The sequence below is a fragment of the Emydura macquarii genome, unplaced genomic scaffold (assembly GCF_026122565.2).
Source record: "Emydura macquarii macquarii isolate MOO-44397 ecotype Brisbane River unplaced genomic scaffold, CSIRO-AGI_Emac_v2 contig_3044, whole genome shotgun sequence".
Classification (NCBI taxonomy): domain Eukaryota; kingdom Metazoa; phylum Chordata; order Testudines; family Chelidae; genus Emydura; species Emydura macquarii.
This window is the reverse complement of record NW_027133181.1, coordinates 5,911,807-5,983,895: the sequence shown is the minus strand read 5'-3', so window position 1 is coordinate 5,983,895 and position 72,089 is coordinate 5,911,807. Positions and strand designations below refer to the sequence as shown.

Sequence of the window (72,089 nt, the reverse complement as noted above, 5' to 3'; positions counted from 1 at the left end):
TAGACCAATTCCCACACACACATCCAAGTCTCTATCTCAAGTTAAGTGGTGCTTTAAACTCCAGTTGTCTGGCCAGTCCAGCGTGTGGATTGAAGCTTCAGTACTGCCGATGCTCAAGCTAGTAATGCAGTGGGGACTCCAGTTGCTCTGTGCTGCTAATCCAGTCTGTACAGCTTGAGTCTTTTTTGTAGTGTGACCACTCTCACCCCAGCTAGGTTAATTTGAAAGGTATTCACCTTATTGTAGATCACTCAAGCTAATGCTCCAGTGAAGACCAGCCCTAAGACTTATTAACCTTGCAATAAGATATTATCAGTATTTCAAACTAAAATGTTCATGGAAACATAGGCACTATATAACTCTTGGATTCTGGCCCTAAATACCTCCTAAACCTTGTTGCAACACAGTACCTGATATGTCCACCTCTCGCCCCCACCCCACTTGGGCATCAGTAAAACCACGACCTGACCTTATTAGGCCATTTCCTCGCTCCTCCAGAAACTGCCCAGGTGACCGAGAGCAGCTGTCTATGTGATCTGTAGCACAGCCACCCTAACGGTTGGCTCATCACCCAGCCAAAAGTTTGCCCTGGTTCAAATGTCCCCCCTCCAATCCGGAGTGACTACGGCTACCTGAAGCTCCAATCCGGAGTGACCACGGCTACCTGAAGCCATTAGTATAAAGCCGGGGCACGCCCCAGGCTCTGGTAGAGAGAACTCACCATCCGCCAGACTGATCACCTGGCCCGTCCCTGTCTCTCCTGCTCCGGACTCCGAGCGCGAACGTGTAAACCGGTTCTGTGTTGATGCTGTTTAGCTTCTGGGTGTCATGTTGCAAATCTCCTTTCTGCGACTGGTAAGATGCTAACCCTCTCTCTCCTTTAGTTTCCGTTTAAAACTTGCCGTGAAAGCAATTGCCCCCCCTTAGATGTTAACCCTTTCTCTCCTCTCTCTCCTTTAGTTTCCGTTTAAAACTTGCTCTAAAAGCAATAGTCTCCCCCCCCTCCCCTTCCTCTAACTGTATGAGCAAAAATTAATCTAGTTTTTATATTCCTGTTGTTTTAATAAAATCCTTAACTTTCCAATCGATTCATTATTGACTCTGGGGGATCATCATTTACCTGTTGGGACAAACCTAAAATACCAATGATAGTAAGGCAGTACAAGAGTTTTCCATTCTTTTCTTTTTTCTGTCAGTGTCCATTTAGGATGAAATTCACCCTGGTGCAGAGGGCTATCACAAAACGCTTATGTCCCATGAATTTCCCCTGTAGATGAGGGTAGCTCTGCAAACGCTTATACACATACTTACCTTTAAATATGTACACATATGCATTGAGATCACGAGTAAGCACATGCATAAGTGTTTTGCTTTTTCCCTCTGAGATTATTGTAATTATGTTAAAGGACTGATCAGTGACCATTTTGACATGTAAAAATGTAGGACCAAATGAATTCCTGGTGTAGGTCACTTGAATTCTGCCTAATAGTGAATTGTCAAGCAGATGTGTTTCTAGTGAAGTCCTATGATGATAAGTTCTTGCCTGATGCTATCTAAAACTTTTTTATCAGTGACCTGGAAGAAAACAAAAATCATTACTGATAACATTTGCAGAAAACCCAAAGATAGTCGGGGGTAAATTACAAAGAGAGCAGGTCACTGATACAGAGCTATCTGGATCACTTGGTGAACTGGGCTCAAGCAAACAATGTTTTAATATGACCAAATGTAAAGATATACATCTAGCAATGAAGAATTTAGGCCAAACTTACCGGATGGGGAAATCTATCCTGGGAAGCAGTGTCTCTACAAAACACTGATATCATGGAGGATAATCAGCCAAACATGAGCTCCTAGTGAGAAGCTGTGGCTAAAAGGGCTGGTGTGATCCTGGTGTGTCTAAACAGGGGAATCTTGAGTAGGGGCAGTGAGGGTTCAGTGCCTCTGTGTCTGGCACTGGTACAGCAAACTACTGGAATACTGTGTACAGTTCTGATGCTCACAGTCCAAGAAGTATGCTGATAAATTGAGAGAGGATTAAGAGATAAGCCATGAGAACGATTACAGGATTAGAAAATATTTCTTACAGTGATTGACTCAAGGGTCCAATTTATTTAGCTTAACAAAGGGAAGGCTAAGAGGTACTCAGTCTGTAAGTACCTACATGAAGAACTATATTTCATAATGGCTTTTCAGTGTGTAGTAGACAAAGGTACAATATGAACCAATGGTTGGAAGTTGAAGCTAAACCCATTCACAGTGGAAATAAGATTGAATTATTTTACCACGGAAGGTAATCAATTACCAAACACCATACCAAGGATTGTGGTGGATTCTTGGTCACTGGGAATTTTTTAAATCAAGAGTGAGTGTTTTTTCTAAAAGATATTTTCTAGTTCAAATGGAAATTAATTCTGGGAACTCCAATAGCCTGTGTTATGCAGGAGGTGAAACTAGATGATCACTGTGGTCCCATCTGGCCTTAGAATCTACAGAGTCAATGATGCAATAGTTATTGAAATTAGAATAAGGAATAGACTCCAAAGTGTATGTGTGTGTGTGGCAAGGGGGTGAGGGGAGCTAACAGCATAATATGATAGATGCATGCATCAGCAGGAGCAGACAATACTTAGGTACTTCTGCTGAATAATTATCTTACACAGGGTGCTGAGCTCATTACTTTACTATAATTTTTTTTTCCTGCAATAATGATCACTGGTTATAAACTGTGACACTGGCTGGATTAGGGGGACCATTTATGATACTATTTAATGTCATTATGTCAAAATTACAATAATTCATATGAGATAGACCATGTCAGGTACCGTTAGAAAGATTATAATTTGCTAAGTATGATGATATTGTTTATGTGTGTGTGTCATGTTTGCATTGGAAGTTATGGATATGTTTAATGTATCTGTATTTCAACTTGTGCTGTGTTTCTGGGCAACACCCCAGACACTATGGCAGCAGCAATAGCTTGATTAATGTCCCATTAAGGAAACTCACAGGTACAATGGGCCCAGGGGGAGAAGCCAGGGATATACCTGATGCGTCACCAGGACTTAGTTATGTGACCCTGGACTCCATCTTATTTCTGTAAATTTCCAAAAGCAGCATGGCAAAGGCCAAGGGAGATAAAAGGCAGCTGCACCAGCGCCACATCCATTTTGTCTTCAGTCACTCTTCAGCCTTCACCTACTTCTGGATCACCTCATCTTCAACTGAAGCTGTGAATCAAAGGACTGAGACCCATCCAGGTACACCAGAGGGACTATACAAACCAGAAAACTCCACAGTTCTACTGGAAACTTGATATAGATGGACTTACAAATCATTTGTATGTATATGATTGCTTTAATCATTTAACACTTCTCTTATAGTTTCTTTCTTTCCTTTTATAATAAACCTTTAGTTTTAGTTACTAAAGGATTGGCTGGCAGCATGGTATTTTGGATAAGATCCAAACTTATATTGATCTGGTACTGTGGCTAACCCTTTGGAGTCAGGAGAACCTTTTAGGTAAAGAGCATAGAGTTCTAAATAACTTATCTCTTTACTGGACCTAGTGGCTGATTGGGAGCCAGAGACTGAAATGCAGTAAAGGGGGCTGTGTATATTTTGTTTAAGCTTCTTGATAACCCATGTGGGAAATCCGAAGCACTGTTTGTGGCTGGTTGGCAAGTCTGACTTCAGTGTCACCAACTTGGTGACTTGGAGACTCTGCTTTCCTTTTGCAGCCTGCCCTGTAGATGGCTACCTTAGGCACAGACGGGTCACAAACTGAAAAAAACAAACAAACAAATAGCTCACTTTTAGTTCACGTTAAAATAAATGGATTATAACTTAAGCAACTTTCTAAAATTATGTATAGCTTGATTTCTTTTACTTTGGTGGCTGGCTGTGCTGAAGATGGGGAAATCGGCAACTTGAATCTTCAGGGAAATTGGTAAGTGGCATAAAGTTATTAATTGAAATAAAAAAGAATCTGGCTGAAAATGAGCATGAATATGGAGCAAAAAACAATGCTCATCACCATAGGCCAGAATCCATAGATTTTGGTCCTTCAGCTATTCATGATCCTTTGAGTGTGAACGAGGAGATGGGAAACAGCGATGATTATCCTTTTTTATTGTTGTTGTTTATACCAGAGATTAATAAAATATTTCACATGATGTATGTAGTTCTGCTGTGAGTCTGCATGTGAAATATAAATTATTAAAAGAGAAAGAAATAAAATTGTGCAAAACACTGCCTTTCTGAATACAGATTTTATAACCAGAAGATGAAGGCACTGCACACAGAAGAGAATTTTTATCTCCCACAAAATATCAATGCATACCTGGTATTTTGGAAACTATACTATACTAGATGTCATCTTATTATATAGCAGATACGGGCATTAGTTGGGAAAATCAAAATAGTAGTAAATCCTCCATATCTAGGATATCTGCTTTCCAAAGCTCATAGCTATTTAATTCAATGAGTACAAAGACAGAGGAGTAATTTTTTATTGACTAGGACACTAAGATATGCCCATGTACTAGTTCTCAGCTTGTGACACGGGGAAAGCATTTTTTTAAAATTTTTTTTGTCGACATGTATAATCATTAATAAGGAAAAACACTAAGTAATATACTGGATATCTGGTCAAAAACTTCTCATTCTAGTCTGTTTGCTTCTGTTTAGCTTCTTGCACCATACTCAGAAGCATAGTATCAGCCCTTTAAATCAGATCACTGCTAGCATTTCATGGAAGAATTAAAATTTTATTTGAAAATAAATTCTAAGTTTGAATCTGCCTCTCAGAAAATACTAAGAATGGTGTGGTTTAAGGCACTCATGTTCCAATGTGAGTGCAGTATAAAAACCTAAGCAGAAGAGAATTGTCTATAACTAGAGCTGAGCTGAGCTGCCCAGTTTGGTGGCTGACGTGAAGAAAAAATCCCCCCTCCTGAAAAGCAAAGTTAGTTTTGCATTACAACTGAAACCTTTTCAATGAAACAAAAAACCCAACATAACTTTGCTCAGTCAAACAAGATATTTCAAGTGTTTCAATCCACAACAAAATATCAATTCAAAATGACATTTTTGAAACAGTATTTCGTTTAAATATTTTTGGGTGAAACTATTGGCCAAACTTGACCCAAATTCACAAATAATTTTGACCCTAAAATTTTCCTGGCTCTTACTAGAAAAAATCATATCTGTTGTCCAGAATATATATATGAAGATCTTTTGAAAACAATAAGAAAGTATCTTACTGCAGTTTTCGGAAATGGATTAATATTAAAACTTGACTTGTAAATGGTTTCATTCATAAAATTTCTGAATTTGTGTACTGCTGTTCATGATGTCATTATCTGTTCAAAAGTATTCACAGAACCATGAACCATTTATAAAAATGTTCAAAATTCATACTAAAAATATATTTGTGCCTTATTCACTAATCATTGTTTGCATGCCCTGAGGCCTTTATGTACATACAGCAAGGTAGCAAAGCTATGAGATACACCCAACATTTGTTCTTCCTCCATAGCCCAACCAAGATGAGAAGAAACCTCTCTTTCTCTCATGCCCCTCCTCCCCAGGCAGACATGATCTCCATGTATGTTCAAGTCCTCACCTTCTCCCCTCCCCCCTCCACCACCTTAGAGCCCCAGTTTTCTATCCCCAGTTGGTCTGATCAAACATTCCCAGCACTTAGACAGAGGTCAGGAAATGCTCTAGCTCAAAGTTTCAGCTATTCAGTTGGGGAACAGAGACAATATTGTGCAACATAAATCAAATCAAAATAGTGAATTATGAAACTGAACAGGTCAAACAACCAACATACTTAAAGGTGCGTCATACTTTTTGAAATCACAGAGGATGAAAATGAGTATACTTCTTGGAAATGGTAACAGGATTCAAATGGTGCTAAGTTGCCAATTCTTTTTCATGGAATTGAAACCCTCCTGGACATGTCCCAACATATATATTGGTGAATAAACTTCATTTAAGTTAATATCTTGATGCAGAAATCCAGCTTAATTTTGTGTTGTGACAAGAATCATTTTTGGTCCATACAGTGCTCCATCTGATGTGGGGGGACCCATTAGACTCAACATCAACAGGCATGTATACTATGTAACACCGGCCAGATTCACTGTGGTGGTGTAAATAGGCACAACTATTTCAATGGAATTATGCCCACTTTCAAAAGCCCAGTATTTGGTGATGTGTTTTCACCTAAAAAAATATCTGAATAAAATGAACTCTTGATATTCTGGACCAATATAGATTTATCCGATTCTTCTTTTGTGTTTAAACTATTGAAAGTCTCATGAGCTTCAAAAACTACGTTGGTGCTTGAATCTAGCCATAAATACAAGTCAGTAACTTTCTTTTAAATCTTGGCTGCTATAACTTTCACATCTTGAAAACAATTACATCATAAAGGATATCATGACAAATGGACCTACTCTTTCAAGTAAGTTCACACAAAATCGCCTGTTTGACAATTAATGTAAAATATTCCCATCTAAAATTTTCTGCCACAGAAACTACCCTAGTGGCCCTATCACCAACTACAGGACATGTCCCAGCTGCAGCCATTTATTGGCTTAGTCAAGTGCTTTAGTAGTTTGTTCTAAATATGTCAACTTTGATTCTTCCCATGGCTCAATTGCTGTCAAATGCTGTTAAACGCAACTGGAGTCAGAACTGCACCTAGGTTTTCACTAAGCCAAAATCATAATTACTTCTGTAGATATGTTAGTATACTATGGTACCAAACAGTCACTTTGGTAGAGTGGATACCTTTTTCTATATGAAGAAAATCTGTACTGATACTTGATAACTGAGATCTAGAGAGAGTGCACAAGTATGATTGAAAGCTTTGAGAGCAACCTGTGACCTCAAAATGCCACTGTATTTATTTGCATGACTTACAAATAGGCCACAAGATAGAGCACATTTTGAGACTTGGATTGGGAGTATCCATATTGATTGCCTGCTACACTATCTGCAGTGTTTAGCTAAATATTATGTAGATTATGGGCTAGATTCACAAAAAAATTTAGGTTTAACAATGTGACACTGAGCACTGCCACCCTTAACTTTTAGGTGCCTAGAAAATCACTCAGATTTATCAAGCTTGAGTTCAGCATTTTTTGGCTACCTATACAACAAATGGAGTGGGGTAGGGTGCAGAGGAAAGAAGTGTCTCAGAATGGGATTAACAATAGCCAGCTGGCAGCTTCTTGCCTAAACTAGCCAAAGGGAGATGCCACACTGGGGGAGGGGTGTGCTATAAACCTGCCCATCTCTTAGAAATTGGAGCCTAAATCTGGACTACAGGGAAGCGCCACTCTGCTTGGGATTCTTAGCTGCAATCCCCATCTAGGAGTTAGGTGCCTATGCCACTTATTCAGTCAGAAGCATTAACTTTGTTATAGTTCATTAATGAAGAAAGCATTGTGCATAACTAATTGCTTTTATTAAGGCTAATAAATGTAACAGCAGGAGCAGTTGGGAAACCGAGGGAAGATTTTTAGTATGCTCTCTGGAACTAGAAGTCATTGAAAGGTAAAGGAATAAAGTTTGACACACTGAATAACTGCGAGTAACTTTTGTTATCACGGGGTGAAGACACTGTTCTGAATAACTGTGGGTCTAGTACTATACTGAAGTGACAATGTTTGACATGGCTGGGACACATCAAAGAGGAAGAAAGTACACTGACAAGAGAAGCACTGAAATGGAATCCTATAGGGAAAACAGTTTAGGAGGACTGCTGCCACTTGGAAAATTGTGTTAAACAAATCTCTGAGAAGCCAGTCACCCCTGGAAAGGAGCAGAGGCGTTGACAACTGATGACAAATTAAGAGATGTTGCTAACGCAGTTTTTGAAGGAAGTGAAAGAAAAGTGTTAGCTTTATGGAATAACACATTTTTTCATCATTTACCTTGTTATGAAATTAGCTTTGATGTAAAAGTTGAACACTTCTCTATCATTGTCTATAAGCATCACTCCCTTTGCTCTGGTCAGTCAAAGTTCATCGTAGTCATGACTGTCACAGGTGAAGTGCAGCTTCTTTCAGCATAGTTATTTCCCTTCAGTAAAAGAAATCCAAGGCTTCAACAGTGTGTAGGGGAGATGAAGGAAACACAACTTTATTGTAAAATACAGTACAGTGCCTGTGGCTTCTATTTTTACAATCATTTCCAACCATAATTGATAACTATTTCATTGCATCATTTCCCTAAACATTGCAGTCAAAAAAGGAAAATAAAATAAATTTTAAAACTGCTGTGAGTCCCCATTAATGAAGCAGGTAGATTTCCACACACACAAGTGTTAGCAGCAGATGGAAATTTCACAATACAGTAACAACAACACCATCAGTCTCAAACACCTAATTTTACTTAAATGTTTAAAGTTAACATCCCCAAAAGACTAGATTAATCACCACCTCAGCACATTTCCAAGGTGATGTTCACTGCAAATATAGGGCAACTTCTCTTTCCATTATTTCAGCTATAATGTTAACTTCAAATATGACTGGGATTGTTTAGTTAGTATTTAGAAAAAGTTAACCTAGTCTGGCTGCTCCAAACAGCTGTTGTAACACAGCTATCAAAAATATCCTTGTTTAGAACAGATCTAGGGATCCTCCAACACCAGATAGGAGATAAAGTATATCAGAAAGGTGAAGCTTTCTGTGTTCAAAATGGAACGCCTTCTGTAAGGCTACTGAGTTCACTACTATCTTATCAACACTAAAGGTAGTCACCTTTCTTCTTTCTTACAATGAAAGTACATGTGGCAAAATGGTCTCCAGTGGGGAAGAGAACAGGAATATTGTAAATAAGTCATGCAATAAGAAACAGATACCAAAATAAAAGCAAGTTACCTTTGCAACTAATATTTGCTGACCCAAGAATTGATTTTTTGAATGATTCTTCATTCAAAAAAATCAGCAAAATATTTTAAGAGGTTTGGAGCCATATTCATTTTTCAGTACAAAAGCAGAAGCTGTGCGTGTAGAGTTCATCTGTAAGACATCTGTACTGCTGCCACATTTGATGTGCCTCATGATATGTCAAGCCATATTTACAATAAAGCTATTAAAGACAAAATGAAAAAAGAGATATTACTTCTATTTTATTCCATCAGTTTCACATACTGAATCTAATATCACAAGTAGTAATATCAAAATACAAATCTTGGGAATGACTGACTCTGCTGCAAGAGATTGAATACCCTCAGCTCTCATTCATAGATTATAAACTCAGAAGGGACCATTGTGATCATCTAGTCTGACTTCCTGCATAACACACAACTTTCATGAATTAATTACTTTTGAACTAGAGCATATCATTTAGAAAAACATCCAATCTTGATTTAACAATTGCCAGTGGTGGATTGTTCCACTGGTTAATTAGCCTCATTGTTTAAAAACTTCCATCTCATTTCTAGTCTGAATTTGTCAACTACCAGCCTGTAGGAAGGCTCTGTGGCCTCCCCCGGAGTCTGGACCTGAGGAAGGACCACAGCGGCATGGCTGGACTGAAACAGACCCCATAGGCACGTCCGCCTAGCAACAGAAAGGCCGGGCGGTGATAGGGCCAACAGGCCAGTCTGCCCGGCAACCGAAAGGCCGGGCAGTAATAGGTCCGCCCGATCAGCCCAATCGTCCGCCGCGGGGCGGAGTCTCTCCCTGAAAGGGCAGTATAAAAGGCAGGCCCCAGGGCTCAGTAGGGAGGAGACTGCTGTTGGAGGCAGATGTGCTGCTCCGCTGGCTGAGGCCCGACCTGACCCGACCCGACAAACACTAGGGACGCTCGCCTCCCAGAGCAGAGACTCTGACCATTTCCCGATCCTGCCACAGGGCCTGGAGACTGGGAAGGGCCCTTGGGTAGCTGGACCAGGCCACAGTGACTGGACTGAGCTACCAGAACCCTGAGTCTGAGGCCGAGCCATCCCATGAGCCCTGTGACCTGGAGGAGCTGCCCCTTGCAGAGGAGCTCCCCGCCTTGCCACCTGTGGACAAGGAGGGACTGGCGGTCCTACCCCGGACCGAGTACCTCAGTGACCCCGAGGACCCTGACGAGACAGGTACCTGGGGATACGGGGAGGAAGTGGCCCAGGGACAGCCATAGCTGTGGCTGACACAGGGGCAAGACCCTGTCGGCGTGTTGCAGCGGAAGCCCCGCCGACTCAGTGGCAACGCCTTTGACACTGCTAGGGCCCTAGGCTGGGAAGCAGTGGAGACTGGTGGGCCTGCGTACCCCCTTCCCTAGCCACCCCAGGAGAGCCTACCCCTCCGTACCACTACAGATAGCGGAGGCACTGCTCGCCCGCCCTGCCTAAAGGCTGGGACTATTGACTGCTTGCTTGCCCACCCTGCCTAAGGCCGGGCTAAGACCCGCACAAGAGGGCTAACTGTTCCCCATTCAGGAAGGCGCTGTGGCCTCCCCTGGAGTCTGGACCCAAGGAAGGGCTGCAGCGACCTGGCTGGAGAGGACGGCCATATCACACAGCCATTGAATCTTGTTATATCTTTATCAGGTAGATTGAACAGCCCTCTTTTATTGAACTTCTGTTGTTCATATAGGTACTCACACACAAGTCACCCCTTAAATGCCTTAAACTTTCCTTTCTTAGACTGATGGAGCTCAATTTATTTAGTTCATCATTGTGAAGAATGTTTTCAAGCTGTTAATCATTCTCATGGCTCTTCTATGAACTCTTTTCAATTTATCAACATCTTTCTTGAATTGTGAACACACCATTTCACTAGTGGTCTCATCTGTGCCAAATACAGAAATAAAATAGTATCCTTACTACTATTTGAGATACCCCTATTTTAAACATCTAAGCTTTGCAATAGCTCTTTTGGCCATCATGCCATCATGGGAACTCATGTTCAGCTGATTATCCACCATGACCCAGAAACGTTTTACGGAGGCACTGCTTCATACATTAGAATCCCCCATTATGTAAATATGGCCTATACTCTTTGTTCCTAGAAGTATAACTTTACATTTTAGTCATATTAAAACTTTTTATTGCTCGCATCCACTTTACCAAGTGATCCAAATCGCTCTTCATCAATGATCTGTCCTCCTCATTATTTATGATTCCCCAGTCTTTGTGTCATCTGCAAACTTAATCAGTGATTTTGTTTTCTTTCAGGCCATTGATTAAAAACATTAAATAGCATAGGCCCACAGCCCCACTAGAAACACAACCACTCAATCATAATCGTACTCCATTTACAGTTGCAGTTTGAGAACAGTCAGTTAGCTTCCATTTAATCCATTTAATGTGCATAATTTTGCATCATTCTAGTTTTTAACAAAAATGTCATTTTGGTGCCAAGTCAACACCTTACAGAAATCTAAGTGCTCTACATCCATTAATATCATGATCAGCCAAACTTCTCATAAAGAAGTTATTCTGACAAAATCAGTTTTCTATAACTTCTGTTGATTGGCATTAATTATATTATCTTCTTTAATGATGTATTTATTAGTCTAGTCCTTTATTAGCCATTCCATTATTGTGCCTGGGATTGATTGTCAGGCTGACAGACCTGTAATTATCTGCGTCAATATAGTTACTCTTAATATATTGGGTCAACATTAGCTTTCTAGCAGTCCTCTGAAATTTCCCTAGTGTGCCAAAACTTATTGAAAATCACAATAATGGTCCACTGAGTTCCACTGCTAACTTGCATCTGAGGGTCTTAAAAGAGAGCTATCTGGACCTGGTGATTTAAAAATGTCTATGTTATCAGCTTCTGTTTAACATTCTCCTGAGTTACTGATGAAATGGAAAGTTACATTATCATTATATGAATACGTTATTTGACATTTTCTCAAAATACGGAAGAGAAATATCATTGAACACTTCTGCCTTTTCACCACTATTGACAGTTCCACTATTTCCATCTTACCTCATTGTTAAGAGTAATTTCATTACTAATTAGAGGTGGGAAAAATCTTTTGACAATTTTTGTGCAGCAAAAAAATGAAGATTTGTTGGCACCAAGGAGTTTTATATATTTATGTGTATTACACCAAATTGTACATTTTGGAAAAAACAAAATTAAATTGTTCACTTTGACACATTTGAAATGTTCAGAATTTTTGGTCGCCATTGCCTTTCTTTAGTAATTTCCTTTATTATACTTAAAAATATAAAGAAGTATTAAATTCTTGAAATTAAAATGAAGTGTTTAGTTTTGAGTCAAACTACTTTTCATATGAACCAATATATATATATATATTTTTACTTATCAATTCACTGAAAACTTTTTCAATCTAAGCTGAAACAGTTTTACAATTTTTCCTAAATCTTAATGAATTGAAGAGTTATTTGCCCAGCTGTATGCCTATTTATGCCACTTTACACTTTTTATGTATGCCACTTTAAAATCTCCTCCTCATTGTGTTTACCTTTACTAATCAGTTGTGTACTTTTCCTTTCATCAACTTTCTCCAATTCCTACCTAATTTATAACAATGGCTATGCATTTTTTTCATGTTAATTTTTAAATTTTTATAATTGCTTTCATTTCTGCTCTAAGCCAATGTGGTCTTCTTTCTCAACTGAATGATTGTGGCTTTTGGGGCATCTAATAAAATGTTCTTAAACCATCTCCAATTATCACTTATAAATATCTATTTAAATTCTTCCTCCCAGCTAATTTAGCTGATAATTGTCTTCCAGTTTTTGAAATTGGTCCTTTTTAAATGCACTGTGTATATAATAATTGTTGTGGATTTTATTCTGCACATAATAATTATAATCACATCTGAGCAAATAATGAATTTTTCATTTTAGGAAATGAACTGAAAAATCTGGGAAAAAAATCCAGTTTGAGTCAAAGCAAACATTTTTTTCCCATTTTTTTTCCTAATTAAATTGAAACACTTCAGTTTAGCCCGAGTTTCTTGTTTTGACTTAACTGGTTTGGAAGTATTTATGACCCTTTGTGTTTTTGTCGTGAATGTTTTTAAAAAAAAAAAAACAATTGGCCAAATTTGAAAACAAAGTATTGTTTTGAAACAAAGTCAAAATGAAATGTTTCAGAATTAAACTAACTTTTTGAAAGGTTTGTTTTTTTCCTGGATGCAACTATTCTTTGATTTCAATCTCAATTCAAATAATTTTGGAGCATCTTGGTAACATTTTTATTTATTGAAAAATCTTTGTTCTGCTCTAGCAGACAAGTCAAGATCCTTTCCACCTGCACAACCACTAATATTTAGTTCTGAGATCAATTCCTCATTCAGGGAAAGATTCAATATAAAATTTCACATGTTGGATGCAAATCTTCTTAAAATGAAGAAACCATTGTCTATAATATTAGAAATTCTGACGATGTTTTCATAGTCGCAGCATAAGACCTCCAGCATTTGTTTTGCAGATTGAAGTCCCCTGTGATAATGCAGCTTTTTTCCCTAGACATTATGGATAGGTGCTCAAGGATTCAGTTATCATTAAGTATCCTAATGTGATTTGATGGTCAGTAGCAGACACCAGTTCACCTTCCCTGCATCTTGAGCTTCATCTGTTAGGACATTGATCCATAAACATTCAAGATTATTTTCTTCCAACTTGTCAGTGACTCAGAAACAGATAATGCCATTTTTGACATTGTGGCATCCTTCTTCCTCTCTTGCCCAATGGGTCTGTTCTAAATAGGTTATGGTAATTGATCTTAACATTCCAATCATGAGAAACTTCCTAGCTGGTGTCAGTAATACCAACTAGGTCAAATTTATGATCAGTTCTATATGATCTTTGTTACCCAGATTCCTACTTCCGGTATAGAGAGAGTTAAAGAAATTATCTCCACATCCCTTGGTGCCTTGAATATTTTTGCTCTTAACATCTTGATTTTTTTTGCTAAATGAGTGTTTGTTGTATACTCCTCTCTCTCTTTCCTTTAGTTGTTAATTGATAGTAATCAACCAACCACCCATCCCTGGCCAGATCCAAAGTTCATTAAAGATCTTGGAAAGACTCCTATTGGCTTTATTGGACTTTGAATTAGACCACCAGTCAGGAAACAGACACACATTAGGATGTAGGTGTTCAACAATTGAAACTAACAAATAATACAAATACTTGGAACCAATGGGAATGGAGAGTGCTCAGTGTTCCAGGATATGGGCTTGTGAAAAAAGAATAAAGTAATAATTATTGATAGATAACATTGTCTTTAAATATGACTAGAACTGGTCATTAATTCATAGTAAATGCCTGACCAAATCTATTATTGTCGACCATTAAATCATTGAATATATATATATAATTACACATCACAATAATTACATTTTCATGTGTTGGTTGTATGTATATAACTTGTCTTTCCCCCTAGCAATTATAATGAAATGTACAGGTTTTTTATGCTCTTCAAATCAAGCAGTGTCTTTGCATGACATCTCTAGTCACTTGGCCAGTGATAAAACAAAACAACTGAAAACAGTAGGATGTCTTTATAAATTTTCCTTTTCCTTTGGCACTAATAATGTTCTCCCATTTCTTTCACTCACATGAACCTTATTACATAACTGACCTTCCCAAATTGTCTTGTCAACTAGATTGTCCACACATTACTTCTCAATATTAGCTAGTTGTTTAACAGCAGGAATAATTAGGTCGTTAATACATAATATCATATATTGAGAATAAAGATGTCAGGAACAAAACAAAGATTTTTATTACACTAAATTTGCTATTAAATAATACCTCTAGTACATCTTAAAATAACTATTATGAGTCAACATCCTTTTTTCACATTTTATCATGTGTTGATGGGATGTAAAGCTGTGGCTTGTTATCAATTCCCTTGATCACTTGCTTGTTTTTAGTTAAGTTGTGCACAGCACTGCATTCAGCTTAGAGATCCAGTTTCCTAAAGGACCAAAAACAATCTATCAATTTGTCAATCAAAGTTCAGAATCACATCACAAAGTAATGTCCTTGATCATGTGCTCTTATTCTGTTAAATTGTGCTACAAAGTAATTACACGTACATTTGTACTTTTCTTAAAGCTGCATTTTGATGTGGTCCCCCACTGAATTATCTTGGTAAATAATAAAGTCACATTATCAGGCCATAATGAACCATTAATATGACTCAGTTCAGAAATAGCTCTTCCTAATGCTAATGCATCTTGATAGTAGATGCTTCTTTGGTGCTTAATTGAAAATATGTAAAAAGCCACCCACAGGTCTTAGCAATATTACAAAAAAGGTACTGTAAACTATTTCCAAATCTGGAAAGAGTACACACAAATAACAGATATACATTACAGTTTGTGTAAACATATTTAAGACAGAAAACAAAGTGTTGTTATTTTGTTTATAAAGAACACGGCTGAAAAAGAAACAGAGGTATCACTCCTTGTATTAACGTGTAAAATTCTTATATTACCACAAAGCATTTTCCTGAATAAATTTTGAATTTTACATGTTAATACAAGCAGTGATACCTCTGTTTCTTTTTCAGCTGTGTTCTTTATAAACAAACAGCTAAATCTCATACAAAAGAAACTTTAAGAACTTTACAGCATTACAGGAAATGCAGCCACTTGAATAATAAGCGAAGTATGGAAATTCAGCTCCATGGCAATTGTTATGGGACCTCCCATTCTCTTTCAAGCAGCTTAGATATTTATAGTATAGCCAGAATATACAATACTCTCCGGTAATCGGTATCCTTCATCTGTATACCATAGCTTTAAGAAAGTGAAATGTTTATTATTTAAAAAGAAAATCACTAATTCCACTTCAGCCTCAGATAAGTAGCCCACACTATAGAATCAAAGAGAAAATAGTCATATGCTATTTCAGTGTTTGGGTTTATAGACATCATTATTGCATAGTACCAGAAGGATGCTGCTCAGGGAAGGGCAGTTTGAAATGTTCTTATATTCACATTCAAGGTCTGCTAATAGGGATTAGTGACAGACTTATTCATAGAATTTTAAATATTTACAGTGCCATCTATTTGTACAGTCTCACTTAAAAAGGTTAAACACTCAGTTAAATACCCATGGATACTCTTAGTGGTTCATTACAAGATTATTTTAAACAATTTGCAAATAAGTGGAAAGAATAATCAATGTCACTAAACCTGAGTACACAAAACAGTATCTCACAGTAGCGGTGTTAGCTAGAAGCATTTATAATTAGAAACAGTTCTGTCTGGCTGCAAATCATTGGTTGATTTCATATTAACTAGTAATGGGAGACTCTCAACAGGTTTGGTATGGCAGTTCCTGGTTGGTTCAGATGGTCATCCAATTGCTTAAAGGTGGATTTTTGTTGGTGGTGGTGATGGTTTGTTTATTTCAGAAAGGAAAAAACACCCCCAAAAGCAAATGCTTATGTGTGGTCCCAAATGTTGAATAGTCTGGTGTGCTGAGGAAAGTGCTGACACAAAGAGCTCATTTTTATTCCCATTTTTAATCCCTGACTGGCTTTAATATGTTAATTACATTTATATAGCACACTACAATAACTATTTAGCTAGGCCTCACTTTGCATGCCAAACATTTGCTGAGGTTTTCGGGGTTAGCCTCTCGAGGAGAATTTAATTTGTCTGTTTGTTGAAATTATTCTCACTGAGCCTCATCCATGTTATCCATTTTGCTTTCTTAAATGTACAAGTTCATGCTATAAAGAATATGGGAAAAATGATAAACATCTGGGAGATGAGAAAGAAAAAAGTCCTGCATTTCTTTTATATAGGCAAAAGTTTTTACCAATCATGGCATGCATTTCACTTTCTCCCCTTCACACACTGAGATATCAGGCTGACAATGACACACTTAGAAATGTAGAAATGACAAGAGTTACTTCCACTCTTGTGCTTTTGTTAGTCTATGCCAAAGGCACTGTGTGTTAGTAATTGGAACTTAATTCAGCAAGAGCCACTGGCTATTTTGCTGGGAGAAAGTGGCTGAAATTATTTTTTAAATATTAAGGTCTGTATCTGGGTTTCCTTCCTACCCCACTTCCCCCGTCTCCACCTGTGGGCACACATGCTTTCATGATAGGCAGTGGAATCACTGACACCTCCTAAAAGTGAAGGTAACCTTTGTGAGGCTTCCATGCAGAGTAGTAAAGGGAAGGGACTGAAGGGAATGACTATTGGGTCTATGGTCAAAATTGAGGTGGGGGCAGATGCCTTCATTCATATTTTGATGCCTGAAGATGGATTTAATCATCTTTTTATCTTGAAAAAGAATCCCGATTAGTCTCTGCTAGTGGTCCTGGGAGTACAACAGCCCAAAAGGGGACAGGATGAGTCAAAGAATGGTGGTTAACTATCCATTGAGGGTAAAGAGCACAGCAACATCCCCTAGAGTACTTCATAGAGCTTCAGAAGTACTGAAATCTAGGGAATCCCCAACAGAGCTTCTCTTTGCTCCACACACTCTTAAAATAGAATAATTTACAAGTATACCACTTGGCCACTTACTTGTATGGCACCTAACTATAATAGTTTTCTATTGTTGGTGTCCTTTATAAAATGCTATTAAGGCTTCTTAAGATTAGCTGCCTTTGCCATAACACTTGTGCCAACATATTGTAGTGAACGTGTTACTTTTCTCTCCTATCACAACTGCAGCACAGCAATGCTTTTACACAGACTTAATAAAAACTCAAAACTAAAACACAGCTAAAACTTAATTGTGACTTACTAAGGTGATATGTATTGAAAACTGTGCTTAAACCTACTATTTTATACTCACCAAAGCAAGGAGTTTGTAATAGCATGATCTGGCAATAACTAACCCCTGAACTACATCATCAGTCTCAAATTATACAGCTTATCCAAGATCTCTCTCTCTCTTTGTCTTTCTCTTTTAAATAATTGATTACAACACTCACCTCATGTTCCTAACATACTGGGACCAAAATTTCAAAATACAACTGCCTAATTTACTCTTGCCCAAATGCTCACATAACAATTGCATATGCAATACGTGTATCAAATGTACACTTAGGCAACTAATTACTTGTTTTGTTGTTTACATTGTGTTTTCATAGAGCCATAGAATCATAGAACTAGAGGGTTAGAAGGAACCACAACAGTCATCTAATCTTGCCAAGATGCAGGATTTTGTGTTTTTTAACTTTTTTGCTGGAAAAATTAGGCAGTTGAAAATTTGTCCGTAGAGGAAAAAGGCTTCCTACCACAACAAAGAGCACAGGAGATTATTTCTCCAAGAGATGAACTTCCATACAAATAAATTACTTTCAGCGAAAGGATAGCACCAAGGTGCCAGGGTCAATAATCTCACAGGGGAAGTTTGTCTTGCTTGAAATACATTGTTCTCATTCTGGGTTTCTGTCTCTCACACTGTCTCTTTAATTTATTCCACAAAGAACCGAAGCTGGTTTTCTCTGAGGGATAATAACAGTGAGAATAGACTAGCTTATTTCACTCTGAAAATCAACTTTAAATATAGATGTCACATTGTATTCTCTCTTGTGACTGCATAGATATGATAGGGGGGAAAATCAACATCTTAAGTAATGGACCTTTCACCACCCTCCATGGGAGAGTATTCCACAATCAAACATCACAGATATTGGAAGAATTATCCTAATAGGAAAATGTCGCCTGACTATCTTATTATTTGTTCTTATATTGTCTTGAGCCACACTAAACTACTTTATAATACATTAGTTCTTTTCCATTCCCCTAAAAACATTTAATCAGGCTGAATTCCACTATTCTTTCCTACCTTCATGGGCTCTCACCTTTGATTCTGATCAAGCATCCATTGAAGTCAATGGGAGCTGAATCAGTCCTTATATCCCTTTCCATAGTGTGTAACACTCAACTACAAAAGTTATTCACTTTGCTCACTGCTGTGACCATATTCAGTCCTTATTCTAGCCCTCTTACTGACTCCCACATTAAACTGAACTTCTCATTCTCATTTTCAAGGACCCTCACAGCTTAGAGCCCTCTTCTTTTTTTCCCCTTGTCTTCATTCCCTCCCTCACCCCACCAACCATTTAATTCAATCCAGGCTATTCATCTGACCAACCCCCTTGTGTTCTTGTCCCATACCCTCCTCTGTAGGTTTTTTCATGCTATTCCTTATGCCTAGAACTCTTTTCCTGACCCCACCCACCATCTTATTATTTATATTTCCCCCTAAATCTCACTTCTTCAAGGATATTACAAGTCATAATTATCTTTAAATAAAAAACAACCCCACACCCAAAATCCTTATTTAACTTTCAAAACACTTGATTCACTCATCTATTTGACTGCAGGATTTTACTATTGAAATTCTTTCCTCCTCCACTCACCAAACTCCTGCCTATATGCATAATCTCTCCTCTGTGCCTGTGTTTTAAACTTAGGGCTAAAACCTCATCTGAACTATGTACATGAGTAAAGTGAGCAGCAGTTAGTTGTTAAATTGTAAGCTCTTCTAAAATTTTTTTGGGGAAAAAAGTCATATGGTCAGTCACCATATATTTTCCAAGTGAACTATTATGTTTTCCTTTTACTGCATTTAACTGTTAATATGCTACATATCAGTGATAATGAAAAGGAGGGGAAATAAGTTAGCATTCTGCTGATCGAGACCCTAACCTTTTGTTTTATGAATCATACTTAGAGGGAATAAGACAGGGCAGTACTGAAATGATGCTCTAAAAATGTTTCTTGAATGGGTCACAGAAACCAGATGGAAAAGTTCTACTCACTTTGACAGATGATCCAAACAGATTAGTCTTGTTGTTAAATGTACTGTAAAATTCCAAAGAAGACTTTAAAAAAAAAAAACATTGAAAGGATGGACATATGCATTCCTCTAATAGACCATGCAGTCAAAATATACATTATATCACTCAGGGTAGTTTTGTTTTGTTTTCAAGAAATGTATAGAATTTACAAGCTCATATGCCTGGCACAAGTTTACAGTGAATTTATTCTGAATATTTTAGTAAACACTTGAATTAAAATATCTTCTATGCCACAGAAAGAATTCACTGAGCTGACTAATTAGTTTTGCATATAAAATGAATTCAAACAAGAATAATTTCTTGGGAACCACAGGGCGCAAATAGAGCATCTGCAGTTAAATTTAGGATGCCTGTCTCTGTAGTTAGGTAAATGAAGAAACTCACGTCTATGCTGACAACTCCTTACAATTTCAGAAGGTTGTTGGGTTTTTTTGGGTAGGTTTTTTTTGTCCTTCTGATTCCCAGGAATGTTCCTATGTTCTCTTTTACCTCTTGCTAACCAGGTTTTGTATCATGGTCAATATGTATCAAAGATGCTCCTTCATCAGCCAGTGTATTTCCCCTAAGGAACTGAATTCACTGCTTCCATAGCATTCCCAACCCTTGTCACCCCAAGGAATAAGACATTGAAACCAGATCACCTGCATATCCAAACACATTTTTTAAACAATAATGAAGCATGAATGTTCATAGCAAGAGGTGTAAACAAATTCTTTTGATCTCTCTTTAACCAGCATTTTGAATCATGTTCAAACCTGTATGATGCTGAAACCCGACATACTTCCATATTTTAAAAAATAAAATAAAAAGTTGAGAATGGCTGGGATAGATCCTCAGCGGATGCAATCAGTTTTATAGACCTCAGCTGAGCTACAATGATTTATACTAGCTGAGGATCTGGACCCCTGAATGTCCACAGTGAACAATCAAAGAGTTATTTAACTCAGTTGTTGGACTAGTGGAATAATTAGAATACTTTCAGTGCTCAATGAGTATTTAGCTCACTGTGTGGTATTTGTGATCTGTTGTTAGCATAGTGGGTTCTTATCATAGATGATATAGAAATTATTCTAGAAATACTGGGTCAGTGTCTGCCAGCCAGTTTTCTTAAAGGCTCTATAGCTGAATTTCCCTCTCTGCACGTTTGCTACTGTATTGTAGTTTTTTTTACTTTGTTTTTAAATAGGGAAGGAGGATCCTAATTCATATGAGATGCATTTCTGAAAGAAGAAGAGATGGCAGTCTTATTTCCTACTAAACTGATGGTGAAATAAAACAACAAATCATATCACTTCTGGGATACAAAAATATCAAGAGCGTCATTGTGCTTTGAAACTTTTAAAAGTGCTTTTTACCAATAATCTTACTGATGTAATTACAAAAGCAGAAGATGCATCAGAAAAAAACACATTCATAAAGCTCAAAAAGTATGGAAGAAAGACCAAGAAAATGGGCTGGCTTTGCAGACAAAAGGTCTTTGACGCTATAATCCAGCATTCTGCTGACATGCTACAGTGTGCACCCTGTATGTATATATAAATAAAAGTGACATTTAAAACAGAATAGTGAGGGGAAGAGAATGATCTGTATTTATATTACCAAGGCATTGTTTACATTGACAACCACGTCAACTTACGTCAACCACATGAAGCATGCGTCTCCACTGGCATGTCAGTCCCGCCGACCTAAATCGTGGTAAAATTCGACTTAATAAAACCACCTCCGCAAGTGGCATAGAGCTAAAGTTGAATTCTGTGGGTCGAATAAGCATCAATGTAGGCAGAGAGCAATGTAAATCAACGTCATTGGCATCCGGGAGGTATCCCATAATGCTCTGTGACCATCTGCACACTCACAGTCTGCTGCACTGTGGCCACGTAAACAGGAAATATCTCCTCACTGAAAGCCCCAGGAAATTTTGAATTCCCATTTTCTGTTTTGTCAGCGTGGAGAGAGCTTGCCAGCACAGCTGATCATAGTGACTGCATACGCCAAATGCGCTCCATCCTGGAGTTGACCTGAGGTCTTGAATCTCATTAGTCAGTGTTGCAAAGAGTCTGTTCTGGCTCAGCTCCAAGCAAGTGAAAGAAATTTGGATATCTACAAGAAGATATCTCGTGGCATGTTGGAGAAGGGGCATAACAGAGACTAGCAGCAGTGCCTCATTAAGATCAGAGAGCTGAGGCAGGCTTATCAGAAAACTAGGGAAGCTAACAGCCATTCTGGCTCCCCATCCAAAACATGCCACTTTTATGAGGAGCAGCATGCGATTCTTGGCGGAGACCCATCACTATGCCACCACGCGGCATTGATACTTTGGAGGAATCTGAGGCCAGGGTGAATGAGGATGAGGAGAAGGATGAGGAGAACAGGGGGCAGGCGAGTGGGTATCCCTTCTCCCTGAAAACCAGGAGCTGTTTGCAACACAGGAGCAACCTACCCAGATGCAGGAAACCGTGACTGACGGGGATGCTGGGGAAGGCACATTTGGTGAGTATATATTGCAAATTGCATGTCTTTGGTTATATCCCCTGTCCAGGATCTTGTACCAGGAAAATGTGGTGTATGTGGCGGTGGAGCTGTGCTTCCTCGTACTTGGTGTGCTTAAACATTGGAAAAAGATTATTTATGTGCACAAACATGCTCCAAGAATCCTCCATGCATATTTCCAGGAAGCTTTCTGCAATCATTTGCAGAAGGTTTCTTGGGAGGGCAGCCTTATTTCTTCCACTGCGATAGGACACTTTCCCCAGCCACTCTGTTATTAACTGTGCAGGCATCATCATGGAACACAGCATAGCAGCATAAGGGCCAGGCCTGTAGCTAGAGGCTTGCAGCAAATCCTCCCTTTCCTCCTGTATGACCCTCAGCAGGCTGATATCACTCATGGTTACCTAGGGAAGATGGCACACATTTACAATACACAACCATGAAAGTTTTTTTAAAGTGTGTGTTATTGCACAGCCGGGATGGTTTCTTGGTTCAGCACACCACAAGTCCCTAAGCAGGATGTTGTTGCTATGGGCCTTGGGCATCCACAAACTGGTTCTCATTTTTTTCCTCCAGAGATGGTTAACCCATACCCACCCCTTATCCTTTCTACCACCGGTTAAAAGCCTGATCATCTGGGAGCCCAACATCCATGTTGCTCTAGTGAGCATGAATTTATGCAGGATGGGCCCCAGGATCTACCTAACATAGATGCACTCGCCTAACATAGATGCACTCGCAATAGTCGGACAATGGTATGCGGTTGTAGCCTTCCCTTGGGAATGTTCAGGGGACTTATTTTTACATTGTAACATTGCTTTTCATCCATGGGATAAGTTAACAATGGGTACCTTGTGGTTTTCTTCCCTCACAGTAGACAATGTGGCCTTCAACACACCACCGTCTCATACTACTGCAGAGCACCTGTCGCAGATAAGAAGGTAGAAAAAAGACCCCGGGAGGACATGTTTAATGAGCTAATGAATGCCTCCACGGCTGCTGACACAGAGCTAAGAGCATGGAGGATTTCATTATCTGACAAACTGAACATGGACAACAGGAAGGCAGCACGGGAGTATGAGCGTTCAACACTAGAAGAGATGCTGCGTATAATGTGTGATCAGTCAGCATGTTGAGGCATCTGGTTGAGCTTCAGGAAGCTCAGCGGCGAGACAGACGCCTTCTGCAGCCCCTGTAAAACTCTGAGCTAACTCAGTCTTTCCTAATCCCCACCCCAAAGAGACCTAGGAGGAGGTTGAGCAGAGTTCAGTATGTGCTGCACTTCTCACTGGTTGAGGCGAGCAGAAAGAGGTGATGGGCCCTGTAAGGAGAGGGGATGTGTGATTCTTAGTTGTTTGCACAGCCAAAATGGGCTCTGTATCCCTGGCCCCACACAATGCATGTGGAACATTCCAGTTTCTTCCATTTTCCCGCTCTGTGAAGGATCATCAATAAAAGAAAGTACTGCTTTACAATTCAGTAGTCTTTATTTATTGATAAAAAAGGAATAAAAGGAGGGGGAAATGGGAGGGAAGGTTCAGAGGGGGAAGTTTGGGGGGAAAACATACTGCTTCACAATTCATTACTGTTTATATATTGATAAGAAGGGAATAAAGGGAGGGGGAGGAGGGGAACTCAAATGGTGGCTGAGGGAGAAGGGGGGAATGCAAAGTGAAACCACATCACAGATAAGCAACTCACATTACTGTTGTGTCTCATTGCAAAAGCGGTTTTTCAATGCTGCCCTGAGGCACAGTGCTCCATGACTGGTTCTCAGCATTGCAGTGGTATCTGGCTGCTCAAAATTTGCAGTCAGCCTATCTGCCTCCACAACTGAACACAATGGTAATGTCTCCCCCTTTGTCTCACAGACATTATGGAGCACACAGCAGGCAGAGATAACTATAGAGATGTTTTTTTTCACTGAGGTCTAACCTAGTGATCAGACTTCGCCAGCACACCTTTAAATATCGAAATGCACATTCCACCACCATTCTGCACTTGCTGAGCTTGTTATTGAAACAGTCCTTCTTGCTGTTCAGGTGCCTGATGTAAGGCTTCATTAGCCAGGGAAGCAAGGGGTAGGCAGGGTCCCCCAGGATCACTATGGGCATTTCAACATCACCAATAGTTATTTTTTGGTGAGGGAAGAAAGTGCTTGCCTGCACCTTTTTGAACAGACCTCCGTTCCTAATGATGTGTCTGTCATGCACCTTTCCAGACCACCTCACGTTGATGTCGTTGAAGTGTCCCCTGTGATCCACAAGGGCCTCTAGCACCATTGAGAAGTATCCCTTTCGATTTATGTACTCTGTGGCAAGGTGGTCTGGAGCTAAGATAGGGATGTGCGTGCCATCTATCGCCCCCCCCCCCAGTTTGGGAACCCCATTGCGGAAAATCCTTCTTCTCTGTCCTCCACATTTCCCAAAGTCACTACCCTTCTTAGCAGAAGTCTATTAATGGCCCGGCACACTTGAATGACAGCTGCTCCCATGGTGGATCTGCCTACTCTGAGTTGATTCCCAGCCGACCGGTAGCAGTCTGGCATTGCTAGCTTCCACAACGTGGCCACTCTCTTCTGCACTGTCAAAGCAGGTCTCAAGCAAGTATTCATACGTTTCAAGGCTGTAGAGAGAGATCTCTGCAAAGTTCATAGAGTAGCCTTTCACATTCAAAAGTTCTTCAGCCACTGCTCATCATCCTGCACCTTCATAACGATGTGATCCCACCAGTCACTGCTTGTTTCTCTGGACCAGAAGCGGTGCTCCACCGACTGCAGATGGTGTGTGAAAGCCTGTAGCAAATGGGAATTGCTTCGTTCTATGTCTTGTATCAAAGTGCCTCTATAATATCACAATTTTCAGCCATGAGACTCCTGTCTTGCCCCTGAAAATACTGCAGAATAAGTCGTGAAGTGTTTGTGATGCTCACAATAATAGTGCAGAGCTGAGCAGGCTCCATTCCTCTCAGGCAATGGCATGCATGCAGCAGAGAGTGAAGGGTTTGCAAAAATGGTACAAAAAGGTGATTGTTTGTTTGGACTGGGACAAGAGGGGGGCAGTTGATGATGAAGATGGGAAGATGACAACCGTCCCAAAAACCTCTGCGGCTAGTTGCACTGTGGGATAGCTACCTACGGTGCACTGCTTTGATTGTCGACCCAAGCACAGCTAGTGGGGATGCAATCCTCTGATGCAATGAGCATGGTGTGATCACAGTGCGTGAAAGTTGATTTAAAATAAATCGACTTCACTCCACAGTGTAGACATACCCTAACTAAAAGATGCATTTATGTCTTTTTTAACCATTCTGATTATTTTCATTATTTTTAATCTATCAGATAGCAAGCCTGATTCTTCATTGTGTTTTATCCTGTATAGCACGGGTTCTCAAATTGGTGGTCGGGACCCCTCAAGGGGTCACACAGTTCTTATGATGGTGGTCGCGAGGTGTCAGTCTCCACGGATGCCAGGGCTACAGCTTTAAGCCCTGTGCATGGCTGACAGCCAGTGGACTTCAGAGCTGGGTGGCCAGAGAACAGTGGTTGCTGGCCAGGTGCTCTAAAGGCAATGCCACCCGCAGCAGCAGTGCAGAAGTAAGGGTGGCATGACATGAGGGAGGGTGGCACGGCATGGGGAGTCATCACTTTTTTGGAGGGAGTCATCACAGTCTGAAATATTTTCAAAGGGGGCCCCAGCAAAAAAAAGTTTGAGAAACCCTGCTGTATAGTCATCTATAACTGCAAAGTGGCGTCAAATGCTTCCATTTATAGTGTTAACACTTGGCACTCACTCTGAATAGGTATAAATCACTATGCAATGTGCAAGACAATGGAGAATCAGGTTTATCATCATATTTACAAGTCATATAACAAAAAAGTAGAATTTTTACCTATTCATGCTTTGTCTGAGCCCATGCTTTTGTCTGTATTCAAAGAACCACATTTGTACTGTAGAGATCTGGTGTCCTTATAATCTATATTTGTGCTGATACAATACATGATTCTAGCTAACTATAGTTCACACTGTTCCAGAGGTGTTGGAATAATTTTTATAGTGCGGGTGATGAAAAGAGAAACCATGTATTTGGTTTTTATTACTACTTCAAGCCAGTGGGTGCTGCCGCAACCCTAGTTACAGCGCCCCTGCACTGTTCTGTATCTCCAAATTCATTCAAATTTCTATATGTCAATGACACGTCTGCTGGAGGGAAGGTTAAATGCAGATTTATACATGTTTCAGCATGGAGAATGGCACTGTAAGACACTGCAAGAGTAGGTGAGCAGTTTGGGTTGAATGAGAAGCTTCATAAGAGTTATATAAGCCTGGATCCACAAAAAGATTTCAGCTTCGTGACACAGAGCACCTGGTTTAAGGATTGTGCTGAGGTTTAGGGAGGAAAGAGGCCTAAAGCATTAGTGCACATGCCTACAGACAGAAACTTAGGTACTCAGGGAAGTTTTACAGAGAAAACTTAAGTGTTGCATGAGTTTAGAAACCTACAGGTTGGAGGCAACTGGGGTGGGGTGGGGAGAACTGTGGATCATAGTAGTTCCTAAATCTGGGATTTATGCAGCTAAATCCCTGTGTGGATCTGGGCAATACCACCTTCACTTTAAATTCATACATGCACCATATATCAATGTAGTTTCATGCACTGATCAAAGACAGTTTATATTCCTAATGTCACTTCTTTAGTGTTTTAAAAAAACCTGTACTCTTCATTAAATGTTCTGGAAAAACATAATGTTTTCCGTGTTGTTTCTTGAATGCACTTTAAATAGAAGTCTTTAGGACAATTTGAATTCTGCAGGTTACTGCTTTTAAACCTGTTATAGTAAGGCACATCTGCTCTGCAGTCTACCACAACAGATTAAGTGATATGACATTTTTATAGGGATGTAGAACAGAAGTAGCTTGCAAACATTTTTCCTTTCTGAAGGAGCACTTTGTATCACTTTCTATAAAAAAAGGTCTATGGTATGTACGTAACCGAGCAGATGGACTAAAAAGGTCATGTGCTATGTTGCAGGAAGGCTATAATGGATTCTGAAGAAACTACTTACATGGTAATACCATCTGTTACATCTCCTTTTATTTTCTTTAAATAAATAAATTTTAAAAATAACAAGATTACCATCACTATACTCCAACTGCTCCTTTCTTTACCTAAAGTGTTTATACCCAATGCTCTCATGCTATGATGTTATCATTTGCTTATTAGTGTAGTCTCAGCAGTTGTTTTTTAGTTAGATGTCCTTCAGCATAGCAGCCATGAATTATAGGTCAAAAGTGTTATTGTCCAGTTGGTAACTCTGCACTTCAGCAAGTATGAGAAGCATACCAAGTTTTCAAAGTCTAAACAATAATTCTTAACATCACTAGCATGTTCATTGCATATGTTCCAGTGCTGGAACTTGATAATTCATACCTGCTTATAACACACGTATTTTTATTCTTTGGGAATTCTTGCCTCTCTCCCATACGAGACTACTGATTTTTGTGTGGTATGCCATGATGGCTACACTTTTTAACTAGTGATCATCTATGACAGTGGGCATCTGACATACAGGGGGGAGTAAAAAGGAAACACACGTGATTGCTACATACCAATTTAATGGATGGGAAATTTGATTGGATCTGCAGGATACCAGACAGCTTTAGGTTAAAGAGAGAGTGTAGACAGGGATCGGCCCCTCATCCCCAAAGGCCCCACTATCATTGGCTAGCCAGAAAAATGCAGACCAATTGGCTCTTGCTTCCCAGAATCACTTATTTAAACCCTGGACTAGGGTTTCTTGGGTATCTTGACCCATTTTTTCAGTAAGTGCTTGTGATTCCTACTATATTCTTTGACGTATGAGGGGCTTTTGACATATGACGTATGAGAGCTAACAATAACGTGGGCTCGCTCATATGGCAACACTTTGTCAACACTGTCTACTTGCTGGATGAGAAAAGGTTTTGTGGTGTAAATGTGGTAAGAGTTAAAGTTTCTTATTAGGTGTTGAAAGAGAGAATTGTGTTGGTTTTGCTTTTCAGTTAGTGTGACATATCAGACTAACTGTAACTGAACAAGCTTAGGTTGTACATGGTTTGAAGGTGCAGCACACTACTTAGTGCAATGTTGGGGAGTGCTGACGCCCAACATATGGATATTTCCTGTTCTCCAGCAAGATTAATCCATCACCTTCAGCTATGTTTAGAAAATGTTTAGGGTTTGCTTTAAAGCAAACAGTATCAGCAAAGGTGAGATGGCGCCTCTTCCCCACATGACACACATCAGTGAGATGTGAGTATTGGAGATTAACTGGAATCATTTATATTGCAGCGTTACTGAGAATAGACAACTTTTCCTCTCTTCAGTTTTTTTAAACAAGTAAATTAATGTAAATGTTATATATAATATCATTGCATTAATGTTTATTAAAACCGCTAAAGTTGAAAAATTAAAAAAGTCAGAGTTCTAACAATAATGTGCTCTTGAATTAATTGTGTATATATATATATATATATATAGTATCTTCTATATCTGTAGTTCAGGTTATAATGTGTACCAGTATACATAGTAATGCTGTTTATGTTATAAAATATTTAATATATCAAAGCATAGAGGATGTGTATTCGGACTGAGTTAAGACTGTTAATCTTCATGTTTCTTTTTACTTTTGGTGATTTTTGACTGCAGTCCTAATATTACATTGATAAGTTTATTTTTTGCATTTAATGAGAATATGCAGATGTGAAAGGTGGGTGTATATAATACTAACAGTGAGTAATCAAATAACTTAATTGGGGCTAATTAATTGTTGTAGTAAGCCCATAGACTGCAATAGTTATACCAAAGATATATTTTCCCTCTGGTGACTTATCAGCGTAATACACTAGGCAACATCTGATATGGCTATAAGAACTTAATGCCCAAGTAAGTGCTCAATAACATTTTAGAGGTGTGAATCATGATATAATTCCCATATATGTCAGCCAATTATCACTGCAAGACTCTAAAATATTTATTAAAGAATTAATCACTTCCAATCTTGATTAATTAAATTCCTATTCTTCTGATCTGTCCTAATCTTTCTTCTCTGACTTTTTATTGGTCCATAATACTTTAACCAGACACTTAACAAAGTTGAACTATCTCATGTCCACCCTCTTAAACGACACTTTTTCTGACATATTTAAATATTCCCTAATTCCATACACTTTTCTCAAGTCTCCAATCTTGGCTTCCTTTCTCTTGTGGGAGTTCTTCTATTGGAGTTACTTCACCTCTTTGGAATTATCTCCCTTTGTCACTTCTCTATAAATCTTGCCTTAAAAACCTCCTTTACAATAATATTGTAACTTTCCTTTTTGTGTGTATAAGTATCGGCTAATGCATTGGGTTCAAAAGGAACCGGAAACTGATGAAAGAATGAAATACAAAGAATCTTCATTACGCTATTATCCACAGGTCATGCTCTGCAGCAGTTATAATATCTTTGAGAAAAAGAGAAAACAATGCAAACCTATGTCTTTGAGATTTACCTACAGGTAATTCTGATGTTAAAAGACTGATTGTATTCACAGCCATTAAAGACCTAATACTTTATGATTCACTTTTCTAATTCTTAAATAGATATTAATTTTCTATAGCTATAGCAGTATTTGCCTAGTTTACTTACTTGATTAGACATAAGAGGCCAAATCCATCCCTTGTGTAGCTTCATTGACTTCTATGAGCTTACACTAGGGAAGAATTACATTCATTAAAGTTACATGATTACTTAGCATTGGATACTATGGAGGATATATGAAATTCTATGTCAACAGCTTTGCCAGATCAGTTTGGTCCATTGCTAAATAAGGAATAAAAAAGTGAATTTTGCAAATCACATACTTCTTTTATGGTTACTTTTCCTGATAGAAACTAATACCTTACACTCAAAATTCACATCCTAATAAAAACGTTCTCTGTCTAAGGTTATGAACTCTAGGAAACAGCCATTCCCAGTCAAACAGATTTCCTGGGGGAGCCAATGAGAAGTAGAATGAGAAGAGAGGGGGTGATGAATTGTTTTAGCAGCAGTAATGTTGGGAGCTCTTGTAGTGTTTGGATAGAGCTTTCAGGATGCTATAATTCTTAGGTTATCCCCATTTGTTTCTGCTATGACATCAACTGTAATTTAGGTCCATGTTTTTTTCCGATGAACACTTTGTTTTGCTTGTTGTACCAAACAAGAAAAATACTTTAGTACTAAACACACATACAAGTAAAGAGGAAAGGATAGATAAAAATATATAAAGATAAAAAAATAAAGTTTCCATTTTAATAAACATCCTTACTCTCTATAGTTTTTAAAGTATTTTAAGGGGAAAACTCTTGCTTGAAAGTCTGTTGGGCCTGGATCCCCAGGGCACTTCAGTATTATGACACTGAGCATCATGGCACCTAACTTTTATATGCCTAGAAAATCACTGGAACAACACTGGGATCCACAAAGACAGAGTTAGAAACCTACTAAGGGAGATGTCAATGAGATTCACAACCAACTGAAGTTAATGGAAAGACCCCATTAACTCCAATGACCTTTGGATCAGTCCCCTTAAGGTATCAGATATCCTTGTTGGGTGGGGAGAATAGAATCAGTTTTAGCTAAAGGCCTGCCCTGTTACTTCTTAAGAAAAATAACAACAAAAAACAAATGTACAAACAAACAGGAAAGAGAAAGGACAGCAAAAGGTCAAGTCAGTAGGGCCTCGTGAAATGCACCCTCAGGTATTTAAGAATAAACTGAACTAATCTCAGAACCGTTAGTGATTATCTTTGAGAATTCATGGAGGAAGAGTTAGGTCCCAAGGGTTGCAGAAGGGCAAACATAGTATCTGTTTTCAAAAATGAAAAAAAAAAAAAAAAAAGGACTCAGGGAATTATTGACCAGTCACTGTAACTTCCATACCTGGAAAGATACTGCAACAAATTATTGAGCAATCAATCCGTAAGCACCTAGAGGATAATAGGGTGATAATTGATAGCCAATATGGATTTGTCAAGAACAAATCATGCCAACTATCTAGCTTTTTGACTGGATTACTGGCCTAGTGGATAGGGGGAAGCTGAGGATGTGATATATTTTAATTTTTAGTAAGGCTTTTGACAGTCTCACATGACATTCTCAAAAGCAAACTAGGAAAATGTGGTCTAGTTGAAATTACCTAAAGTTGGTTTGCACTGGTTTGAAAGACTGTACTCAGAGTATTTGTCAATGGTTTGCTATAATTGAAATAATATATCTATCATGGTTTTCCAGTGGTCTGTCCTGCATCCAGTACTTTTTAATATTTGCATTAGTGATTTGGATAATGGAGTGGAGAGTATGCCTATAAAATCTGTGGAAGACACCAAACTGGGAGAGGTTGCTAGTGCTTTTAAGGACAGGATTAGAATTCCAAAGGACCCTGATAAACTGGAGAATTATTCAGAATTCAACAAGACAAAATTCAATAAAGACAAGTGCAAAGTACTTCACTCAGGAAGGATAAAATAGCTAGGTGATGGTACTGCTGAAAAGGAACTGGGGGCTATGGTGGATTATTGACTCGTATTCAACCTGTGATGCAGTTGTGAAAAAGGCTAATATAATTCTGGGGTGTATTAACAGGAGTGTCATATGTAAGACACAGTGGGCGTAACTGTCCTGCTCTACTCAAAAATAGTGAGGCTTCAGTTGGAGTATTCAATTCTGGGAGCCACATCTTAAGAAACAAATGGATGAATTGAAGACAGTCCAGAGGAAAGCAACAAAAAATGATAAAAAGTTTAGAAAACCTGACTGTAACAAGGCACTGTGGCTTTCCTCGGAGCCTGGGCCCGAGGAAGGGTCGCAACGCCCCTAATGGACAGAACCAGGCCCTGCAGGTGAAGCCACCCGGAAACAGAGGGGCAGAGCCAGGGCTGGGGAGGGAAGTATAAAAAGCCGGCCCAGCAGCTCAGTGAGGAAGAAGCTGCTGTCAGAGGCAGATGTGTCTTCCGAGAGGCTCTGGTCTAGGACTGACCCAGGCCCTGTGGCTGTACGGAGCAACTGCCCCACCAACCAGAGCCTCCAAAGCCTGCCCTGACTGCCGGGTCCAAGTGACTGGAGAGGGTCGCTGAGCTCGAGGGACTGGAGAGGGCTGCCAAACCCTAGTGACTGGGTAGGGCCACCAGACCCTAGTAGCTCAGAGCAGCTACTCAAACCCACTGGGTGGGAGAAACCCCCTGAGGCCAGCCCTGACCTGGAGGAGCTTCCTGACGTGCGGTACCTACAGGAGCTGATTGAACCTTGTGTACCGGAGGAACTTCTGGGACCCTGGGACCTGGAAGGAGACACTTGGATGCAGGTACCCGGGGATTGGGTGGGAGGAAGTAGCCCAGGGACAGCCGACTAGAGAGGGGCTGAGTGGGGCTGAATAAGTCAGTGGATACCCGCTGACACAGTGGCAAACCACTTTGCCACTGATAGGGCCCTGCAAATAGGGATGCAGTGGAGTTGGGTGGGCCTGTGTCCCCTTCCCCCTTTCCCTAACTACCCCCAGGAGTGCTTGGCTTTCTCTGAGAACCACCAGAGGTTCCCAAGCTTTACCAGCCCCGCCTACCTGTAAGGCCAGGGGCGTTACACTATTTTGCCTGCCCCACCCACTTGAGGGCCAGGGGCAATTGACTACTTCACTAGCCCTGCCCGGCTTGAAGGCTGGGGGCAACAGACTGCGTATCAGACCCACCTGGGTTGGGGTCTGTAAACTGGGCACCTTGCCTGCCCACTTTAGGGTCGAGTGCAACAGACTGCTTTCTAGCTCTGCCCTGTTTGAGGACCGGGGACTATAGTCTGTGTATGCTTGCCAGCCCTGCTTGAAAGCCGGAGGCTAAAGATTACTTTGCCTGCCCCACTCTGCCTGAGGGCTGGGAGCGATAGACTACTTGCCCACCCTGCCTGTTGGAAGGTTGAGGGCGTTAGCGCTGTACGAGCCCTGCATGAGGGCCGGGGGCTACAGACTGCAAGAAAAGCCCGCCACGCTTGGGATCAGGGCTAAAAGACTCATATGCCAAGAGCTTTTTTCCCTTAGACAAAGGCACTGTGGCCTTCCTCGGAGCCTGGGCCCAAGGAAGGGTCGTGACACCCCCAGCTGGACTGTGCCACCAGCCTACACTGACCTATGAGGAAAGATTTTTAAAAAAACTGGGCATGTTTAGTCTTGAGAAAAGAAGACTGAGGAAGGACCTGTTAAGTGTTCAAATATGTTAAGGGATTTTATAAAGAGGACTGTGCTCAATTGTTCTCTTTGTCTAGAGGTAGGTAGGACAAGAAGTAATGGGTTTAATCTGCAGCAAGGGAGAATAAGGTTAGATGTTAGGAAAATCTTTCTAACTATAAGGATAGTTGAGCACTGGAATAGTCTTCCAAGGGAGGCTGTGGAATAACCATTATTGGAGGTTTTTAAGAATAAGTGAGCCAAACACATGTCAGGGATGGTCAAGGTATCCTTGGCCCTGCCTCAGTGGCCTTGGCCCTGCCTTAGCTGGACTAGGTGACCTCTCAAGTTCTTTTCCAGCCCTACATTGCTATGACTTTGTGATAAGGAAATGCAGCTTCTGTCTGATGCTTTTACTGGAATGCCACGGACACAACAAGTAGCACATGACCCAAATCTCTTGACAGAAGTTAACTTACATCTCTCTACTCCCAGGCCTGTGCCTTAATCACAACATATACAATTATTTTATTTTTTTCTGGCCAGGTTTCTTTTGGGACTATATGGCTCCATCATATTCTATTCTGTTTCAGTGTTCTATATCCATGTGAAATCCACTTTTGTGAGCAGTATCATGCACAGCCACTGGGTTACTGCAAAGAAAGATGGCTGATTATGTGTTTCTGGTAGAGAGGATGAAAATTTTGTAAATGACTTCTGCTTAAAAATATCTTTTTTTAAAGAAATTGGACAATCAATAATTTTTTGGCCAAAATGGTTCACGTTTTTTAAATTTTTTTTTACCAGCTCTAGCTTCTCATTAAATGGTTTGATCAATGAGGGCTTAGATAACACTTGTTTGTATACAGTCTTGATAAACTGGCTATATGTATAATTTGTTTTCCCCCCAGCTGCCTGATAGTGCAATTTTAGTGACATCCTATTAACGTTCTAATTATGTGAGTAAGACCTCAGATAAACATCACTTACACACCCGCTTAATAATTATTTGACCATGTTTTGCATGTTTGATGAGATACAAAGAAAAGCTCAGCTAATGATACTATTGTTGCCAAGACCAATTATCCCTCCACCGAACCCAAACTCCAGTGCTCTCTAGTTTTGTATACAAGAGATTGCCATATGTATATGAAATTCATGGTATATCATTTAATTGCCATAAAAGTGTTATGCAGAAAGCACTGATGTAGTAATAGCAGGTAGGGTTTTAATATAGTCAACTGAATAAACATAGAGTATTTATTAAAGTTGCAGGAAATAGTATCCAGGCTTCTGGGAATAATTAATTTATATAAAATTGTTGAGATTTAAAAGTGTAAATTATATTTGCTGATTTGAATTATGTTCCTAATTGTCCAGTCCTTGCTTCTTCTACTTTACAATCAGTGCTTTTTTATGGTTATGATTAAAAGTTTTTCCCCCTCCTTCTTTTCTTTTCCTTATTCACTCACATGATATAATGTTGAGCTTGATGTAAAAAAATGGTCAAACAGGACAGTTATATAGTCCAGAAATTCAGAACTTATGAACTGCTCAAATTAGGGACCCCTTCTAAATGCCTGGATAGGTTCCCCACCAATACACTTACCAGCTTCTGTTTCAGTTGTTGAAACTAGATGCAACATATATTTCACTTGGTACTGATGACCGTTGACTAAAAATGCCTCCGTACTTGGAGTCTGTGTTCATCAATGAGGCAAAATGTGGATGATCAAATCAGATTCAGCACAACTGGGTCTCTAGTGTGTTTGAGTTATATTTTGGGGAAATAGTATTTGATGGAGAATGATGGGCCATACCAACACTTTACTGAAATTCCTGAAATAAAAATTCTCACTTCCCTTTACTCTCCAGTCCAGAATGATTCAATCCAGAGGAATGTACTCTCTTTTTAACCACTTATTAGGCATAACTAAATGACATCATTCAAACAACTTACTTCCATATGGTTAATACTTTCACCTTTATGCTGGTGGTTCTTTCTCCAACCTTCTTCTCCTTGGTATCAGGGCAGCATTCAGAAGTGTGGACTACTCCCCCCTCACTCTATAACTATGTTGCATCTGTTTTTTTTTTCCTGCTATGTTTCCACTGCTGCCTATCTGCCTACTTTTTTCTCTCTCTCAAGAACTGACACCTCCTCTGTACCAAGACCCTCTCCTCTATAGAGTCTCACATTGTTCAGATCTCAGTCCTCTGCCCTTTTCTATCTTCCCTTTTCATTCATCTAGTCTATATCTTTAAGTTTAGCTATAGTAGGCGGAATGAAAATCTTGACATTCTCTTGTCACTGTGATTAAATTCCTTATGCTATTGTCTCAGCAATACCTGCATAGTACTGATGATGTGGCTTCACAAGTGTGCCCTCTTCTCATGAGACTTCTTTCCACACACATGCCTTATATGATGGGAATAACATCAGCACATGCACTTGGTATGTCAGTGCATCCCTTGCTGTTTCCATCAGGGGATGAGTTCTTCCCTATCTAACTTACAGGTAGTCTGTCAGAGACAAGTCCTAAAATGCCACGTGGCCAAAGTAAATACATGTGGCAAAAGACTACCCAAACAATTGGGCAGCAACAATGCTAAGACTGACTCACCCAATTACATGGCGCAATGCTACTCCATCTCTGACCATTGATAGGATAGGTTAAGAAGGGGAAATAGCCTGCACATGCTTACATGTTCATGCACTTAGATGCATGTTTGTTTTTTAGGAACTTGGTCAGGGCCTAGTCCTCTCTTTTCCAACTGACAGCATAGGGGAGAAGGAGCTAGAGAGTGGGATATGCAGAGAACAAGGGTTAGGAATTTTCTCCATTCCAAATCAGGATCATAACTACTACATGCCAAGAATCTGGATGGGTACTTTTGTTTCTTTTTATCTCTCAAAAAGGTCAGTATGATGTATTCATATGTGGCCTCCTGGAATATGTACAAAGGAAAGCTAACTTTCCTACTGATTAGCCTGCCAGTTGCTAGTGTAAAGCTATTTCCAGACAATCAAATTTCTGAATCTGAACCCTCTTGTTTTTAGCTTTCAATATTTTTAACCCTCCCTATAGCACTTAACTTATAGTAAGCACATTTACAAACTCAGTATTCTTTGCCCCAAGTACCTGCAATAACTATAATAACTAGCGCTCTATATTTGGAATAGAAAAATATTGCAGTACTGGAATCAGTGTTAACCAGCTTATACTGTTTATAATGGTGCCTATTGCATGGCAGAAAAACAGATAAGCTCTTTGATTCTAATTCTTTCTTTCTTTCTTGTTTCTCTTTTGTTTCTGTTCCCCCTGGGTCATGATTCAAGGAGTAGCTATTTAATAAAAGGAACTGTTTCATTCAGTTCCGCCCCCCCCCTAAACATTACAGTGATAACTTTATTTTAATAAGAGAAACTACTTTTCCCTGAGTTTTCCTTCAGTTTGAGCCCTGCATTAGGAACATATAAAAAAACCCCTACCACCTGCATATGCTAAAAAAGGAATGTTAAATAGATTTAGAGCAATTGTATCCCCTCTTTAAGAACATCTTTAGAAACACCAAATAAATGGTGAACAATTGTTTTATGAATCCATCCTTTAATGTTTGAATAATTGTCTTTCTTAGCATTTGAAATTTGCTTGTAAATTATTTAATGTATTATCTAGCTTTAAAAAAAAAAAAAAAAAAAAAAAAAAGAAAGCCTAAACTTTTAAGTCTGAAATCACAATCAGTTCTGCATTGTTTAAAAATGCGGAGCTAATGGTTTCCTATAGAGGAAACACCTGTTACTAGTAAAGAATTAAAGCAGTGTTCCAGATCCCACAAAAGTGAATAAAGAGCTCACGGCACTGCTTAGACAAAAAATCTTCAACAAAATTCAACAAAGATTATCAATCACACCAGAAAGCCTTGATGAAATGTTTTCATTACTGGTGAATAACAAAAGGTATCTTTCTGGAAAAAAAAATCCTTGGGGATATTTCAACAGATTAATTATACAAATAGATTACCTCTTTAGTAACAAAGTGGTAGCAAACAACATTGAAAAATACAAACTTTTATGTGTCTTTCAAACTTCAGTATGTAGGGATTTTGAAGATAGTCCTTTGCATTTAAATTTCAAAGCTAAATCTTTTATTTAGAAAATTGAATGCTTTGGAGAAGTATGGGAATTAGAGAAAAACGTGATTGTCTTATTCATGTAGAGTCTTATTCTGTTGTTCCTACTCAGACTGAGTAGTACCTTACTATGCAGATCATACCATAGATTTAAATGGGATGACTTGCATAGTAAAACATTCCTCAACATCAACAAGAGTGGCAGGCTGGCCAATCATTAGCACTACCAAAGTCAATTCAACTACACAAGTACATTCACTAACTATTGTATAGGATGATCCCCTTTAAAACAAACATAAGGGATTTTAAAATTTGCAAGAGAATACAGTGAAACCAACTAGGGGCCAACAAAAATCTTTGCTTAACAGAGCTTTCCTAATAAAGATGGAGAAGAATTGTATTCATGGATTTTTGTTCCCCATAGATTTTAAGGCCAGTAGGGACCTCCTGCATAACATAGCCCATAGACTATCACCAAGTGATTTCTGTATCAAGTCCATAACTTCTAGCTGATCTACAACATATCATTTAGAAAGACTTTTAATCTTGATTTAAGGGCATCAAGTGCTATAGAATTCACCAATTTTCTAGGTAAATTGTTCCAATGGCTAATTACCCTCCTGTTGAAAACATATATCTTATTTCTGCCTGAATTAAATGACTAAATTGCCCCCTATTATCAAAAACCTTCTTCCCGTGTAAGTACTGATAAACTGTGATCCAATCAGCCTTCACTTTCTCTTGAATAAACTACATAGAGAAAATGTCTTTAGTCTCACTGGAAATCAGATTTTCCAGACCTCAAATCATTCTTGTAACTCTGAACCCCTTTTTTGACTCATGGACATCAGAACTGGACATTGCATTCCAGTAATTCCATGTATATCCGTAATACCACCTTCTTACTCCAACCCAGTATTCCCCAGTTTATACATCCAAGGGTCATGTTGGCTCTTAGAGACATATTTAGTGAGTTTAGGGACACTTTAATTGTGCAGAGGTGAACTTGTAAGACAGAAGAATGCCTTATATGGCTGGCCTTCAAAATAATGTATTAAATGTACTTACTAACAGGTAGAGAAGGAAATGCGTAATACAGTAAAAACAATTTGAATTTCTTCTAAAAACGGCAGACTTGATGTTGTTCAAGTACCTTAACTGTGCATTTCTTAATATGTTTGGATTTCTTTTAAGTGCAGCTTAAACTCTGAATTTACTGGATTTGTAATGCTTTGTTGGGATAACTACACTTATCATGTATTTTTTTTAACCATTAGGTTACTGATACATACACTCAACTTTAACTCCATCTTAACATAGATTTTTGTTTGCTCTCATTTCTCCTATTATCTTAACAAGTCTATGCTTCTTTGTATTAATGGGACTTCATCTCACTTTGATAAACCCATGCTGGAAGCTCTGGACCTGTGAAAGTGGATTACTACAGCCCTAGAGTAGTAAATATGTAGCATCAACATAGGAAGAAGAGCAAGGCAAGAAGTAGACAGTACTGTTATCTGTTGTGGCATTGCTGGTCATTTAAACATGTTCTTCTAGTCCTCTAATAGCTCTGAAATTTCTCAGTTCAAAACTGTGTGTGTATTTCTCGGTTTTCACTCTTTTATTCTGTGCTTGACAGTCTTGAAGCCTATATGTTTCACCTGTATTCAGTGTTCTGAGGTTTCTGGCTGCATATATTAATAACATGCCTGCTGTACTTGTTCCATGGATACTGACTCAATAATGAAATCAATAGACCCAACTCTGAATGGTAACACATTGCTGTGAGGTGTAAACTGAGGCATAGTGAATTGAAGTTTAATATTTGGTAAATCCATTCTCTATCATGCCTAAGGTCATCAAATGCATTTCCATTTTTATAGCATCTTAATTAATCAATTCAAATGCATTCTGCATAACCTAATGTGTAAAATTAGTTTGTGTGCTTACAAATTTCACTGGGGAGTTATATCTTTACCCCTATTGCACTAGCTATTTCATATACTTTTCTACTGCATTTCCTGCTTTTTGTAGCACTAAAACCAGAATTTTAAAGTTGTTTTCTTGTGGTTTCCAGCCTCATTTTGTAATCTCAGGCGGTTCAAATAATTCTAATAAAGTTTGAATAAGCACCTGAACCTCTAGGTGCTTTATCTAAATAAAACCTCTTTTTTCTGTGAGGATCATTTGTTACTAATGCAAACCATAAAGTGTTTCTTAAGCGGCAGTCAAAAAAAAGCTAACAATGTTAGGAACCATTAGGATAGAATATGAAGAAAATATCATCATGCCTCCATATAAATCCATGGTACGCCCATATCCTGAATATTGCATGCAGATCTGGTTGTCCCAGCTCCAAAAATATATACTGGAAATGGAAAAGGTACAGAGAAGGGCAAAAAAACAACAAAAAATATTTATGAGGGAAACAGCTTCCATATGAGGAGAAAGTAAAAAACCTTTCAGCTTGGAAAAGAAAGATTAAGGGGGAATATGATAGAGTTCTATAAAATTTTGACTGGTGTTTAAAAAGTGAATAACTAAATGTGATCTACCCCTGCACATAACAGAAGAACTAGGAGTCACCCAATGAAATTAATAGGGAGCAGGTTTAAAACGAACAAAAAGAAGTACTTCTTCACACAATGCACAGTCAACCTGTGCAATTCATTGCCAGAGGATGTTGTGAAGTTCCTAAGTATAACAGGGTTCAAGAAAAAGCTAGATAAGTTCATGGAGGGCAGGTCCATCAATGGCTATAAGCCATGATAGTCAGGGATACAACCTCATGTTCTGGGTGTCCCTAGCTTCTCACGGCCAGAAGCTGGGAGTGGACAACAGGAGATGGATCGCTAAATGATTGCCTGTTCTGTTCATTCCCTCTGAAGCACCTGGCATTGGCCACTGTTGAAAGACAGGATACTGGACTAGATTCACCATTGGTGTGACCCAGTATGACCATTCTTGTGTTTTTATTTTCTTAAGATTTTCTTAAGACCCAAAGATCAGAGCAGCACTGCTCTCTATTCCCCTCCATCTACTTCCCTCGTTTCCCTCCTCTCCATCAGTGCAATACCAGGTCTCTGAATAGAAAAAAAGAGGACCTTGCTAGAGCCAACCACCACCCTCCCCAAGGTGAGGAGGTGGGAAAGGGGATAACAGAGCAGGGAAGAACAGCAGCAGGTATAGCGGAGGTGAATTGGGGGGGCAGCAGGCTGATGAGATGCTGAGGAAGGCATGCAGCGGAACTGTGCAGAGAGTTAATGCAGACCTGGAGACTGAGATAGATGTAAGGGCTGGGAAGCACAAAATTGGTTTACTGGGAGCAGGGCATGCAGAGTTGATGTTGTGTATGGAGGGGCATAATTGATGTGGGGCTGGAGGGTGCACAGATTTAACTAGCATTTTGGGGAAGAAATTGGAAGCCTTTGGTATCACCAGTGAAAGCTTCATATGAATATAACTTTATGAATATTAAAGATACTTTTTTTGTCACAAGACGTGGGCAGATATGATTTTTGAGAAACAAAATGAGCTAGGATCGATGTGTGTGACAAAGAGTTAGCTCAAGCAGTGGAAGGAATTGAAAAATCAAGATAGATCAAATAAAACATGCGTTAACCTTTTTAAAATCTCATGATGCTCGGGTGAATCTCATGGTTTGGGGAATCTGACTTGTTGGGTTTTTTTGTTTTTTTTTAAACTTTTGAGGAATGGCAATATAGAGCAATGGAGAGAATCTTTTTTTCCCTGAAAATGTCAGTGTAACTATGCAGGATAATTTCAAAAGCACCAGAGGGATTTAGGAACAAAAGTCCCATTATCTGAGACTAATAGCAAACCCTCATTCTGCAAAAACGTATGCATGTACTTAAAATTAAGCATATGAATAGTGTCAATTAAGTTAAATGTAAGCATTTTTGCATTTAATCTTTCACAGGATTGGAGCCTGAATTTTGCAACAGACTATAAGGACAGTGTTGCGGAAAATTTTGGAAAAGCTATTAGTCAGGAGGAGAATGGGGGTGGGATATAACTTCAAATGTTTAAGCACCTGTTAAGATTTATGAACTAGGTGAGATTAAACATGTATAAATTTAAGTATGTGCATAAGCATTTGCAGGATCAGGGCCTATATTATGAATTGTGATGATTTTAAATTGCAGCTTTTGCTAAACAGGATTAAGGACTAGATTTCTAAAGTTTAGGTGCCTAACTTCCATTGAAATCAACAGGAGCAAGGTATCTAAATTCCTGTGAAATATAGCCTTATCCAATTAAATTATTTGAATATTGATTGCTTTTGATCTACAGTGTGACAAAATAGATAAACCTTACAACATGCCAGGAAAATGAATAGAAATGTACTACTTCAGAGGAGGGCTAGAGGGTGGGGGCTACTCCAGAGCTGAGGACCTTTCACAAAAAATGGAGAATGCTTTGTCAGCAGCTTCTTGTCTGATAAAACAAGGGAGTTCTAATTCTAATACTTCAGCTAATTGCATCTCTGTCCCAATCACAGCGGGGAGAGATGTGGTCTCTCAAATACACTGGTCCTAGGTCTTTCTGGGTTTTATAAGCTAACCTCTTCTCAGAGAATGCTGCAATCAGAGAATGTGCTCTTGGCGAAATCTATGCACTCTTACATAATGCTGTACAGAAGCTTATGAAGATAAATGGACAACTCCATAGACTGAACTGGATATTTTTAGCAACAACATGTGGTAAGTGCTGCATATACACCACATTCTGCACATTAGTGGAGACAAACAGGTACATTTTTGTAATCTTCTACTGATCTTAAAACATTTGGTAAGTTACCCAAACATCAGATTCAGCCAAGTCCCAAAGCTGCAGCAGAATATTGCTTTGTTGGAGATGTAGCAATGACCCTTTCAAAATCTATCACAGTACACCTATGAGCAGAGCATATATCTTTTGCTTTATGATATCAAAAGCCCTATGTTTCTCCATCTGCACTGACACTGGGTCTTCCACAATTCTCAATAACATAAAGGAAGACAACCAAAAGGGATTAAGTCCATATTCCACAAGAAAAACCTATTCTGAAAAACATTGTAAACTTCAAGCTTTATATAACATACTGTGCATAATATTAAAAACTGAGGGCTAAAATAAGCATAGATCAATAGATAGGCACCTACTGAATCTGTAGGAGTAGTACAAATAATGCATAATCGTAATAAGTAATAGTAAAAGTAAAAGTGAAAACATAGGTGGCTAAATCACTACTGGGAAATATCTTTTTTACGTGTTACTGAATTATCACAGATGCTTCCAGCATCATAATTTATCATATGAGTAGTTTTGTAGGTGCTCCTCGCATAATTTAAGCTTTAAAATCATACTGATTAAAATAATTTTGAGAACTGTTTAGAAAGGGTCAGAACTAATGAGGAATTGGACTTGATTTCAAGGAAATAAAGAATAAAATCTTTTACAGTCAATGGGATCAAATTCTACACTCTTCTTAAGCAGAACTCTTTCCTCCCAAGAGCAAAGAACATAATAAATTAAGCAATATATAATAACATAGCTGTTATATTCAGATCCATATTTACTGTCTTTTGTGGAAATTTAGTAGTGCAAACAACTTTTCTTTGAAAATATTGTATACATTCAGATTACATCACTGTATATAAAATTACAAAAAATTTAACAGTCTGAAATTGAACAAGGTGATAAACTGTCACAGTCTTCTTTTCCCAAAAGAATACCACATATAGTCTATGAGGTCTTCTGTCTATGTAGTTCATTTTCCAAATCTTTCTGCTCAAATATTACTATATGTCAGCCTATGTTAGAATCATAGTTCTGTAACTCATGTTTCAGACCCTTCTTAACTGTGAGAATAATATCCGGCCAATAGTTAAATTAATATTCTCAACTACTGTGGTTTGGGCCAAAAATGTATAACAAGAAAACAAAACACCAGCAGCTGTGGGGTGGAGACAGTCCGTAGTCAAACATATGCTTAAGTGATTTCCAGAATCAGGACCTTATTTACTTCAATCTTTGTGGAACATTTCATTATCATCAGTATGAATTCCAGTATGGATCCAGGATTGTATATGTTCCTGATTCTCTAGTCACAGGCTTCAGATTACACACAAAATAGAACTCAAAATGAGTGTAAAAACCTTGACTTTAGTTATTATAAGTAACATGGTGAAATAATCTTTAAACAATATTTTTAAATAAAATTAACAGTCTTTTATTGTAAATCAGATATTTGTTCTCAGAAACTAAGTTCAGAGCTCTTTTAGGGCACTTATCCTAATTAGGTGTCTAGACACCTCTTTCTTGTTTAAATACACTTTCCAGTTCAGAAGGGGAGAAATATGTTGGATCATTATCCCCTTGATAAATGAACTCAAAGCAGCTGTTTTCCAGAAGGAAGCACATGGTGCACATGTGTATTATACTGCACTCTGCCTTCTGCTCCCTAACTCCTTCCATTTTCTGATTTTTGTTTCCAAGGAAAATCTCCAACACATTAATTATTGCAAAAACACCCTTTGTTTACCTGTTCTTCCCTGCACTCATTTAAAAAAAAAAACTTATATTTTGATTCTATGCAAATAGTAACAAACAATCAACCTCAACTCATATCTAACAGCAAAGATAGAAATAGGTGACATGTGGAGAAGTCCTGGTCATATCTGTCTAGTCATTTATACTGCACTTATCTCTGGAGTGTCTGAGTGCACTGATTTACATCGACTTCCATTAATAGAAATGGTAGCTTTTCTCATGACCTACTGCTTATACTTTTTAAAATAATAAATCCTTCAGTATTCAAAAAAGGTAGGCTTCCTAGAGTTAACTCCTGCCTCTCTTCCACCACTGCTGTAATGAAAAGGGGAGAGGCTGTAAAGAGTCAGTTTAGAAAAATTAAAACTGGTGATTAAAAATAGATGAAACAGCAGAGAGGGCTCTCCCTGCACCAGCCATGGATGCTGCTTATTCAAGCCTGGAAGAGGAGTGGGAACTCCTCCCTTGCTCGGCTCTGTTCTGTGTTTGTGTTGAGTACTGTTCCATGGTGTCTCCACAGCAGCATGGAGGTAAAGGCTGTATGTGAGGTGGCAGGTGAGCAACTGAGTTACCAAAAACCTATGTAAATAAGCTATAGAGTAGACCAGGGCTCCTAGTACCACCTTGGCTTCAGGCTGTAAGACAAGATTTTGTCTGCCTCAACTCCAGGGTGGATATTCCCTGGAAAAAACTTTTTACTTAGCCATTAGAGCATTTGGTCTTTCAGGCATTCTGAGGCAGAGCCTTGGGTGAGATGGATGGGAAGAGGCCTAGTGGAGTGGAACAGAGCTAGGCCAGATCTTCTCTTAGTCTCAGATCTCTGTGGCACCTTATGCCTGTGACATAAGTTTAGGCTACTCCTGTGCAGATCTAACTTGCTACAGGACCATGTTGCTATGAATCAGGCTATCTTTGCTCCGACCACTCTAAGTCCATAGTTTTCTTTCCCCCCAAAATCAGTTTAATGTCATTAAACATACTTAGTGAATATTCTTTACAAACAAAAATAAATAAAGATGTTTCTCTTTCCTCGTTTTAAAGAGAGCAGATCCTAGTTATATCGTGATAACTGGCATGCAGTGGGAATTTCTCCTTTTCTTTATCCAAAATAACCCACCAAATTTAATGTATTAATCTTGTGTTCAGCAGTAACCAATCTGTTGATTTATAGTATCAAGGCAGACAATTGGCCTGCCTTTTTTTTTTTTTGCTATGTTAGACAGCCTGGAATACCATCTGCTACTGGGATTCTTATCCTTTAAACTAGATGAGTAATTCAAGTATACAATACAGTTTTGTACTTCTGTCTTTTTACACTGAACAGCTGTTGGGTTAAAAAAAAAAAAGATATACTCCAACAATGTTGTTTTAAGTATGTTATCTATTAAATATCAATGAAGTTACACATTGTTTAGCACCATTATCAAAGATGAGATTTTTCTCCAAAAATCATACTCTGGGAAATAAACAATCTGTAGCATATTTGATGGCATCCAAACTAAGGTGTGCAATTTCATTAGGCTGTTGGTTGTCTCTAATGTTCTCATTTATCAAAGATTATAAAACAGAGGTTCAGTCTTTTGAAATGAGAATTTTCTGTATTTAAAACTGAGAGAAATACTCCAAAAAAAAAAAAAGTGAAATGCTGGCTAAATGGAGTGCAGGAAACTGTTGCTTCATTAACTGTTGAAATTATCTAAATAAAGAGGATTTTTTTCTCACTAGTTTTAGTTGAATTCAATTATTATCTCAGTGGACAATTTAAACACAAAGGTCTTCTACAAACAGATATGAAGTTGTCCTTATCTATCCCACTCTTCATCTGACAAATGTTTCATATGAGAACACCTTTTGGTACAGCAGGTGTTTGGTATAGGAAGAAATAAACATTTTGAATTGAACAAAGAATGATGGTGTTTAGATGGCCTTGGTAGTCTTGCACTGCAGTACTTCAAGCCTTGACAGGTTATAAGAAGCTGCATCATTATGAGACCTAGTGGAAATACGTTACTGATATGCTTCATCATAATTTTAAAATGGATATAAATTATATTGTGTTACTAGAGGGTGACATGCTGTACCTCAAAGTAGAATCCTGTAACCCCCATATTCATCATTCATATCTGGTTGTGATATTTCATACAAAGCAGGCCATGTGAGATATCCTATGAAATGTCATTATCTGCTGAAACTCATCATTCGACCAAAATATGTATATTGTTAGTGTTTATGAAGTTATGCAATTTTGCTATATGGTTGTTTTTGAAATATATTGAGAGTTTGGGAGTTGCCCACTTCTAGTTCTCTAGGAGGTAACCCACACCCAGACAGGCATTAAATGACCATTGATCAACAGGAGAATGGTAAACAAGAGATTTACAATTCAAAAGAGACAGATGCATAAGCACCAGGCAATGAGGATTGCTCAACTTTATGACTCATTTGTGCAAGCCCCACACAATGGGGATTGCTTAACTCTGTGACCCAGAAAGGCCCACCAGGACATGCTTAGGCCAGTCTCCCTTCAAGGGACATGGACTAAGAATATAAAATAAGGGACAGTGGCATCCTCAGACCACCTTTCTCCTTCCCCACCTGTGCTGAAGGCAACAAGAATTCTGGGAAGACAAAAACTTTTTGAGGAGACTGGTCCCAGGCTTCAAAGGAAAGTCAGCCCATGTATTAAGAACCACAACATCCAGTGGGGTGAGAAAAGCTGTTTGATTCAACCCTTGCTTAGTCTAGGATTAGAATGCATGTTTACTTTTTGTTTTCTTAAGGTAACTATCTCTACTTTCATGTTTACCACCTATAATCACTTAAAATCTGTATTTCTGTAGTTAATAACTTATTTTAATGTTTTATCCTTACCAATGAGTTTGTCTAATGTGCTTGGAAAATATGCTCTGGTTACAGATACTGATGCATACACAATTTCTTTTGATGAAAAGATGAACTAATTAATAAGCTTGCACGGTTCAAGAGAAATCTTGAGATGGCATATTTCTGGGGTGCAAGGCTGGGGGAATTTGCTGGTGTTTCCCAGTTTATGGTTTGTGAATGGCTTGGGGAGACTTCATGCAACTTAGTATGTTGTTGACTGAATGATAAAAGCACCTTGAGGGATTTGCTGCTTGTCACTAGCACACCATTGTGAGAGAAAGCCCAGGTTGGAGAGTTAAGGGGGCACAGTGGTCCTGGTTCCTGGTTGTATCCTGGTGATCCCCTCACATATATTAAGTGCTTGCTTCCAGAGAGAATACTTAAAAGTATAAAGCTTTGTAAAAAATAATTTCATTTTTTAGAGGTATGTGAATCTTCTTGGTTAACATGTCTGTTTTCTTGGAAAACATGGTCCACACTATCCCATACTCTCTACAGAAAGACCCATGAGAGAGTTCTAGAGGAAGAAAACTTAATGGGTGATCCCTTTGTAGAGTTTTTTCCCTATTTTTTCAGAGGGGAATTGCTCCCACAAAGTAGGGCACAGGGCCTGTCTGCAAACTTGAAAGATCTCCATGGATACACCAGGCTTGGGCCACCACATGCCCTTGACATTATGGCTCCATTTAGCAAAGCTAACAGGGTCATCCCTGGCTGAAGCTGCCTCTAGTATCTTAGGATGGGGCAGCCATATAGAAAAAATGAGGCAGTGTGAGAGTATTATATGTTTGCAACATCTATGCAGGCTACTGGAAAGATGATGTGTGTCTCCTTGGCCTCACAGCAGAGTTGTATATTCCTCCCCATATCCCACCCACTTTCCACCTTATCTAGGTACTTTTATGGCCCTGTGATGGGGTGTTCACCCCACACTTGCCCTGCAAGGGATAAACAAATTGATAATAAGGCTAATTAACCCAACAATCCACTCCTGAGGAAAACAGCCAGTTAAGTAATTCCCTAAGTGAGTGAGGGAATTTCCAGCTGAGGAGGAACAAACTGGATTTATAAAGACAGGAAATTGGAAGCAGAGGGACTGCTGGGGAAATCTGCAGTAACTTCCTGGGAGGAAGGTTTGTCAGCAACAGAGCCAGATAGCCAACAGGTACTCCTAGGGAGCAGGGAGGCAGGAGGTTGCCAAACCCAGAAAGGTGGGCAGTGCTAGATGATAAGGAAAGGGCTCAGGGAAAGGCAGTAAGTTCTAAAAGAGAGCAGACCTTGATTGCTGACTAGAGAGTCCCTGAGCCAGAACTCTGAGTAGAGGGTGGGACTGGGGTTCCCTGACTAGCCACTGAGGCAGTGGCACCATGGGGCAGTGAATGGGAAGATTGCTTAAGATTGATGAGGAAAGACTTAAGAACTACTCCAGAAGGGCAAAATACAGATAGATAGTAACCTGGTCAGAGGGCTGAGTCACAAAGAGGGAGCAGCTTGTGCAAGAGAGGGCCCACAGACCCAGAGAGTGAGAGAGAGGTGAAGAGATGGCATGCAGCTGTGGGAAAGGGTGTCAATCCCATGAGCTGTTACTCAGAGTGACCAGGAGGAGATGCCATCCTAGAGATGAGTGGAGCACCCTGTCACAGGCACCATCACCATGGTGTCTGAGTGCCTCATTTTATAGATGGGGAGCTGAGGCACAAAGAGACTAAACGCCTTGTCCAAGATCAAACAGGAGGCCTGGGGTGGAGCACTCAACTGAATCTGAGTCTCCTGAGGCTAACTCTCTAACCACTAGACTTTCCTTTTCCTCATATCCACAATCCCAGATCTGTGGAGTAAACTGTACAGGGCCTGTAGGGTTATCTCTAGGTGAGTTACTAATTTTTAAATAAATTAATTCTATAACTCACACTCAAACACATTTTTTACTGTTTGTACTACGTCACCCTGGAAACTTGACAATTGTGCTTGGAACTAAACCAATCTAGAGTAAAAGCTAGTTATGTACCTGAAAGAGCTTAAGACTGAGATTTTTCAAAGTAGTCTAACAGTTAAGCACTCATATCTGACTGAATTTCAATGAGAGTTGAGTATTTAACTCCCTTAGGATTCTTTGAAAATCCCATTCTAAACTTTTCATTAACAAGATACAACAGCTAGGTCATCAACCTGATAGGGGCTTGCAGTGAGGACTGCATAGGAATAAATTGAACATATTTTGTGTAGACTAGTCATGAGACCAACCTATACATGCCTAATAATTCACATTTATGGATTTGATTTCAGTGTTTTAACACATTTGAGAGAGTAGGGTATGAGTTATCCTCTCATTTGCACTGATATGATGGTTTTGCTATTGATTTCAGTAAGACTGGAGTCTAGACCCACAGGAATAACTCCATTAAGAAGCAGCACAAAACCTGTAAGATAGGAAAAATCAGATCTCATATCATTAATGGGATGCCCACAGTGGGGCCAACACCCATTCTCCTTGACTTCAGTTTCAACATATCTGAAGGAAAACATCATCTCACAGAAGGCACATAGAATGCAATCTGTACTGATAACACCATAATAGTGTCTAGTAAAGATGTGTTAATTCTTTAAAGAACTGTGGTTCTCTCTCTATCAGGGACAAGACATAGGCAGGCAGATCTCATTGTTGGAGCACGAGTCAGAATTTGGAGTCAAGCCAAGGGCCACAGCTGGAGTTGGAGAGTCAAGGCACAGGTCAGGAAAACAGAAACGAGGGTTCAGGATCAGGCAAGAAAGCAGGGCCCAATGGGCCCAGTTGTGCAGACAACTTCCTGTGCTTTACTTTGGGTTTAAATAGGAAGCCCTGACCAGTCAGACTTCATGGTATTCCTCCAGTGGGGCCCAGGAATCTCTTCCTGATGTAACTTCAGGTTTCACGGTCTCTCCTGCTCTGCTAATAGCAATCTGGTAGATGAAAACAGAGAGGTGATAGAGTGCTAGAAACTAGCAGCCCCAGATTTGAGACCTGAAGGATCATGAGACACTCAAGGTGGCCTCTTTCTGCCACTCTCCTATATGACTGAGCAATGGAATTGCTTATTGGAAGCTTTATAAAGGGAACTTAGCAACTGCAGGACTTCATTCTAGACCCTGAACTCTCTTTCCCTAGCACAGAGCTTTCAGAAGTAAATTTGGTCTGAGTACAAGCAATGGAACAAATCAATGGAATACAAGTCAATGGAAATCACATCAGCACTAAATTTTCACCTCTTTTCAGTTGCATATGTTGGCACTATGTACTTAATTATTAGTCACTGAACTGAAAATACTGTAAATAAATTATAATCAATAATATGAAGGGAGGGGTGTGCTTGCTGAGAGCCTCTCTAGCTAAGAAAGAAAGCGATTCTTTCAAGCCAGACAGGATCTTAAGAAGTCAAGTTCCAGCCATGGCTTTTGTTTAGTGTGGCTGTTCTGAAGCAATACACAGAGCACACCTCATTCCCTCCTGGAATTTCCTCAGCCTACCCTCCACTAACCCAATTCCTGCAAGGTTTGTGGCTAGAGGCAGTTGGACTCCCTGCTCCTCTAAAATCCTAAATCTGATTTCTTAATTGAGAAAGGAACGAGACTGGGAGGGAGAATGGATTTTGCTTTCCTAACAGAGCCTTGCTTAGCAGCTAATAGTCTGCCTATCCATATTGCTGGGGGTGCTGTGATGAATGGTTCCCCATACATCATCAGAGCAGCATTCTTGCTTACCTCTTTGTAGGAAGTGAAGAAAGCTCTGAAAACAAACAAACAAACAACACTCACATCTGGGCTTTGCTAGTGACAAAGATGTGATAAGTGGTATCAAGAAAAAATTGCCTTTTAAGTCCAAGATGTTAAATATAGAAAAACAGGAGTTCCAGGGTTTGGAGCATAGCACCACATACGGAGCATAGAACCAACTCTGTCAGGATTAATTTTCAAGTGGAGCTTTTAATCTGTAAGGTTAGTGGAAGGAACAATGCAGTGTCAGTGCCTGTTTTTCCATCTCTTCCTTTTTCTGTTTCAGTTCAATCTTTCAACTAGACAGGAGCTCCCATTTGGTCAAAAAGGAAGGGGGCAAAGATGTCACAGAAGTATCTCTACATGCTCCTTGATTCCCAGGTGAAAATTTGTTTTCATTTCTTCTGTCAGAAGTGTGGGGGGAGTTGGGCCAAAACTACATCTCACTCAGACATAACTGGCGTTTTCTAGACAATGGTTTCATGTGTTTAACAGTAGGTCAGGAATTAGGTGATTTACTGGAGAATATCATTAAGACAAACCCAAACAGTCTGGATATAATAAACAATAAATCCTTAAATCCAGAGGACCCCATTAACTACTCAATGTCTCTTTAAAAGTATTAAGGCCTAACATCAACATAGACTATATATTTTAGCCATAAGATGTTCAAGACTATTAGGCACAATGCCAGCATAAGAACCCACCATGTGTTAAAGATTATCCTGCTGTTTGTCACATTCAGACCACTTATCTTTTCCCAAGTATTCTGAATGTTATAGTGCCTAATTTTAAACAACACAATATCAAGACTGCATCTGGGTAGAGGACAGAAGTTCTATTTTGTGAAGAATCTTAAGCCTTTAAAATTCAGCTTTGTTATAAATAGAGTTGAAAACAATTTCTATAAAAGGTTTTTTTTTTAAATTGTTTCAAAATGCTCTGATTTTTACTTTATATAATATTTAATACAAAATCAAAAATCAAAACAAAATGTTTTCCAAATGAGAACATACATTTTTTTAGAAAATATCAAAATGGGATATTGTCAGAACTTTTTTTTCAAAACTATTCTGCCAAAATAGAGCTGATTTTTGTGATGTTTCAGTTTTGACAGAATCACACATTCTGACGGATTATGGTTCCTAAGAATTTCTCCTTCTAGCGCTAATCAAGACAACATAAAACCTCAACCTATAGTAAACGAAAATATTTACAAATATATCAATCTGAAATAAAGCACAGACAATAAAATACCTAGTATTTCTATTTGTGCTATGTAAACCATCCAGTATCATTTCCAGCTATATGTTTTCACCGATAGATTGATTGCAATTTCTACAGGTATTGCAGTACAGTTTTGAGAGACAACTGAAACCTTCTGATAAACAGGTTTCAGGTAATGAAGGGAACTGGCTTACCAGCTCAGAAAATGTTACATTCATGTGCTCAAATTTCTAATTTTGACTGGTTCCAGACTGGCTGACTTTATCAAGGATGTGTTCTGGTTCACCATCCAGGAAAGCAGTGAAGAGGAGAATTACATTCAGCATCAAGACTGGCAGCATTTAAAAAGGATACTTTTGGGGGTCTCGACTATGTTGTAGTGAAGATATATAAAGTATAGATGGAGACAGCATAAACCTGGGGACACAATTTAAATTTTAATTAATTAATCTATAGTGTGGTTGTATGTAGTTTTATAGTAAAATGTATTTATGTGGATTATTCATTTTTATTAGTTTTTCAATTTGAATTTTGATTGTTTTATTGTAATCCATTCTGGCTCGGTGTAGCACTCTAATCCCTCTCTAGTGATGGCTAAGCCAGTAGAGTTTGGCTAACTGGCATCACTTAGCTCAGGAAGTAGAGGCTTATTCATTAAAGTCAAGAGGTCCGAGGGTTGATCCATGCTATGGATGACATACCCAGGGGTGCTGGTGTTACATTACGTTGTGGCTGCGCTCAAGTTCAAAAGTGTATGCTTCATGGCATAATTGAACCTCTAACTGATAGGACTTTTTAAAGAAACTTTCCCAATGGGCAGATTATTTCATAACTGCCTACTGCATAGGTTTTTACACCTTCCTCTGAAATCTCTGGTATTGACCATTGCCATAGGAAGACTACTGGAGTGGATATATTATTGGCTTGATCTGGGATGGCAGTTCTTATGTACATAGGTAATGGATTAGATTTTCTGTGTACATTTGACCTAATGATAAAAAGTGGAAATAAGTTGAATTTTCTTAAGAGCCATAATATTGCTACTGTATCTGTTGCTAATTGCTAGACCACAGGAAATGGACCATTAATCTTTTTTGGTAGAAAGACACATTATAAATTAATAGCAGTTTCATTTGCACAAATTTTGTAAGTTAGTGTTTTCTCATTAAATGTAAGTTATAACTTTTGTATAATTCCATTTATAGCAACTTTGTCACATCATCTTGTTCTGTAAGGCAAGGCCTAATGTAGCAGAATGGCTAAAATGAAAAAGTTTGTGGATGTGTTAAAACAGCCACATATTCCTGAATGTCTGTACATGGTATGTAAAATATCTTATATAAGTGTACGTGTAATTAGTACTTGTGGAATTTTCTAATTCCAATAATTTATTTGTGAGGTTTTTTGTTTCTTTTCAGCCTCTGGAAAAAAATCAGGTTTTCAGATGGGGGCTCTCCAACTCGTGCAGAACTGCAGAGCAGTACTATACTGCATTTAGCCTCTTCACACCTACCAGCCGAGGGTTATTTTGGGTTTCAGGAAGGCGTCTGAGGTAGAAGTGGGCTAAGAAGGCAGGAGATGTGGCTGGAATTAACTGCACTCCAGCTAATCAATGCATCCTATGTTCCAAATCGGGCCATAGGTACCAGAAAATAAGTTGGAGCAGCTTCTGATCTTACAACAGATTCAGGACTGGTCTGTGAATGCTGAATATCTGGGTAATATTCAAGGAACAAAAATGTCTTAAAGCCGCCTTTGCCCACCCTGTTCTTGTGTTAAGCATAGGGCTGGAGGTTCTCAGAACTAGGGCTATAGAATATACATACTTCTTTCTGCATGTACTATAAACTGCTGCAGTGAACTGAACTACTGACTAATATGACCCTAGTGACAAAAATCCTAAAAGGGATTTCTATTTTTAATTTTCTCCTGTAAAAGCTGCTAATGTATTTTTACCCATCTGGAAGAGATTAAGGAAGTTGTTCAATAGGTACCAACCATTAAAAATCTACTGATTCCAATTATTTTTATTTAGAACCGCCTTTTCCACTCTTTTATATGTTACAACTATACTAATTCAAACATTGCTGGGATTATGCATATTTCCATTTAATTGACTGTCAGGATTCAGGGACTAAATTTGGTATTACTGTGATGCTATATTTAATTAAAGGCATTGCTATCATGATCCTTAGTACCATGGATTAGTACTAGTCTCTCGGATAAAATGAAGCATACTAATTGTAAGCTGATTTACTGGTTGTCTTCATGCAACTGGATGGCACTGCTATTTACACCAAATGCGGTCAAGTATCCTTTTAATACAGACATGGATTACACACTTTAAGTGCAAAACAACATAATCTAAAATCACACTAAAATGTATCAGAGAGACTGACAAAATCTAGAACAGCTGTTAGGTAGCTGCAAATTAATTTGGCCTCTATTCCTAAGAGTTTTAGTGAAATAGATTGCTAAAGAATAACCACCCCAACAACAAAAACATTAAGGATAATGACAATAACAATAAAATCCAGTATCTTAAATATTGTCAAGAGGTTTTATAATATGAATACTTGTTATGAAAAGAGAATAGTGCAAATGTGTGGGTAATTCACTGTAATATTAAGCCATTAGTTTTTGTTAGTGGTATATTTGGCTCTTAGCTTCTAAAAGTTATTGTGACAAATATATAATCGTGGGATTCTTGAGAAAAAAGTCTTGTAATTCACAAGTGTAATAATCAGATTCCTCATTTTCTCCTCTATTTTTGGAGGTATGATTGGGAATTCATTTTGTGGCTTGAGTCCTTTTGCTTTTTTGCTTCCTGCACTGCACACAAGGAAACAAGATACACATGGTATCAATTACTATGCAAAACTCAACATTGTCACTTTAGTGTACTACTCTCCCGAGTTCATAGAAATTCAGGGTTTAGAAAGTACATAAGAATGGTCTTACTGGATCATACTACTGGTCCATCTAGCCCAGTATCCTGTCTTCTGACTGTGGTCAATGCCAGATGCTTCTGAGGAAACGAAGAGGGGGACAATCATCCTGTCATCCAGTCCTAGCATCTAGAAGTCAGAGACTTAGGGATACCCAGAGCATGGGGTTGCATCCCTGACCATCTTGGCTAACTCATTTAATTCTTTTTTGAACCCAGTTATAGTTTTGGCCTTCACAACATCCCCTGGCAATGAGTTTCACAGGTTGACTGTGTGAAGTACTTCCTTTATTAATAATAATAATAATTAATGAATAATGAATAAATAGTGCTGGCTGATAATTTAATTTGATGAGACTTGGTTGTTGCATTATGTGAAGTGGTAAATAACAATTCCTTATTTGCTTTTTCCATCCACACCATTTATAGTTTTATAGATCTCTATCATTTCACCCCTTAATCATCTCTTTTCCAAGCTGATACCCCCAATCATTTTTGTTGTCCTTCTCTGTACCTTTTCCAATTCCAATATATGGCTTTATATAGTGGCATTATGATGTTTTCTGCCTTACTTATCCCTTTCCTAATGGTTACTAACATTCTCTTTTTGACTGCCACTACAAATTGAGTGGATGTTTTCAGAGAACTATCCACAGTGACTCTAAGATCTTTCATGATGGTAACAGCTAATTTAGAGCCTATCATTTTTTATATAAAGTTTGGAATATTTCCCAATGTGTATTACTTTGCATTTATTAATATTGAATTTCATCTGCCATTTTGTTGCCCAATCACTCAGTTTTGTGAGATCCCTTTGTAACTCAAAGCAGTCTGCTTTGGACTTAACTATCCTGAGTAATTTTATATCTTTTGGAAACTTTGCCACCTCACTGTTTACCCCCTTTTTCCAGATCATTTATAAATATATTGAATAGCACTGCTCCTAGTACAGATCGTTGGGAGATCCTGATATTAACCTCTCTTCACAGTGAAAATTGACCATTTATTTCTACCCTTTGTTTCCTATCTTTTAACTAGTTACTGATCCAAGAGAACCCTCCCTCTTATCCTGTGACTGCTTACTTTGCGTAAGAGCCTTTGGTGAGGGACCTTGTCAAAGGCTTTCTGAATGTCCGACTACCCTATGTCCATTGGATCTCCCTTGTCCACATATTGACCTGCCCCAAAGAATTCAAATAGATTGAGGCATGACTTCCCTTTACAAAAGCCATGTTGACACTTCCACAAGAAATCACATTCATCTGTATGTCTGATATTTCTATTCTTTGCTATAGTTTCAAATAAGTTGGCCTGCTACTGAAATTAGGCTTACCAGCCTGAAATTGCCAGGATTGCTTCTGGAACCTTTTTTTAAAATCTGTGTTAATTAGCTATCCTCCAGTCATCTAGGATAGCAATGGATTTTAAGTGAGTGATAGGTTACATATCACCATTGTTAATTCTGCAATTTCATATTTGATTTCCTTCAGAACTCCTGGTTGAATACCACCTGGTCTTAGTGACTTATTACTGTTTAATTTATCAATTTGTTCTAAAACTCCCCTTCTGGCAGCTCAATCCAGGACAGTTCCTCAGATTTGTCACCTAAAAAGAATAGCTCAAGTGTGGGAATCTCTCACATCATTGGTGTAGTGAAGACCAATGCAAAGAATTCATTTTAGCTTTTCTGCAATGGACTTGTCTTCTTTTAGTGCTCCTTTAGCACCTTGATTGTCCAGTGACCCCACGGATTGTTTGGCAGGCTTCCTGCTGCTGATGTACTTAATTTTTTGTTTTGCTGTTATTGTGGTTTTTTGCTAGTTTCCTGCCTAATTATACTTTAGTCAGTTACTATAGCTGGTTTTTTTGTTTGTTGCTGAGAAAAATGGGTGGCAGAATTTAAAACAGTACTGAACAATTTGACACTGAAAAATTGAAGTACTTCTGAAAAAAGGAGTGATTATCAGTGGTTGCAGAGGGCACTAAAGTGGCTAAACTGAAAACAGCAAATGTTTATGACCTGATGTGGCCCTCATTGTTGTCACTGGGAATTTTGCTAATGGGAGCAGTTTAAAGTCCTTAATACGCCATTCTCTTTTCAGCAGAATTTACGGGGCATATTAAAAAGAAGTTTCTGCTTTACAACAAAAGTTTATAAAACTAAAAATTGCATGAAATTTAATTTTTCATTCTTTGCCTATTCCAAATTCTGCTTGGCATCAAGTGCAGAGCAAAGCTGGTTCTGGCTTCCAGTCCTTGCTTTTCAGATCATCTGGATATTTGTTTTTCAAATCATCCACATCTTATGAGATATTTGAGAATTCCATCAAAATCATATGTTCAGATTTTGGTGCACTTTTTGTTTGTTTTTTTGTTTCCTATATATTTGCTATATTTGTGATGAGAATTTTTTTTTTTTTAATATTATTTTAATTATCTCCACCAAAGAAATGTTTCAGTTTTGTTGTGAGTGAAAATGGGTGGAAGAATCATACTACAGGACACTACTAAGATTTATTGGTTATTTTTAGTGTCAACTACCATAGTCAACATTTGGTGGCTGAGAGGGATGGAGTCAGAAAGCCAACATTCTATTCCCACCTTTGCCATTGATTAATACATTTTTAGCAAGATATTTAGATGGAGATTTTTATAGCTGGCTAAGGGATTTACACCCCAATTCTCATTTGAAATTAACAAGAATTGGGTATCCAAATCTATTAGGTTATTTGTATTGCAGTGGATCCTAGATGCCTGTGCCCCGTTGCACCGCTTTGAAATTCTCAACTTCAGTCTTTGTTTCAGGTTTTCATTGTAGAAAAATACACTAGTACTTATCACATAGGGCTGTTCTGAGTCTTTAAACTAATATTTGAAAATGTTCTGACACTTTTGGAATAGAGGCTAAATGAGCACAAGAAGAGTTATTACACGTTGTTAATATAGCCCACTATATTTAACAATGTCATTGTCCTCTGCTTCCATCCTCAACCCTGTTACTTTTTAAAAAATAAGTTTCTTAAAGTACAGTTCAAGAGAAGGTGGGAAATGGAAGTTCACCACACATGCTAATTTACCACATTTATTAGTTTCATTATTGATGATTATTCTCAATATCTTTTTGGTATTTAATTTGTATCTCTTAAACGGTTTACATCTTTTCTGTTCTGACATAGTATGATATTTTTTTTCTTTTCCTTTGCTTGCTAGAAAGTAAAGACATGGGCACTGATATACTCCAGTGATGAGGTCCATAAACATACCTTGGTGGACAGATAGATAAGTAGGCTTTTGTAGCTAAAGGACCAGAAATGATATGTCCTGTCCGACCACAGTCTCTAGGCAGGGGCATATTAGAAATTCATGTGTTTTATATGATTTATTTACATTATTGCCATAATAAGTTAGGGTTTTATCCAGCAGACCTTACTTAGGTACAGGCAAACATTCTACTGGCATTAGGACCTTTACCTGAGTAAAAGGTTCCAGTGCTGAGCTTCTAATACAGTTTAGGTTTCAAAGAACTTTGGCATCATAGTGGGAACAGTAGAATTGTTCTTACTCCTTGTGCTCACAAAGGACACTTTTTTCTCTTCCTCCTTAAGTCTCTCTCCTTTTGCATTTTAGAAACTAGATCACTCTCCTTCGCTGCTGTAGTTACATAGCACACTTTTATTAATCCACCCTCTCGTAAGGATGGAAAATAATGTATTCAGCTATAACTGAAAATAAAAAACTCTTTATCAATAGAGTGACTATAATTAACACAAGTAAGTGTCTGTGAGACACTTACAGTTTACCTTCAATGAGTCAGCTTTAAAGTCCCCTACTGACTAAAGACTGCAACCTTGCCATATTCACCCCAGAGGCTAGCTTTTAAAACAGACTTTGTATTATGCTGGAATACATTATTTGTACAGAATATATGCCTCCTCTCTTGTTCTAGACAAAAAGAAAACATTTCCTTTCTGTTATATTTTTTTCTAAACAACTTGTTAAAATGTCAGCCCATATTGCAGAATTCACAAACGGAAGGTAAATTGATAGAATGTTTTCTTTTTACCAAATTTTGTGCATCTGCAAACAAATTTTTGCCAAGCTCTTTAGCCATATGTAGCTATGTACCTGCAGTGTGCTTATCAGTCAACTACACACTTACTCAGCAACAAAAGAATCAAGTGGGGCCTCCAACATTAGTAGTGTGCCTTCACTAACGAAGCTACTAGACAGTAAATTAGTCCATCACAGCCTAGTTTTCTGCACAAAAATCCTGTCCCAACTCTCATATGCAACTGTTGATGAATAAACAGTAATACACAAACAGATTGGACCCGGGTTTTATTTGTTTGTATGGGTCTACAGCAAAATTAGATGCCTGCAAAGAATGTGATTAACAGAATTATTAGCATTCCTCATCAAACACATTACTGTTATGAATGTTTCCTGTGTCCACGCCTTTTTTTATTCAAAGTCTTACCCTGTATTAAAAGCCAGAGAGGGAAAGACAACTCTGAAAGAGCCACCTTCCTCTAGTAACTCAGTCTCCAACAAGATTCTTACAAAAGATAAATTGTCAGATAAGCAGAGATGCTGCTTTTATAAAAATCCACAAGAACAGTGGGCAAGTAATCCACTAGAAGATAAAACACCTATTACAAGCACAAAGTGTAAGTCCCTCTAAGCAACATTTTGCCTGTGTGAATGACTGATACCATCTGGAAGCATAAGATTGAGAAGCTAGAAGACAGCTGAAGATAACAGGGCACCTGAAAATCACTGAGGATTTATCACTGTCTGGGTGATTAAGTAGTACACTGCAAGTGTTTGGTTTTTTTATTCTCCTATGTTAAATTTTAGAACTTGTTTCATGTACAGTTGAAGTAATAAAGATACTTTTTGCTGTAGTATAATCGTATTGATTTTTAAATATATTTGATGTATTTTTATTTTACACAGCTGAACAAATGAAATGCACTCAAACTGTGGTCACTGAGGTTGTCCTAGCTATAGTAAAGGAGATTATCATTAAAGGACATGCCATACTCTTCAGAATCAAACTAGATAGTGACAAGTACTTGCCAACTTCCACTAGATATAGTGTGTATATTTTTTAATCTGTGCAGAAGGTTAATACAAGACACATGAACCCATTGACTCTCATTTCAGCACTCATAATAAGGCACAGCAAGAATTAAATGATACATATTGTGACAGATTAGGGCTATATCTGCAAATTGTTAACTCCATGTATAGTGAATCTCCTTTCCTTTCAGGGTTTCTACTTTCTACTGTTGCCTTCATTTTTGTGGTGACCTTCATAGTGTACTCTTTTGCATCCATTTTGTTGCAAGGGCTGGACAACTAGTGAAAAGACTATCTGAGAAGCTATGATAGGCCCATCAAGTTCAGTTAATGTTGGATGACTCTCCCCTACTGGAACAATGGGTTTTCTTCTGCTAGGGCTAATAACTCTACTCAGAAGTCATGGGAGGGCTGGAGACCAGAACTTCCCCAGTTGCAGCATATGCCCCAAAGGGGGACAGAGTGTCTTAGAAAGGGACCAGACCTCAGGCATAGGAAAGAAGACCAGGGTTAGGAAGGGTTGTCTAGTCTAAGGATGCTGACCAAATCCAGTGCTCATAGGTGTGATGAAATCTGACTTGGGGGTGCATTCAGGATTTTGTTTTTAAAGTTCTCTCTCTGTTGTGCTTTAAGAGTAAAGTATCCATGAATAAGAAATTCCTTTGCTAAGCCCGTGTTCCTTGCTTTTCTGCTATGTTTTCCCTAAAGGGGTTAATTAAGAAGCTCAGAAAACCCACAGTGAGGTTGAACTCGAATATTTATTACCCACCCAATCTGTCTCTATTCCCCTCCCTTTCTGGCTCCTGCCTATTCAGGGGTGGGGCAGACGTTCCAGGGTATAAGGTGGCAAGAAGGACACCTGGGAATGTGCCTGAGAGACCTGGAGCTGGAAACAATCACTACCCAGGCCCAAGGACTTAGAATCATACAGACTGAGATTTCGGTGCAACAGACTGATGTCCATCCAGAAGAGATGACAGGGCCAGGTTGCGACACACAGGGCTTGTGTTAGCACTTTGCTATCAGACAAATTTTACCATTTATGAATAAAATACTAGTAAAAGCAAATAGAAACCATGGACCAAATCTTCAGCTGATGTAAATCGCGTAGTTCTATTGACTTCAAGGAGAACAGTTACTAACAAAATTGCATTTTATTATATTTTCCATGTACATAAATGTAACTAAATTTAAAAATGGGGTGTGTGGAGATTACAGAATTAATAGAATGAAACCAGCTGGGTTCCAGTAATCAACAGAAATGAAACAGGCTTCTATAAAAATGAGTTTTACAACCTTAATGGCCTGGCTCTCCATCATCCTCTATATTGTATAGTCATTTATACTATTGTAAAGTGAATGTAAAACCAAACACCCACTTTGCATTGGTGTAATTGTCTACACAAGGTTCAGGGTAACAAAGAAAAATCTATTAATTAAATTCTCTGGGCCTTACTAAGGCCAGAAAGCACCATTATGATCAGCTAGTCTGTCCTCTTGTGTAATTCAGGCCAAAGAACCTCACCCACTCATTTTCTGCAACAAGCCTATAAGTTTTATTTGAACTATAGCATTAAAGGAGAATTGTAACCTTTCTGTAGAATATTCAAACCACCCTATATAACTTAAAGCCCAGATTTTCTCACTTATTGTGCTCAATACTGGAGGGGAAGGTATAAATGTATAATCAAGATCTTATAAAGGACAGGTAGAATTCTGTCAGTGTGGGAATTTTTAAAGCTGCACTGCATAAAAGGGTGTGTAGTAAAGTACAGAACTTTGTGCAGTGAGAAAACTGAGGCATTCAGAATGTCTCTTGGTGTTCCTAGTAGGGTAGTTTTGGCTCAGCATCAACTGCTAACAAAAGACTGAGTTCAAGTCAGAAGTGAGCCCTTTATTATGTCTCAGTTATATAGTTCAATAGTTTGGCTTACACTATAGAGAAAGTTTAAATTCTATTGGACTTTTCTATTAGCATTGTCTATGCAACAACTTGGAAGCAGGTCTGGAAGAGAGAGATGCTAACTCTTTCTAGACAATGCAGTAAGTTAGGTGAAAGGTTCAGTATACACTTACAAGCATCTTGGTGAAATTCAATGAGTTATTATTTATTAGGAACTGTGTAAGCAGCCTTACCTTACATAATGGACATGTAGCATACCAAAGTCGGGATGTGAATGGATCTGAACACTGATCTCCAGAATTCTGTTTAGTTGTTTGCCAACAAGCCAACTTCACCCCAACTATATAGAATATAGTTTTTATATAATATGTTTTTATATTGTTAAAATACTTTTCTTTCACTTTTTTCTAGATGCACAATTTTAAGGTCAAATATCAATAGTTGCATATATACATGTAGATATTAAAAAAGCTAGATGCACAGTGTGTGTGTGTGTGTGTGTGTGTATAAGCAGTTTAGAAAATGTTAAGATTGCAAAGTCAAGCACATTCAAAAGTTAGCAAATGCTAGAATTAATGTTGTCTTTCCCTCACCAAGTTTGTCTCTATTCCCCCATCTCTGATTCCTGCCCATCCCCATCTGTTGCTATACTCTCCTCATTCCCTGGCTTTGGTCTGTCTCCCTCCCCACATATCCTCCCCATCTTTCTAAATCCACAAACACTTGCCCTCTGCCCTCTTTCCTCCCATCCTTACTCCTATCATCCCTCTTTCCTTTGAGGATGCATCCATCACCCTTCTCCATTTGAGTCAGTTTGCCACACTGTTTTCTCCTTCTCCTCCACAGTGCCAGAACACTAGCAGGAGGAGCACAGGACAGACAGTTTCTCTGCTCTCAGCTCCAGTGACCGACATGATAGTAGCTCTTGGCATCCCCCTTGAGAATAATTTTGGAAAAAGTCCTGCTCAGTCCATTTGACCCCGGGCCAGATCACAGTCCATCACTCTGGTGAAGATGGTGTATGTATAGTCCAGTTGACACATAGGGAGCAGAATTAATTATTTTTTAGTGAATAGTAATTTTGCCCCAAAATGTACCTTTTTGGAACACCAGAACTATTCATGAATTTGGGCTGAAACTGGCAAATAGTTTCAACCAAAAAACCCCAAAAGAAATTTTATGGATACGTCAACACCAGTTCCATTTTGAAAGCACAGAAACAAACCATTTAAAAAATGTCAGTTTCAAAAGGAAATATTGAATCAAAATGACATTTTGAAACAAAAAATGTTCATGTTTCAATTCAACATTTTGTTCTGAAAATATTGTTTTGACGCAACCTGAACAAATATTTTGGGGGTTTTCTTTTTAGTAAAGGGTATGGGGGAAGACAGTTTGTTTGAAACAAAACTTTTTTGTTTTATATTATTTCTGAGCTTGACCACCAAATTGAAAAATCATTTATTTCAGCTCAACATAGGAGCTGAGAAGGAATGGAGCATGCTTAGTGCAGATAGAATCTTCAGAGAATTTAGCTACCAAAGTCTAACAGGCCTCTGAGCATATGCAAACTGAGACTTTTTTAAAAGTCTTAATAATAGGTCAGATCTAAAAAAACAAAAAACACAACCCTGACATCAGGGAACACCTCTGTCAAATTCCAAGCACTGGCTATGAAGCATGGAAGCAGTAGAGTTTCTCAGTGGAAGAAATGTTTGAAGATGGGTGGAACAACTTATTTTCTATAATCTCATTCCCATTTTGAACTGTTCTGAGCCATTCTGAAATTATTCAACTTTTCTGACTGAAACTTTCCCCAAAAAAATCAGCTTCAGGTAGACATCTCACTTGTAAAATTTCAGCCTGAAAAGTCTGTTTGGCAAAGTCAATAGGCAACTGAGAAAGTGGTCTTATAATGAATGGAATCTGCAACTATAGGTATTTCTACTTGTGCAATTTAAAATAGTTATTGATATATGTTTGATTTCCACAGTATGGAAGCCTATGTAAGAAAGCACTGGACATATTTTGTTGAATCTGTCCCTTATTTTAAATAAATTCCTGCTTTTTAATTATATACTTCAAAAATCCCAAGTATGCCATGCCTGTTCATCCTGCAATTACATATACAGTTCCATATAGTACTTGGTGTTTGAAGAACTGAAATAATTATGTCAGAGCATCTCTCTTTCTGCTGACCTTAGCTGTCTAATGGAGCTGCTTTTTAAGTTCATAGTCAAAGCCCTAAAAAGCCCTGGATATTATTTGGTTCCTGTGAACTCTATATGGTTGTCGATTAAGGAGATATATGTATAATGGCTTCCAGTTGTACCAATTTGTACAGAATTTATGAAAAATAATGGTACAGCACAGGGGATACCCCTTATAGTGCAATGCAGCAGACAGAATGGGTGAGAAAGGAACAAAGAAAAGTGAATTGAGTGGAAAAAACCCAAAGTCAGTGCTCTGATCAGAAAGGAATAGAAAGCAAAGAGCCAACTGATTTCAATAGAAAAATAAGGTAGCAGAATGGAATTGTATAAGAACAATGGCATCAAAACCCTGATCTTTTGACAAAATTCAGGCTATTTTGATTTAGGGTTTCAATTCTTTTGATTTTAATTGAATAATGTTCTCGTCAAGGAAGAAAAAAAAACTTGACATCAGCTCTCATGTTGGTCTCTAGGTGAGCTAGCTAGCCATTTCATTTTTTACAGGAATTCATTTGAAAGTTTTATTTGAGATTTAATAATCTGAAATAAGAAAAATCTGAGCTAGGCTAGCCTAAGACTCCATGTACTAGTGAATTGAAGACATTATGGTTGATCAAAAATCTATTTAGGATGCATTTCCTTACATTTTATATGTGATGTATGTTATACATTTTCTTGGTGATGCATATCAGTATGAAATGGTCAGAGGTAAATAATGGTACAAAGTGGCATAACACTTACAATAAACTATAATTTATTGAAAAAAGCAATGAATGTACACTGGGAGCTTGTAAATAATAAACATTTGCCATGGCAAAATCTTGGACAGCAGACTGGGAGGCAGATAGCTTGGTATGTCCAAACGCAGAAGCTGGTCAGAATCCCTCCCATTGAAAGGAAATTCCTTGTTCTGAGGACATAATTGAGATTAGATATCTTGCTTCTGTGGTTTCACAGCAAGACTTTGAAAGAACAAAGGCCCCTTCTTCTCTGCTAGAGAATCATCCAGTGATGCTCACAGAGGTACTGGAGATGTTGAGAAAACTTTGTCCCACAACCTATGCTTTGTATCCACATTCTTCCTGACTGGTGAAAACCAGCAAAGAAATACTGTGTCCTCTGCTTGTGGAGAATGCCTTTCCAAGAGGGGGCTGCCAATTGCTTTGAAGTAAGAATTAGTGCAGCCTCTGCTGAAGAAATTATATAGTTAATTTATTGACCGGCATCACATCTTCCCATTCTTAGGTAAGACAGAGTTTGTGGCAAGACAACTCTCACAGTATCTAGATGTTGTTCATCTTGATGATCATTGTTGTCTGGGCATAGCCCTTGTTCTGGCACAGAAACTATTGGTTAGATTGGTCAAAGATCTCCCTCTGGTGATGGATGAAAATTAAGTGTCTATCCTACTATTGTTAGATCTGTCAGCTGCCTTTGATCATGAGGTATTGTTGACTTACCTGCAGACCTTAGTGGAAGCAGCTAGAGTTGCTCTACAACGGCTTCTTTCTTTTCTCCCAAAGATATCAACAGGTAATTGTGGGCAATTGCTCCTCTTCCCAGAACTCTCAAGTGCAGGGTCCTTTAAGAAGCCAAGCTATCACCCCTCCTGTTCAGCATGTATATGAGGCTGTTAGGAGGGCTAGTAAGGAGACATGGGGTGCAGTGTTTTCAGTATGCTGATGACTCCCAGCTGTAAGCTTCTATCTCTTCTGACTGAAGTTCAGCACCTGAGCCTGTGCTTATTGAAACTGAAGCATGGATGAGAACAAGCTGGCTGTGGATCAACCCAGATAAGACTTAAAGTGATGGCAGTGGATTGAGGGAAGCTTCAGGAGGACATGGGAAAGGTTACTTCAGTCCCTTTAATTGAAGATATCTATCTGTCTTCCATTAGTTACTAAGGTTAGCAATTTAGAAGTCATTTTAGACCCCCAGAGCTGTTTGACATTGGTTTACTATCTATATCAGACAAGGAAGTTATGAGTTGTGACTCTTCCTTTCAGATGCGAATCTTGCCACTGTTACCCATAATTCTGTTACCTCAAGATTAGGCTCTAGCAATTTGCATTACATGAGGCAATACCTTAAAACCATTTGGAGAGTGAAGCTGGTGCAGAATGCATTGTCTCATTTGCTGAGAGGTGCATCTCACTGGGAGCATGTGCACTGACTGCCCATTGGTCTTTGGGTAGAGTTTAGGGCTTCAATTATGATGTATAAATCCCTGACCGGCCTTTGTGAGGGGTTACCCCATTCCTTTTGTCAAACTGCCATAGCTGCAGTCAACAGGGACACTGAAGTTGTATCCTCTTCATTATAAGAGTGAGATCTCTGAGATGCTGGAACTTGCTCTCCCACTTGGTCTGAAATAGCCTGAATTGGTGACCTTCCAGGTATGCTGCAAAAGACAGGTTTTTTTTGAAGGGGGAGGGTATGCTTACTAGAATAAAGGAGGGGCAAAAAGGAGTTTCTGTAGGTGGCTGAATGAGTTCCTATTGAAATGATATCTGTAAGGGATTTTATTATATTATTAATCATATGTTAATATTCCTAGAGATTTTGGTAGGCATCTTTTTAAATTATTATTTAAGTTTAAGTAAGTAAAGCTTGTGGTGTTTTTTCTTTAATAGGGGCTTCCACTATGAATCAAACCCAAGAGGTCCCAAGACTTATTCAACCAGGAAGGGGTTTTATTAAAAGTCAGGAATTTCCAAATGGGACCTGGGGACATGAAGCTCTCTAGAGAAGCTGAGTAGATTCTTTTCAATTGTCCCAAAGTTTTCAGTCTTAATCCTTTAACAGGACCAGGCCTTGCATATTGTTCCCTGATTGATCACAATGGTACTTTTCACAAGCAGAAAAAAAGGTCAATCAGTTCACGCTAACCCACAAAAGTAGGGGCAGTTGTAGCAGCAGTCCCTTAAGTCGAGGGTGGGTCTTCAGATGACTGAGGAGCCTGATTCTGGATACACACGTTCTTTGGCACTGGGGCATGTTGTTGCATGGGGGAGTGGAATTCGCAGCACAGATTGGTCTACTTCTCATTCCTCCGCCACCTCCATTCCACCTCAGTATCAAGTCATTGGGCCTTAAAGTGGTGCATGCCTTAATGGACCAGGGAGCACCATGCCGAGCAGTCAGCAGCTTGCTCCTCCTAGTCATTGGTGTCGATGCCTACGTGCTTGAGGGCGACCTTGAGCATGTCTTAGTGCCATTTCCTTTGGCTGCTCTTTGAGCATTGGCCAACAGAGAGCTGGGAGAAGAGACCCTAGTGAGGGAGGCGATTCTTAGGCATCTGAACACAGTGGCCTGTCCATCGGAGTTGATTTCTCAGGAGCAAGGCTTCAATGCTGGCGGATGCAGCTTTATGGAGGATGCTTGCACTGGTCTGGTGGTCCTCCCATTTGATCCCAGGATTCAATGCAAGCACCGCTGGTGAAGGGTCTTAATATGGCATTGGTAGATGATCCAGGTTTCGCTGCAGTAGAGGAAGGTCGTCAGCATGACAGTGTTATAAACCAGGACCTTCGTCAAGTTCTGAAGGTCTCTGTTTTCAAAGACACATTGTCGCAGCTTGAAGAAGGTGGCATTGGTACAGTTGACCCGGTGCTGAACGTTTTCATCGATTGTAGCTCATTGGAAGAGGTGATTGCCAAGATACAGGAAGTGCTCCACATACTCCAAAACCTCCCCATCTGTGTGGATGGCATGAGGGATGTCCAGCTGGCCTGGGAGAGGTTGGTGGTGGACCTTCATCTTGGTGATGTTCAAGGACATGCCAAGTCTCTTATATGAACCATTGAAGAGATCTAAAATCACTTGCACATCTTGTGCAGAGTGAGCCATCATACAGTAGTCATCTGCAAACTGAAGGTTGTGGATGTCCTTGGTGGTGAGTTTCGTTTTTGCCCGGAAGTGATGAAGATGGAAGAGCTTCCCATCCAGTTGATACTGGATATCGACAGTAGATCATCTTGGATGAGATGAATAATGACAGTCAGGTAGATGGTGAACAAGATGGGGGAAATCATGCAACTTTGTTTGACCCCAGTCCGGATACAGAAGGCATCAGTTTCAGATCTTCCACTCAAGACAGTGGCGGTCATAACATCGTGCATATCATCGAATGCCTTGGTCAGGTCAATGAAGGAGAGCAACAGTTCTTGATTTTGCTCATGACATTTATCCAACCAGTTCACAGAGCTGCGAAGACCTGAACCCTTGACACAATCAAATGATAAACTTAGGCAACAGTTCTGTAAGGAAAATTTTATTTTGATGCCTCATCTCTGTAGCCATCTTTTAAATACAAAATCTCCTAAGATTCATGTTAGAGGTCCTTCTCCCCCTTTGCAGACTTCATAAGGAGCCTGATCCAACTCCTACTAAATACAATGGGAGGATTCCCACTGAAATCAGACAGAATGAAAACAAATTTTGAAACCTTAGAATATTTCATGGAATGGATCTTTATTCAAGCCAGCCCTACTTCTGGACTGTACTCCATTCTGATTCACTTATGCAATCTTAGGCAAGTCATTTAACCTCTATATAACCTCAGTTTATCTATCTGTAAAACATTTAACCTGCCGTACAGAATTTGCTGGGATGACTAATCAATGTTTTAAAGAGTTTTGAGATCCCTGTATGATACAACATCTAGTACTAGTTGCATTATCAATATATCTATAGTGAGACAAACATACAATATTTGTGGAGCAAGATACTGTACTACTCATAGTGAGTAAAGGGGGCAGGTGAGTAAGACTGGCAAAATTGGGCCCTACATCCAATACAAAATTCCAAAATATTTTTGTCAAGTTTCTTGAGCATGGTGATAATCGTGTTCAGATGCCACATCAGGTTTTATCAGTTCTTTATGCAGATGCATGCATAATGTGACATAACACAACAGTATTCTGACACAACAAAATATGGTGGATGACATGTACTGTGTCTCCAGGGGGCTTGGAACACAGTGAAATTATGAATCTCTGATTTGCTTGTTTTTATTTTAGAAAACAAAAAGAGAAAGTTCATTTATAGTTTTCTTTTTAGAAATAAGGAACTACATTCATGGGTATTGGTGCAAGTTAATTAGGTTTATGGCTTCTTTGAATAACGGGTATCACCACAAAGCAGCCAAAGACTACTGGTGAATGTACCCCAAATATTTTTGGAAGGGTTTTTTTTGTTTGTTTGTTTTTCATTCTAGAGTATAAAAAACCTTCCTTCAAGAGAAAATACAGGAGAAATGTGCCAGTGGTCTTCAGCTGATCTAGTCTGATTACTGTATGACCAAAAGACATAACCATCTGGTGGCTCATAGGCAGTGTGTGCCTCTTGAATTTGGGGAGGCTGCCGTAAGCTGCTGTTCCCACTCCACCTTCTCCACTGAATTTGGAAAACTCATTATACATGCCACCCATGAATGTCTCTCTGTTGGCCTATGTGAAATGAGTTGCTGTTCTAAATCCTGCTGATCGGGACAGTGAAATCAGGTGGGCAGTGAGGACTAGCACCCCCACAATAGAAATAACAAGACACCAGAGATTGAACCATGGTGGTGTTGTCCTGTCTCTGAGGACAGAAATGAACTTTGGGGAATATAATAAGAAGGCAAAAAGACACCCTTTTAACTTGCACCTGAGGAATTGAACAGACAGTGTGTTTATGTTCATGAAAATGGGATCTAAGCCAGGCTTGGTTGAAATGTTGCATTAGACTGTTGGGTGAGATAAACTTCCTTGAAGAGAAGGTTAGCCTTCTAATCTCTAGAAAGCACATTATGATTTTGTTATATATGAAACCTTTCTGTTTCCATTATCCTTACTCATTATTTCAAATCTTATATTTTTATTATCATGAGTAATAAACTTATGATTGTTTTAGCTAAAAATATACCTCCCTATTGTGGTGTTCTACAAAAGTTGATCCTAAACTGAATCATTCAAGTGATGTGTGTAACATCGTTCCTTTGGGAACAGCTGATCTGGTAATTCTGTGAGTGTTCAGTAAATAAAAGGCTGAACACTATAGGAAATTCCTTCAAAGGAGCTCACAAACTGGGGTACACCTATTGTTAACCTGTAAGGCAAAGTAAGGGCTGGCAAAGCCCAATGATGATTGTTTGCTTAGCCAACAGACTAGAAGTATCAGGGAGCTGACAGTTAAGCACCAGCAAGTCTCCTTCTTGCTGGAAACAAGGGAGTAAGAGTCCCAAGTACCCTGAGAATCATCACACCCTTCACCCCATATTCACCTGCAGTTAATACAGCAACACCCAATTGGTACCAATAGGCATTATCATTGGCAAACTCATCAAGGGCTGAGATTTGTACCTGTGTTGAGGGGCAGCACAAGAACTATGCATCACTCAGATCCAATTTAAGCCCTCAGAATAGGATTTAAGTAATACACAGGACTTATAATACAAGGACTGCCTTACACACAGGGATGAATCTTGCCCTGAATTGAGGTAGGAAAGTCATATGTCTTGTGTTGAGCAGGGGTGGCACACTAGACTATCATAATGGTCCCTTCTGACCTTAAGATCTAGGATTAGTAGAAAATGAAAAGCATTAATTACACTCAGAAATTGTTCCTCCAGAACAATGCAGGGCAGTTGGCATGATTACAAATGTTGTAAGTGTTTTGTGGATGATAGAATACAGTTTCATGGCTGTTTAGCACTAACTTCATATTAAAGGAAGAAATAAACATTTCGTGAAGCACAGTTTTCCAAACTTGGCTATTCGGAAAAAAATAGTGTTTTTCAACTTTTTAGGCACAGAAACCAAACCCATATGAAAGAGTGTAGAGGTAGAAATAAGCTTTTAAAACCAGACGGAACCATCATAATCATCTAATCTGACCTTCTGTACCTTGCAGGCCACAGAACCCTATCCACCCACTCTTGTAATAGAACCATAACCTCTGACTGAGTTACTGAAATCCTCAAATCATGATTTAAAAACTTGAATTTACAGAGGATTCTTACAGAGAATCCACCATTTATTGTAATTTAAACCTACAAGTGACCTGTGCCCCACAATGCAGAGAAAGGAAAGGGTATCTGCAAATCTGAGGTGGGGAAAAAATTTTCCTGATCCCAAATATGGTGATCAGTTGGACCTTAGGCATGTCAGTAAGACTCACCATCTGGACCCCGGGGAAAGAATTCACTGTAGTAACTCAAGCCCTTCCTCTCTAATGTTCCATCTCCAGCTATTGAGGATATTTGCAGTTGCAGATTGGCTAAATGCTATTGTAAGTGGTCTCATTATACTATCCCCTCCATAAATTTATCAAGCTCAGTCTTGAAGCCAGTTAGGTTTTTTTGCCCCCACTACTTATCTTGGAAGGCTATTCCAGAATTTTTAGGTTACTTGCACATTTCAAACCACTATCCTTTCCATTCCATTGCCAGGTGTGGTGACCAGTACTAAATAAATAAAATGAAAAATTAAATAACACACCTAAAAATAAAATCAAAATGTAGAATTGCATATTAACCAATATTTGATTTTTGAATAATCAAAATATACTTCAAAATTATAAGTTTCTGACAACCTCGTCACATGAGTTAATATGAAATTCAATAGATTTTTCAATTCTATAGGTGGAGCTACAATTTTTGCATTTAATATGAATATAATGTAATACATATCTGCTCAGAGAATAGTACATTTTTTAATATTTCTGTATTCTATGAAGAACATAAAAGGTGCAGTGTAGATTTTAAAATGACATTTGAACATCTGTTTAAATTTTAATAACAGCTGGAAACAAATATAACAGAGAACTGAAAGGTTTGCTCATATTTATAATAAGAGATAATCTTAAATTGCAGGATTTTATCTCAAAAATATTTAGTGAGAAAAAAAGTTTACTAGCCCTTCCCTACTCC

The 72,089-nt window shown here is 38.7% G+C and overlaps 1 long non-coding RNA gene across 1 annotated transcript; it reads left to right on the top strand.

The window, feature by feature from the left end:
* The first annotated feature begins 49,684 nt into the window (after positions 1 to 49,684).
* On the top strand, positions 49,685 to 52,533 carry LOC137141376 (uncharacterized). Its single transcript, XR_010916609.1, has 3 exons — positions 49,685 to 49,785; positions 51,092 to 51,186; positions 52,283 to 52,533. It is a non-coding gene; the product is annotated as an uncharacterized lncRNA (long non-coding RNA).
* Positions 52,534 to 72,089: the final 19,556 nt, after the last annotated feature.